This window comes from Chinchilla lanigera, unplaced genomic scaffold (genome assembly GCF_000276665.1).
Source record: "Chinchilla lanigera isolate Chin_1 unplaced genomic scaffold, ChiLan1.0 scaffold00006, whole genome shotgun sequence".
NCBI classification, from domain to species: Eukaryota; Metazoa; Chordata; class Mammalia; order Rodentia; family Chinchillidae; genus Chinchilla; species Chinchilla lanigera.
The window spans coordinates 42,572,538-42,640,986 of NW_004955407.1; the positions used below are offsets into that span (position 1 = coordinate 42,572,538).

The window sequence follows — 68,449 nt, forward strand, 5'->3', positions numbered from 1 at the left end:
GGACGTCACGTTGGAGCCATCACCAGGCTGGTTTCCTTTCCTGAGAAATGACCACGATATCCAGACATCCAGGGTAGATGAACCCCAGAGGTGTCACACAGCTGAGTTTTTCCCTGTGTCTGCGGAGCACTCATGGAACCTCCCCCCTGCCCACACAGGAGGCCATCCCCAGGTACCCTCGCCCCACCTGGTCTCTGCACACTTGTGCTGTGGTCCTGTATTCCACTGGAAATGTCAACAACTGTCCACATCAAGGCCTCATGGTGCTCTAGGCTTGTTGTGCAAAAAGACAAAAATACAAATGTTCTACCGATGGAGACCACTGCGAAGTGGCTCTGAGCAGGATCTGATATTAACCAACTGGCTTTCCTTGTTTACTTGTGAGCCTGTCCAAAGCCTAGGCTCCTTGTTTGGAGATGGGCAATGGACTCATAAGTGAACCTCTATGAATCACTGGTCCCAGCTGAGGCCTGTAGTGGCCTGTGAAGCCATGACATCTCAAAAGACAAGATAAGGCCAGAGCTGAGGATGCCTGGCTCCAACCCCAATTAACTAAAAAGAGACTGCAGCTGCAGGCTCCACAGTCCTACAACAAATGTCAACCTGGAGATAACATAGTCTCAGAATTATCATCCTTTGCTACCTGGGGAAGTCTTTGAACTGTCTCCCAGGATTCCACTCAGATTCCTTCATTTTTTTCAGTATCCCCCTCCTTTGTTTGAAAACCAAATAAATACAGGCCACCCAGAGAAGTTCTTTGTCTTAGCCCCCAGAGAATCTCAAATTCTATTGGAGGGTTTTAAACCTCCTGGAGACCTAAAATCATACCACTTAACTCTTTTATGTACACCTTCACCATCCACTTGTGTGGGAGACTATGGGTCTGATCAGTCCACAGTAACTAAGGGATATTAGTAACTGGATATTCAACAACCTAAGAACCCTGTAAGGTGACTTGGAAAAATAGGGTAGAGTCAGATTAAACACAAAGCTCCGTGACACAGTCTGACTCATTGTGCAATTACCCATAAGGCGGGTTCTGCAGTGATTTCATTTTCCTGAACTGTCCCTGAAGAAACTTGAGTGCTCCAGAGGTGAGGAGAATCATTCATCTGTCAACTCCTCAAGTGAGCAGAGGGAACTCTGTGTGAAGCATCTTCCAAAAGGTCCTCAGCATCTCCAAGCACAAAGTCAAAAACAGCACCTAACACCTGGAACAGTCCCACGGGACGTTGTGAGCACGAGGGGCCACACAGCACTCTCCAGGTGGGCCCAGGCTTCCCCTCATCCTGCAAACCGGCCAGCATGCACCAACAGCCCAAGAACGGAGCTCGCCCCCCCATGGCACGCACATGCCTTGACGGCTCCCGTTGGTCTTCCTGGCATCAAAACTCTGAGCTGCCTGCGTTCCTTTCACCCAGAATTCCTCTCATCACCTACCCATACATCCCTCCCCCAGCAAGAGGCCAGGATGGCACTCAGCAGTCCTCAGACCCTGTGTCCTCACAAAGCCTCAGCATCCAGTCACCAGACTGAACCGCTGTCTGAGGTCTCCACTTACCCATTCATTCTGTTCCCTGAGGTCTGTTGGCATCTGATCCCAGGCTCCTGGCCCTGCTGGTGGGCAACTGTGCATACAGACCAGTCCTGGGTGAGCTCTCAGTTGCCTGGGGCCAGGCAGGCCTCTGGCACCTGCAGGAGGAGCTGCAGGCTCTTCAGGTCCCACAGAGGAAGCCGTGAGTAGCTGGGCAGGTGGGGAGGCAGACATACCCGTTGGCAATGACCAGCAGGTCCACCACTCCTACAGTGAACCCCAGAGCCACCACACCTACAAGGTACCCCCTCCCACACCATTTCCTCAAGCTATCCCAGTGAAATCCTCAGCCACTGGGCTCCCACTTGATCCCAAAGACAACGTGTACTCCAACCAGGATGGCGTCCTCCACTTACCTGGAAATGGCCACCTTGCAGCTCGTCAGCCACCACCCCTCACCACTTGTGCTGACCAAGTCCCCTGCAAGCAGGCACCACCACGGGATTAAACCAGGGGTGTACCCTGGCAGTGCTGTGAGGACAGAGGGGGTGGCCAAGGACACCCCTCCTCAGATTGCAGGTGATGGGGTAGGAGGGGCTGGTGGAGGAGCTGCAGGGTCCCTGGACTCTCCTGGCCAGGCCTGTGGGGACACCTGGCACCAGAGTAACCCCGAGAGGGAGACAGGCTGAGCTCAAGGCCAACCTGAGGGGCAGCGCTCAGGGCAGACAGCTGGGCATGTGCCCACAGCTGCCATGCGGCGGCTACACTCAGGCACACTCAGGCAGGGAAGCTCCCACACTTGCACACGGCACACCCTCAGGAGATACTGAGATACCATTCGCACACTCACACCCACCTAAGGACCCTGGCTCCTGGGAAGGCCCCTAGGACAGAGGACAGTGTCGCATGGTGCTCTGCTATTTCCCCTTATAGAGGCACACTGATGCCTCGAACAGCCCACCCTCAGCCACCTTAGTGTCCAGCCAGGAGAGGGGACACCAGCGAGGAGATGGCCAGGCCTCACCAGGCAGTTGCAGGAGAGAGGGGGACCAGGGCATCCCACAGCAGGGCCAATTCCTGGCACCAGGAGCAGAGGGGCTGAACCAGAGATCAGTCGTCTGCTGGGATGACCCTAGCCTCTCCGCAAGCTCCTAGGTGGACAAGCCAGCTGGTCACCTCTGGTTCTGCGGGATACGCAATGGGCCCGGGGCCCCCAAGCAGCCTGTGAGTTCATGCAGGAGGGCGTCGCGTCTGGCGGCCCCAGTCTCACTACGGCTGTGGCTGGCGGCCTCCCAGCCGACCCCCATCCCCTTCAGAGGCCGCGGAAAGCGGGGCTGCGCCCGTAAGGCGAGGGCCGCAGGACGTACTGCCGCTCCCTGAGGGCACGCGCGGTGCGGGCACCAGAACCGGGGTGAGGGTCGGGGCGACCCGCGCCGACGCGGTCTCGCCCTAGCCCAGCGAGGGAGGGGCACAGCTGCAGTGGAGGACTCGGGTTTTGCAGGACGGTTAGGGCGCCGGCCTCGCCCCAGCCGCCTCGGCTCCGCGGCCCCGCAGCGCCCCCCGCAGGCCGCAGCCGCGGGGCGGGACGAAGGGGCGGCCCCTCCGCTCCCTGCCCTCCCTCCCCGCCCTCCGCTCCCCTCCCGCCGCCCGCCGCCGCCCTCCTGCCCACTCTGCGCCCGCCGCTCGGCCGGCAGGACCGGAGCCCCTCGGCCAGGTGAGTGCTGCCGTCGGGCGGTGCCAGGGCGGATGAGACGGTCGATGGTGTCTCTGGGGCCAGCCCGCCGCCGTGCCCCGCTTCGGACCACCGTCCAGCCCGCCGCCGCCGCGGTGTCCTGCCCGCGCCCCACTCGTGGCCGTCTGCGCCCGCTGCCCCGCGGTCCCTTCGGTCTCTGGGCAACACGATCCGGTGGGGCTCTCGGCGCCCCACTTCCCAGCTGCCCGCTAAGCCCCGGGGCCGAGATTCCTGCATCTCCGCAGGCCGCGAGGGCCGGGAGGCCGAGGTCTGGAACCTCTGGCCTGGGGGACTTGGAGGGAGGCTGGGGCGGACACCCCAGCTTGGGCCGCAGCGTGGGGCGCAGGGCTCCGGGGGTACTCCTGCAGGGAGGAGGGGCGCTCTGGGCAGCAGACAGGGGCCTTTGGAGTTCTGGAGGGACAGCACAGGTCACAGCCCCCGCCCCGCCGAGGACAGTCCAGCTGCCCGGTCCCTCCCCTGGACTGTGCCCACATGACTGAGGGACCCCTCGGGAGAGGAAGGCGCCCAGGGCGCAGCACCCCGCCGCGCACCCACCCTGGGACTCCAGGGCGCCGCGGCAGAGCCCAGGGGCCCAGCGCGCCGGGTGGGAAGGCTCTCACACTGGGGAGCCCGCGCCCTGGAGAACCAGGCACCCCGAAAGAAGGAGGCCTGGGAGCCACCAATTTCCTGTTGTTTTTCTTCCAACCAAGTAGCTTTGGCTTGGCAGCCGGCTCACATTTAACTCCCCAAAAATACTAGGGTTTATGTGCTGCCTCCATTCAAGGAGCCCAGGAAACAGAACCATCACCAAGGGGGGCGGGCAGGAGTCCTGGGCCCGGCTGAAGGGGTCCCACGTGTGGGAACAGTGGGTCCCCTTTGCAGGGCGCACAAGTCTTGGGGCCAGTGAGCTGCTTCGGCGCTGCCCCTCTGCAGGTGAGGGTGGCTGTGAGTGAGTGGGAAGGGCAGCACCCCCGCAGAGCCAGGCTCACATTTTGTCAGAGCGCAGGCGGCACCTTCTGCACTGCTGAGGACACTGTCTCCGGCAAACACGGCAGCTCTGCTGGGGGGAGTTCTGGTCTCTCGGGGCCATGGGGCTGTGGGCAGCCAGGGCCTCCAGATGCAGCTCCCAGGGTCCAGGACAGAAGGGCCCAGCACCCAAGGGGCTAGAGATCTTCCCAGGCCTCTGATTCTGAGAACAGACCAGGCCGGAGCGCATCTGTGGTTCTTGCCCAGCAGGCTGCTGGGGTCCCCACATCCTTTAGACAGACTGTTCACAGTCCAAACCTCAGGTTTTAAAAGCTGGGGAAACCCAGCTCTTGTGATTACTCAGAGAAAACACACAAAGTGGGACCCTTTCCTTCCTCGGGGCACCAAACTCTGGTGAGTCTGTCCTGCTCTGCCCTCTCACATGTCCACGCCAAGCCAAGTCCCCCCCATGCGGGCCACTGCCCCGGGGTGCATGTGCGGCGGGGGGCAGTGAAGGACATTCTTCAGGGGACACCCAGCAGAGGGGGAGCCAGGCGGGGTGCCGCGCAGGCAGTCCCCCGTGTGTGAGGGCTTCAAGCTCATGGTCAGAACCCCACACAGGGAAGCAGAGCAGGATCGGGCCTCTCTGCAGTGGACACTGCTGCGGTCTTTTCCGACTTGCCCGCCCTCAGGGGACACCACGGCCTGGTGTGGGTTGGTTCTGGGTGTCTTTGGTTTTACGCACCGCAACATTATCTGGTCGCTGACATGTGTGGTTTCGCTGTGACTTGCCTGGCTGTGATTTCTGCCGTGCTCCTATTGGTGTTCATCTTTTTACTGCTTAGCAAGAGCTTCCTACAAGCACACAATTTTTTCTTGTGGTAAAATATACATAATATAAAATGTAGTGTCTTTTGCATGTTTAAGTGCGCAGTGCAGTGGTATTAAGCACCTTTTGTTGTTCTGCAACCATCATTGCCATCTGCATCCAGAACGCTTCATGGTGCAAAACTGAAACCCATGAACGAGGACCCCCAGCCCCTCCCAGCCCTGGCAGCCACGCTTCCACTCTGTCACATGACTGTGGCTGCCCCAGGTGATCCATGTGAGAGGAACCGTATTGTGTTGTCCTTGGCCCCTGAGTCATTCTGCTCTGCATAATGACCAGGTCCTTCCATGGCATGGCAAGGGGCAAAGGTGCTTCTAACCCTTTTCCAAACCAGCGATGTCCCGTCCAGGTCTGTGCCCACTTCCGTTGCGCTTACCCACTTCCCATTGTGCTTACCCACTTCCATTGTGCTTACCCACTTCCATTGTGCTTACCCACTTCCCATTGTGCTTACCCACTTCCGTTGCGCTTACCCACTTCCATTGTGCTTACCCACTTCCATTGTGCTTACCCACTTCCCATTGCGCTTACCCACTTAGCTGCTGCTGGCCATGTAGGCTGCTCCCATGTTTTGGCTGTTGGGAACAGCACTGCTGTAACAGGCAGCATCCAAATGCTCTTCCAGCCCCGGCTTCAGCTTGGTTGAATCTACACCCAGAAGTGGAGCAGCTGAGTCATGGGTTCTGCTGACAATCCTGAGGAACCACCATCCCATCTTCCACAGCGGCAGCACCGTTTCACGTCCCCCCAGGAGTTCCCTAGGGTTCCCCCACCGCACGGCCTCCTAGCAGTCGCCCTGTTTGTTTTTTGTAGAACCCATACTGTGGGTGCGAGGTGGCGCATCGGAATTCTTATTTGCATTTCCTTGATGGTCAGTGATGTTGGCCACCTTTTCCCCCGCTTGTTGGCCATTTGTATGACTTTTTCAAGAAATATCTACTGAAGTCCTTTGCTCATTTTTTTAATAAGTTCGTTTTTGTTGTTGAGTTTTGGGAGTTCTTCATATATTCTGGATATTAATCCTTATCAAATATGATTTACAGATCTTGTCTTCCATCCTCTGGAATCCCTTTTCACTCTGTTGATAGTGTCTTTCAATCACAAAAACTTCAAATTTTCGTGAAATCCAATTTATCATTTTTTTTCTTTTGTTCCCTGTACCTCTGATGTCAGATCCAAAAAATCCTTACCAAATCCAATGCCATGAGTTTAGAGCACCATGCTTTCTCTTAAGAGTTTTGTAGTTTTAGGTTTTCTCATATTAGGTCACGTTTTGAATTTATTTTGTGTATACTATTAGGTAAGGATCTAACGTCATCACTTACATGTGGATGTATAGTTTTCTTAGACCATTTGCTGAAAAGACTGCCTTTCCCCCAGTGAATGATCTTGGAACTCTAGTTGGAAATCTTCAAGCATGTATGCTAGTTGGGCTAACTTGTGGGCTCTGTCCTACAGAGGACCATATGTCCATGTCTTTATGCCAGTACTGTACTGTGCTGATTACTGTACCTTTGTAGTAAGTTTTGAAGTCAGGAAATATGAGTCCTCTGTCTGACTTTGGTGTCAGGCAATACTGGCCTCACAAAATGAGGTAGGCAGTACCCTGTCCTTTTCAAGTTTTGTGGAAAGTTTGAGAGGGGCTGGTGCTAATTTTCCTTTAGATGTTTGGTAGAATTCTAAGTAAGGCTCTCAGGTGCAGTGATTTTCTTTTTCAAGAGAGTTTTGGTTACTGATTCCATCTCTCTCTCTCTCTCTCTCTGTCTCCCTCTCCCTCGACAGGGTCCCACGGTGCAGTTCAGACTGGCCTTGAGCTCACTTTGTAGCCCAGGCTGGTATCGAACTCACAGCGATCCTCCTGCTCAGCCTCCCAAGTGCTGGGATTACAGGAGTGTACCACCACACCTGGCTTTTTGTGTGTGTGTGTGTGTGTGTGTGTGGTCTAGTCTTGGTAAGTTTTATGTTTCTAGGAATTTCTCCATTTCCTTTAGGTCTTCTAACAGCATAAAATGTGCTCACAATACCCTCTTATGATACTTTCTATTTCTACAGAATTAATGAGAGGATCCCCACTGCCATATATGGTTTTAAGTAATTTGAGTCTTTTCTTTTTTTTTAGTTCACCTAATTAAACATTTGTAAAATCTTGCTGATTTTTTTTTTCAAAAAATCAACTTTGGGTTTAATTGATGTTCTCTATTATTTTTTTCTATTTTGTTACTTCTGTCTTTGGTTGCAGTTTGTTTTTTTCCCAGTTCCTTCAGTTCAAAGTTAGGTTGTTGATTTTAGCTATTTCTTGGTGTGTGTGTGTGTGTGTGTGTGTGTGTGTGTGTGTGTGTGTGTTTTCTGGTACAGGGGATTGAACCTAAAGCTCTTTTTATTTTTTGAGGGTCTCACTAAGTCACCAAATTGCTCAGGCTGGGTTTGAATTTGTGATTCTCCAACCTCAGGTCCCAGGTACAGAGATTATAGGTGTATGCCACCATGCCCAGTTCCTGTGTTGTTTTTAATGTTAACATTTATAACTAAATGTTTCCCGCTTGGCACTGTTTTCACTGTATAGTACAAGTTTTGGAAATTTTTGTTTAATTTTTATTTATTTCTAACTTTTTCTAACTTTCTTTGTGGTTTCTTCTTTGACCTACTGGTTACTTATGAGTGTTGTTTAATTTCCACACATTTGTGATTTTGATTTCTAACTTCACTGTATTGGAGTCTGAGACGCTTTTTAGGCTCTGCCTCTTTAAACCTGTTGCCCCTCCCGGTCTGCTTAAAAGGTGCCTTTTTCTACCTTCATTTTCTATTTCTCCTTTTGGAAACCACACACAGTATGTTCTAAAGCAGCTACATGTACAGAGGAAGCCAGCATGTCACTGCACCTGCTCAGGGAAGGTGCAGACTCAGGTAACACCCAAGGACCCTGGGCACAGAGACACCCCACAACAATCACAGATGAAACAAACGGCAGCAGTGCCAGGGTTGGAGAGGTTCTAATTTCCAAGTGTCAACAAAATATCATAAGGCACCTGCAGTATAGAAATAACCATGAGATACCATCTGTGAAGAAGGCCAGATGGTAGATCTAGACAAAGATGTTAAAACAACTGTTTTAAAGATGCTCAAACAAGAGAAGGAAGATGTGAAGAAAGGTGAGAAAATAGCGTGTGAAAAAGCAATGAAAAGCCAGAAAGAAGATCTGGAGCTGGAAAGTTCCCTTGAGGAAATCAAAGGTGCTTTAAACAGGGTAAAGAAAGAATCAGTGAACTTAAAGCCATGGCAGTGGAAAGTACTGAGGCTCAGGAACAGAAAAAAAAAGGCTAGAGAAAAGTGAGCAGAGTGAGGGGCTTTGGTCCCAAGAAGCACCATGAAGATGCCTGATGTGAACACTGTAGGAATCCTACAGGTGAGAAGGCAGAAGGGCAAAGAGTATGTGAAGAAATAATGGCTGAAAGAAAACGTCACAAATCTGATGAAAGACATGAATATAAACATCCAAGAATCTCATGAACTCCAAGCAGGGAGAATTCAGAGGCCCCTACTGAGACAGTATAACCAAACTCTAAAGGCAAAGAATTTTATAGGCAGCAAGTTTGAGGTTTGTATAACTCATTATATACAGACTTCACAATAAGACAGCAGCAGATTTCTTATCAAAGTTCAGAGGCCAGAGGGCAGTGGACTGGCATGTTCAAACTGTCAACCACAAGCCCTATATCCAGCAAAACTGTCCCTTAAAACTAAGGAAAAAACTTAAGGCATTTCCAGATCAACAGAAGTGGGGAAGGAAGGAAGGAAGGGAAGCAGGGAAGGAAGGAAGGAAGGAAGGAAGGAAGGAAGGAAGGAAGGAAGGGAGGAAGGAAGGAAGGAAGGGAAAAGAGCTTATCAGCATTAGATCTGCCCTGCAGGAAATGCTAGTGGGAACCTTGAAGATTGAAATGAAGGATGTTAGATCAGCATCAAAGTCGCATGAAGGAATAAGGATCTCAGTAAAGGTAAATACACAGGCAAATACAAAAGCTAGTATCATCATAGCAATGGAGTGTAACTCCAGTTTTATTTTCTGTATGATTTTTTTTTTTTTGTACCGGGAATTGAACTCAGGACCTTGTGCTTGCCAGGCAGGCACTTATGCCACTGAGCTATATCCCCGGCCTTATTTTCTGTATGATTTTTAAATCATGCTCTTTTAAAAAAATCAGTCTAAAAGCTAATATTATTATAACTATGATTTATAATTTCACATTTTATTTGCTACATAATTTCAGAAACTAATCCATTAAAAATAGTTATGATACAATATGTGGTCAGCCCCCCAAAACTGGGCTGCACATCCACAAATTTAATCAACTGCAGACTGAAAATATTTGAAAAGGAATTTTGGCCCTACTGACACGTATGGAACTTTCTTTCCTTGTCACTGTCCCCTAAACACTGCAGTATAACAACTATTTGCATAGCTTTTGCCCTGTGCTAGGCATTGAAAGCAACGTAGATATTATTTAAAGTAAAGGGAAGATAAGCATAGGTTAGATACAAATACCACACCATTTATAGAAGAGACTTGAGCTTGGGATTCTAGTATCCACAAGAGGTTTGGAACCAACCCCATTATTATCTGACTGAGGGACAACCGTATGGAGATGTAATTTTGTGACATTAATAAATGAAAAGGCTGGGGACAGAGCCATTCAAAGAGCAGCTTTTGTACATTATTGAAGTGAAGTTGGCCTAAATTCAGGTGTTTTAATTTCAGGATGTTAAGTGTTATACCCATGGTAAGCACAAAGAAAATGAACAATACATGAAAAGGAAATAAGAGGATTTAAATAATTTGCTACTAAAAATCAAACACAAAAGAAGACAGTAATACAGAAATCTAGGGACACAAAGCTATAAGCTATAACAGATGTGAAGTAACAGTCTTTTTCATCAGTAATTATGCTAAAGGTAAATGGGCTAGATTCTCCAAGCAAAAGAAAGAGACTGTCAGACTGGATTCAAAATACTATAATCCAACTTTTTGTTGTATATAAGAGACTGGCTTTAGATCCAAAGGCACAAATAGGTTGATAGTGAAAAGATGGAAAAAGATACTTCACTGAGTAGCAGAGAAAGCACACGTAGCTGTGCTATCTAAACAGGTTGCAAGAGACAAAGAAGAAAATTAAATATTAATAAAATTCTCAATGAGAGAAGATATGACAGTTTTAAAAATATGTCCATATAATTACACACCCTCAAAATCCCTATAACTTAAGAAAATGAGAAGCCGACTGCACACTGGGAGAGGGGCTGCCCAGCTCCTCGTCTCATCCTCCCTACTGCTGCCTTGGCGTTTAGGAGGGCTCCCCAAGGTGGCACTGGCCCTGGGTCTCACACAGGGCGAGAAAGTTCCCTATCTCGGCTTCCTGGACGGTTAACACCTCACAGCCCTGTTTTCTCACCTCTCTTCTTGCACTTTTCTCAGCTGCTCTCACTTATTCCTGCAGGAGGAACCTAGGTTGATTTTGCCAACTCTTACCAACAAAAATCGTTCTTGGAGATTTTAATTGAAATTGCATGCAACTGTAGACAAGTTAGAAATAGCTGATGTTCTAATACCTGTTAAGCAAGTTAGACGATTTACCCAAGACGAGCTCTGTCCTCTGGGCTGTGGGGAAAGCTTAGTTTTTCCCTAAGTCTCGTGCACTCGTTAACTTTGTTCCCTGGGTTTGTTTTGTTTTTTCTTGCTGACATAAACAGTATTTTTTCCATAGCATTTTCTAATCACTTGTGACTGACAGAAAAGAACCAGCAGCTTTCTGTATAATCTCACAAGTCGCTGGGTCGGGAGGTTGGGAGGGCTCTGCTGGCTGCACTGGCCCTGGATCTTTCATGGGCAGTGGAGATCCTGACTGAGGCGACTAGGAGGCTGACTGGGGCTGAAGGGTCTGCTGCCAGTTCGGCGCCCACCCTGCTGTCCATGTGATGCGGCAGTTGGCCTCCCCCTTAGCAAGCCGTGCTAGAGACAGCCAGGTGGTGTGGAAACCACACTCCATCCTCATGCACAGGCCGGATGGCAAGAGGTGTGAGAGGACACGGCTGGCACCTGCCTCAGCACCCACGTGGGCTCCCTGGGGCACCTCCTGCACTTTGTTCTGAGGTATCTCCCTTTGCAGATGTTCTAGAATTTTTACACCGGGAATCAGCTCCCCCCACCCCTCACGTGGCCTCACTTCCTTAGCTCCCTTCGCCTGGCAGGTACAGGCCCCCCATCCTTGGCTGGCAGCCCTGTCACCCTGGCACTTCTGAGGCCACCTGTCTCCTGTCCGCACACTTCCAGGTGTGCGGTCTGCCCTCACTGGTTTCTCCGTCTCCTTCGCTGTCTCTTCCGAGCTCTCCGATACTTTTCCTTATCGTCGGTCGCATTCAGTACCAAACCTGTGGCTCCCTGGCTCCACTGCCCTCTCCAGCCAATGCCCTATCTGGGTTTGTTTTAAACCTTTTTTAAATTCTTTTTTAAAAGAGAATAAAAAATAATTTTAAAAACCCCTTAGAAACGATACAGAGCTTCACTAAACAAGATAATAGGAATTCAACAATGGTTGTTATATTGCATATTGTTGTCTTCAGATTAGTTGTTCAGATTACCAGATAAAAGCATGCAAACTTGGTCAAAAATATTTTAAAGAAAAAGAATTTAAGCATTAACTGTTCCTTTCAACAAACCAATAGAAATCAGCAGTACAATTATCCTGTGTGGATAGCTTTCTTTCTCTTCTCTTTCCCTCATCTCAGTTGCTCTTTCCTTTTGAGCAGTTTCCTTCCCTTTCACAGTATCTGTTGTACCTTTCAGATTTTACTTACTCTTTCTTACACTAGAGAGACAGTACGATGCTTACACATCTAAAGCCCTTTAACACCTGTGCTCTGGAGGGGCCTCCTTTGCTTTCGGCAGCTTCCCAGGGGTTCAAGTTGGGAAGAGTTCTGTGCAGCCTGCATTCCTGCCCCAGAGTCCTCTCTGCCAGTCTCTTTGCGCTCAGTGAGGGCAGGCAAAGGCCGTGGACAGTGGGACACCAACTCTGACACATGTCCTTCCCCCCCCACCGCGTCCACACAGGACGTATCCCGGCAGCCCCCCTGCAGGCTGCTGCTAGGATGGAGCCCTGGGTCACGGCCTTTGCTAGCCCAAGGGACGTGTGCGCAGAAAGCAGGGTGGTGCTGGCTCCGTATCCCATGACAGTGGGTGTTTCCAACAACTCCTGTGCTCTTTCAAACCCGTGGCTGCCTGCACTGTTCTAGGGTCCCCAGGCCACATGACCCAGCCAGGAGGGACAGCAAGGCCAGCTCTGGGCCTGTGCAGGGGGCCTCCCCAGGCATCATGCCAGAGCCCAGGCCATACCACAGGCTCATTGGGACTTGATTGGCAGTATCTTGATGCAAAACTGTGCTAGTAATAACTAGGTCTGGACAGCCCTGACCTCCCTCTGTCCTCACCAATGTCCCCAGTGAAGGAGACCAGGCCTAAGGGCATGGCCCTGGCCAAGGTCACACACAAAGACTAGGAGCCACCGGGTAGAAAAAGTCTTCCTCTGTCCTCCTGCTTCTGGTGCAAATGGGTGGGAGTGTGGGTGTGAAGACAGCCCTGGGCTGCTACCCCACTTCCCTGGGCCAGAACTGAGCCCAGTTGGGCTCACTGTGGTGGGCAGCCCCTCTGAGGGTTGGAGGGGTGGGGCACAGTCCAGGGGCAGCAACACCATGCACCAGGCCCCTGCCTCCTGCAAGCTAGCCAGGCCCCCTGCATAGTGGGGTGGTGGTGCCTCTGTGGCGCTGCCTGCAGTGCCTCCTCCCTTGCAGGACTGAGGCTCAAGGTGACTGCCACGATGCTGCGGGGCCCCTTCTCAGCGCTGCTGCTTGGGGGGCTGCTGGGGGCCCTCCATGCCCAGCAGCAAGAGCTCATCTCACCTGACACCATGACCTCCGAGAGGACCAACAGCTGCCCAGGTACCGGGGCTCGGGCGGGGGTGGCTGGGTGGGGAAGGGAGCCTGCTAGACAGGCCCTGACACCCGGTGTCCTCAGAGAAGACCGACTGCCCTGTCAACGTGTACTTCGTGCTGGACACCTCGGAGAGCGTGGCCATGCAGTCGCCCACCGACAGCCTGCTCTACCACATGCAGCAGTTCGTCCCACAGCTCATCAGCCAGCTGCAGAACGAGCTCTACCTGGACCAGGTGGCACTCAGCTGGCGCTACGGCGGGCTGCACTTCTCTGACGAGGTGCAAGTGTTCAGCCCACCGGGCAGTGACCGAGCCTCCTTCACCAAGAGCCTGCAGGGCATCAGCTCCATTCGCCGGGGAACCTTCACCGACTGCGCGTTGGCCAACATGACTCAGGAGATCCGCCGGTCGGGGGCACGTGGCGTCAACTTCGCTGTGGTCATCACTGATGGCCACGTCACGGGCAGCCCATGCGGCGGCATCAAGCTGCAGGCCGAGCGGGCCCGAGACGAGGGCATCCGGCTCTTCGCGGTGGCGCCAAACCAGAACCTGAACGAGCAGGGCCTGCGGGACATCGCCAGCGCCCCGCACGAGCTCTACCGCAGCAACTACACCACCATGCGGCCGGAGTCCACTGAGATCGACCAGGACACCATCAACCGCATCATCAAGGTCATGGTGAGCAGTGGGCCTTGCGGGGAGGATGGGCGAGACCCCATCAGGCTGGGTGACCACAGAAACCCAGGCTATCGCTGACCAAGGCCCTCTCTGTCTTGCCCTGTCTTTCCGCAGAAACACGAAGCCTATGGAGAGGTGAGTGGCGCTTCCCTCTCCCACCCACACTGGCCTGCTGCCTGTGGCCTCCAAGGACCCCACAAAGCACCACTCTGGGCTCTGGCCCTCGGAGGCTGCAGCTTCGTGTGGAGGGGAGGGAGCAAAACCATCTGCTCTGTGTTGGGCCCAAATCTCAGGGCTTGGACACAGGCTCCCACCCAACCCAGGCTGCTTGGATCAGAGCCAGGTCACCCTTGAGTGCAGGAGTTGAGGATCCTGGCTCTGGTGGGAGGCTAAGTCCAGCCCAGGCTGGGTCAGGCAGCGGCAGTACACACCCTCAGACGTCTGTGACACTCTGTGTGCCATGTGCCAGCTCTGGCTCCCAGGGAAGGAGAGCAGGAGCCTGAGGGCCCCACCCAGTGTGGACCCGGTGCTCATGGCTCAGGTTTCAGCCCTGTCCAGAACAGCACCTGGTCAGCACCAGTTGCTGTGTCCTCCTCACTACAATCTGTGAGACAGGAAGGCCCCACCTGCTAGGGGCCCACGTATCTGCCCCTTCATTCTGGTGCCCCGGCTTGACGGGCACTTTGGGGCCCCTCTGAGAGTCCCAGCCACACGTGTCCCGAACCTGTATCCTGCCGGGGAGCCTTCCCACCAGCCTGAGCTGCTGTCCCTCCACTGTCCCTTCTCATTTCAGTGCTACAAGGTGAGCTGCCTGGAGATCCCGGGACCACCTGGGCCCAAGGGCTACCGTGGACAGAAGGTGAGACCCCAGCCACCCTGCACCTCATGTCTGAGGCCAGCTGAGCCTCTCTCACACGTGCCACCCTGAGAAACCGAGGCTCAGATCTGCCCACACCCATTTAAACATTTTGAGAAAAGTAAGACTTTATTTTAAAATTTAAGCCTTACCATTAAAACACTTGTCAAGCAAGCAAGCACACTCAGGTAGGTGTAACACAAGACATGTTACTGGGGACACGGCTGCGGAGTTGCGGAACCTGCTTTGAATGGTCCCCTGCGTTCCTAACATCAGAGGTGTATGGAACAGGACCCTTCCAGACTCCACTCCCAGAGAGTTTGAAACCCCGACCATTCCTGTCTGTTAGAAACTGCAAGGCAGAGGCAGGAGAATTCTGCAGCGACACAGGACCAAGCATTGAAAGTAACTCTCAAGGAAGTTGCTGCTTTCTTTCCAAACATGGTGACGGCGTCTAGACTAGCAGGGGTCTGAAGAGACATCACCAGGCCACCGGCCAGACCTGCCACCATCCTCCCGGTTTCTCTGATCCTGGCAGCAAAGCCCATCCTGCCACAGCCAGGAGTGAAATCACCACTGGGCAGCCTGGCAGCCCACAGCATGGTGGCGGCCAGGGCCTGCAGGAGGGCACTATTGGGGCACTCGGAGCCGCCGTGCTCAGCTCCCCCTTCGCGCCTCAAGTCTTCCCTGCTCCTCTGCCTCTCAGCACCTGGACAAGAAGCACGTTAATAAGTGGGTGCAGTCATCAGTAAACTCCTTTCCAGGGCATGCAGCTTTCATATGGCTTCCTGAAGCCCTGACCTGTGTGCAGTTACTGGGGTCCCTACCCCATTCAGAGGTAGTAATGTCACCATGAATGCCATGGTGCTGGGGACAGTCAGAGCCCTGCAGTTGTAGCCATGGATACAGAAGGGTGCCTTTTACAGGTGGTTTCCCAGAGAATTTGCTGGGCTCAGAGAAGAGTCCAGAGGCTGGGACTTCAGGGGTGGTTGACTGACTCCACGATCTGGAGGCCAGTGGCCCTCGACCTACCACTCAGGGGAGCCAGTGGGTCTCCATTGCCCGTCCTTCCACCATCCCTCAGTTTATCCTTTTCCCTGCCGTCTGCTTTTAGGGTGCTAAGGGCAACATGGGCGAGCCAGGAGAGCCCGGACAGAAGGGGCGACAGGTAAGCATTCCCACCCCATACCCCCAACCACCCTCCCACACCCCAGAGCTGGGGCTCCATCCAAGCCTATGTTCTTTCACAGGGAGACCCCGGCATCGAAGGCCCCATCGGATTCCCAGGACCCAAGGTGAACCCCACTGGGTGGCAGGGGTCCTGATTCAGGGGACCTGGTGCTATTTGTGGTAGGCTCCCCCATCCCAAAGATTACCCCAAAACTGTGTGTCCATCCAACCCCTCGTCCAGCCTGTGTTCGGAGCCTGCATGCAGTTTCCAGGCGACAGACATGGGACCCCGCCCACCTCATGTTCTCATCCTGTCATCCCGGTCTTCCCTGTCCTCCCAGCCCTACCCCCGGACCCCAGGGTGCCTCTGTGACCCCTGCCCTTCCTTCTGCCCTAGGGTGTGCCTGGCTTCAAAGGAGAGAAGGTAAGTGTAGATGGCAGAATCAGAAGCAGATCCTGCTTTAGCCCACTGGGCTGTCCTAGGTCCCGGGCAGGTGGGGTCTGGGGTGGTCAAACGCAGTTCCCCCAGCTTCCTGCTGACCCAAGGGCTCACACCTTGGCCCAGAGCCAGTGGTGTCCAATGCCGGGAGCTCAGCTCATGCCTGCTTTCCCCCTACGCAGGGAGAATTTGGAGCCGACGGAAGGAAGGTAAGCAAGTGACGCCCACCTCCCTGCTGCTAAGGAGACCAGGATCAGCGCTCACGACCCCTCTAATGTCCTTTCCAGGGAGCCCCCGGACTGGCAGGCAAGAATGGGACCGATGGACAGAAGGTAGGGTGAATCTCAGCCTGGTGCTTCCCTGGCCACACACGCGCACACACACGCACAGGTACACAAACACTCATACGCACACTCATGCACACTCTTGCACGGGCGCACTGTGCCCCGGCCGCGTTCCCAGGAAGCACCTCCATGGAGGTCAAACGGGACAGCTCTTAGGATGTCTCCCTCAGCCCTGTATCATGGCCAGCCGTGCCTGCTCTCCCTCCTTGGACCCAGAACCGCTGACCTCTCCTCTGCCCCTTCCTCCTTCAGGGCAAGCTGGGCCGCATCGGACCCCCAGGCTGCAAGGGAGATCCCGGAGACCGGGTGAGGATTCCGGGTTCCTGGAGACTGACTGAGGGTTCTGGGGCACCTGGCTCCTCCCTTCCGGCCAGCCCCGCCCTGCTCATCCCTGGCCATAGCCCTCAGGCACTTCCACCTGGCTGGCGTTTCTGTGGGTTGAGTGCTGTGGGCCTGCTCATCAGTGCCATCCTCGTGGGTGGGGGTCTCAAGGAGTCAGGGCCCATAGCGAGGTGGGAGACAGCCTGAGGCTCAGAGGACAGGCTTTGCTGACCCTGCACAGCCGTCTGCGGCCCTGGCCAACAGCACACCTCCCCTCCCCTCAGGGCCCTGACGGGTACCCAGGGGACGCCGGGAGCCCAGGCGAGCAAGGAGACCAAGGTGCCAAGGTAGGTGACGGAGAGGGAAGCCCACAAACAGCGCCTGACACACACGACGGTGCCGCCAGGATCCCCTGCGGGGAGTGCGCTGTCCCGAGGCTGGCAGCTCTGGCCTGGTTGCCTGAGACCCAGACCCAAGCCTACGCCCTGCGTGTCCCTGTCCCCTGTGCTCCTGGAGGGTTCAGAGCAACCTGTGCAGGCCCTGCCAGTGCCTGACGTCCTGGGTGCTCCGAGGATGGTGGGGCAGGCACAAGACCCCCAAGACTTGCCAGGTCCTGCCCCTCCCTGCAGAGGGTTGAGCTGATCTCTCCAAACTCTCACAGGGGGACGCTGGACGCCCAGGACGCAGGGGCCCCCCAGGAGACTCTGGGGAAAAAGGAAGCAAGGTGAGCCCCTTGGAAATGGCCACCCAGCCACCAACTGCTGTGCCTCCTGGGTGTGAGGACGGAAAGCCCAGCTGTGTGCCGAGCTCATGCAGCCCCTCTGTCCTCTGCTGCCAGCTGTCACGCACCCCAGGGCCTGAGAGTCCTTGCTGCCCACCTGCTCACAGTAGCTGTGCTGTTCCCTACCCCATACAGGGTTACCAAGGCAACAATGGAGCCCCTGGAAGTCCAGGTGTGAAAGGAGCCAAGGGCGGGCCTGGGCCCCGCGGACCCAAAGGCGAGCCTGTGAGTCCCTGCTCCCCACAGCCCCAGGCCCAGAGTCCGGAGCAGGCAGAGTCCCCTTCCGCCTCAGCCACCCTACTGCAAAGGGCACCAGGGCCAGCCACACCCTGCAGGGCCCCCCAGGTCTGAACTGGGGAGACATCCGACTCCCAGGCTGACCTGTGAGGAGACACAGCCCAAAAAGGTGTCCGTCCCCACCCAGCAGCGCCCCAGTCAAACACCAGCTCCCCAGAACTGCAGCCTGAGCAAGACCCCACGCCCCCTAAATCCTTGAGGGCCAGAGCCCACAGACGGGGGCCCCAGGCATGCAGAGTCAAAGCGGCCACCAACACGTCTGTCCCTGCAGGGGCGCAGAGGAGACCCTGGAACCAAGGGCAGCCCGGGCAGCGACGGCCCCAAGGGGGAGAAGGTGAGTCCCTCGGGAGGCAGCTTGGCCCGGGCCTCGTCTGTGTCTGCACTGTGGCCCCACCCTGGACGCACAGGCCTCAGCCCATCCACACCTGTCAGGAGAGCCAAACGCAGCGAGGCCGCCCCGCAGTGGGGGTGGGGGCTACTCCCAGCAGAGTCAGGAAAAGTGGGGTGCAGATAGGCAGGACTCTCACTCCCAACTCCTGGAGGATCCTGGAGGACACCCCCACGGTCCCACACAGGCCATGCACCCTGCCCCACCCCGAGGTCCCTGCCCCACACGCAAACTCTGGCAAATGATACTGATGGGCTCTTGGCGTGGGCCGCTCCGCGGGTCCCTAGAGACGGTGGGCCCTGTCCCGCCAAGATGCTCAGTGGAGCCAGGGCAGTGAGATGGGGGCACCCCGTTCCAGCATCTACCTGGACAACCAGTCAGACCCTACCTCACACACCCCACACTGTCCCCAGCTGTGACCTGACCCGGCTCTCTTCCCACAGGGGGACCCTGGCTCTGAGGGGCCCCGAGGCCTGGCTGGAGAGGTTGGCAGCAAAGGAGCCAAGGTACTAGAGGGTAGGGTGGGCAGGTGGGCAGGTGGGCAGGAGGCCAGGCCTGTGCCCCACCCTGCCTGCAGGCCCCGCCAGGCCCTGTGGTCAGGGCTCAGGCGGTGCCAGGCCCAGAACCCCCCAAGCAGCAGAGCCTGGGCTGTGCCCCAGACCCAGCCTCTAGATCTCTGATACCACAGAGGACCCAGCCTGACCCCTTCTTTTGCAGGGAGACCGGGGGCTGCCTGGACCCAGAGGCCCCCAGGGGATACTTGGGGAACCTGGGACGCAGGTCAGTGTCAGGCACCCCATCTGCACTCCACCCCACTCCACGGGATCCTGGGCTCTGTCTGTGGCCAGCACTGCTGGCTGCTGGCAGCCGTCCCATGGCCATGGGCCAGAACCTGCCCCCCACAGGTCCCTCTCAGCTGGCCCCATTCCGAGGGCAGCACAGGGAGCTGGGACCATGTGGCCTGTGGGTCAGAGCTGGCCTGGGGTGGGCTGGAGACCCCTGGGTGCCCATCTATTCCTGTCACAGCAACTGTGCTGACCCCGTTTTTTTCCTGCCTCAGGGATCTCGGGGAGACCCTGGTGACGCGGGGCCCCGTGGAGACTCAGGACAGCCAGGCCCCAAGGTACAGCCTCCCCGGGCAGGGCCGGGGTGCAGGGCACTGGACAGTGACAGGGTGCCGCAGGGTGCAGCAGGGTCTTCGGGTACCGTTGCTTGCCTCTCAGCTCCAGCCCTGGGCTGGGGATGGGGCAGGGGAGTTTGGGGTGGCCTAAGCACCCCCCATGTGAGCTGCAGTGCCTGACCTGGCAGGCTCCACTCACAGCCCAGTGGTGCCAGTCCCGCACGCCCATCCCGTCCCAGCGCTGGCCAAGGTCCCCACCCCTCCCACGGTGCACTCCAGGTGACCGCGCCTCTTCCTGCAGGGAGACCCCGGCAGGCCTGGCTTCAGCTACCCCGGACCCCGAGGGACACCCGTGAGTCTGGGTCTGGGTCAGGGGCTGGGATGGGGCTGGACCTTGCCCTCAGTGGCCCTCGAGGCCTCCTCTGTTGGGTTCAGGGGGCTGTGGCAGGTCAGCGGCCACGGACAGGTTCCAGCCTCGGGGACAGTGTGCGGGGCACGGACAGTACCGCGGGGCCCCTGCTGAGGCAAGGGTGAGCCGAGTGTGGATGCTGATGGCTACCCCTGCTCCCTGGGGTCCCCCCCAGTCTGAAGCAAGCAAGTCTGACCTGCGTGTGTTTCCTAACAGGGAGAGAAAGGAGAGCCTGGCCCACCCGGCCCTGAGGTACGCCCTGCCTCTCCCCGCTCCGGGGGTGGGGTTCTGCATGCCGCACGCACAGTGGCCTCCACGGGTACATCCCTACCCCAGCCAGGTCCGCAGCCAGCTGGCCATGCATGGTGGCACCAGCCACAGCCAGGTCCCTCCTGACAAGGCATGGTCATGTCCCGGACAGGCTGGGTGGTCTCCTGGGACAGGCAGAGCCTGGAGACGGGCGCCCCACCCAGGCTAACGTGTGTATCCCTGCCACAGGGCAGCCGAGGAGACTTCGGCATGAAAGGAGCACCTGGGAGGAAAGGCGACAAGGGGGAGCCTGTGAGTGCCATGTTCACCCTGCAGCGGGGACCCAGACCTGAGCACAGCAGGGGCCTGCAGCTGACTGCACCCACCTGTGCCGAGTGCCAACCGGAACAGAAAGCGGCTCAGGCTCCTCCCAGCCCCATCCACCCTGCCCGCATCATCACCTCATGTCCCCTCGCCTGCACAGCCCAGGCCGGGCCAGGAGCCCAGCAGGCAGCACAGTGGATGGGCGGCCGCACGAGGGCTGGGTGGAGCACAGGCAGGGTGGACACGGGGTAGACAGACAGACAGGAGAGCCAGCAGTGAGTGCATAGGCAGATGAACAGGCAGAGACACGGGCGCTGGATGGTGGTGGGCACATGGGTGGGCAGATGGACGGGTGGAGGGACAGGTGAGAGTGGGTGGTGGCCTGGAGCATGAGGGACAGTGGCAAGTGGATGGTTGGGGTGAGAGCAGCCATGGCCCACCATGGCCAGGGTCCAGTCTGGGTCATCACCCGAGCTCCTCTGCACTCTGCGGGGCCCTTGCCTGCCCCAGGGGCAGAGCCTGGGTGTTCTTTAGCGGAGAGTAATGCCCACCTTGCCCAGAAGAAAGATGGGGCCACTTTTGGGGAGCAAGGACCCGCCAGGGCATTGCTGAGCCCACCTGCCCTCTCTTCCACAGGCCGACCCTGGTCCTGCGGGAGAACCGGGCCCTCGGGGGCCAAGAGGAGACCCAGGGCCCGAGGTAGGCCGGTCCCCATCCCTTGTGTCCAACCTGGGCTGGCCCTGGGCCAGTGCGCTCTGAGCAGTGGCCCCAGCCGTTCTCCTGCCTCATTGCTCTCCTTCCTGTAGGGTGAGCCTGGCCCCCCCGGAGACCCCGGCCTCACGGTAGGTGTCACAGGGTGACTCAGTGTGCTCATCTGTTCTGTTTTGTTTTGGGTTTTTGTGTTTGTTCGTTTGTTTTGTTTTGTTTTTCACCTTTATGAGACAGGGTCTCCCTATGTAGTCCAGGGTGGCCGTGAACTCACTCTGTAGCCAGGCTGGCCCAGAACTCACAGTGATCCTCCTGCCTCAGCCTTCCAAGTGCTGGGATTGCAGGCATGCACCACCTTGCCTGGCAGCATCCTTGTCTGGAAATGTCCTTCTTGCTCCTAAACACCAGGAATAAGGGCAGCAGCCAGGGGTGGTACGCAGGGTGAGGTCAAGGGTGAGGTCAGGGGTCATACCCAGCCACTTCCCTCTGTGGCCTCCATTTCACATGGGCGGAGACGTCACCATGCCCAGGGCCGGGGACTCTCCTGGGGACACTCCCCAGGACTGCCCATGCGCATGTTGCAGGAATGCGACGTCATGACCTACGTGCGGGAGACCTGCGGGTGCTGTGGTGAGTCCTCACCCGAGTCCCCGCCTCGCCCAGCCCCTCTTCTGGCCCCTGTCTCCCACCCACTGACCCTGCCGCCCCCCAGACTGCGAGAAGCGCTGTGGTGCCCTGGATGTGGTCTTCGTCATCGACAGCTCCGAGAGCATCGGCTACACCAACTTCACCCTGGAGAAGAACTTCGTCATCAACGTGGTCAACAGGCTGGGGGCCATTGCCAAGGACCCCAAGTCGGAGACGGGTCAGTGGGGGGGGTGTCCCTGGCAGCATCTTGGCACACTGCACCACGAGGTCTGCACCGGCCTTGGCATGCCTCACGTGAGCGGCCCTTGCAGGGACGCGCGTGGGTGTGGTGCAGTACAGCCACGAGGGCACCTTCGAGGCCATCCAGCTGGACGACGAGCGCATCGACTCCCTGTCCAGCTTCAAGGAGGCCGTCAAGAACCTGGAGTGGATCGCGGGCGGCACCTGGACACCTTCTGCCCTCAAATTCGCCTACAACCAGCTCATCAAAGAGAGCCGGCGCCAGAAGACGAAAGTGTTTGCTGTGGTTATCACGGATGGGCGCCACGACCCCCGTGACGACGACCTCAACCTGCGGGCACTGTGTGACCGCGACGTCACAGTGACGGCCATTGGCATCGGTGACATGTTCCACGAGAGGCACGAGAGTGAGAACCTCTACTCCATCGCCTGTGACAAGCCACAGCAGGTGCGCAACATGACGCTCTTCTCCGACCTGGTGGCCGAGAAGTTCATCGACGACATGGAAGACGTGCTGTGCCCAGGTGAGCAGCGTCCCGTGCCAAAGAGAGGGGGTCCTCTGCCCCGGCTAGGGGGCTCAGTGCCCGAATGGGGGCCATGCCCAAGTGTGGGAAGGTCATCTGCCCAGATGGGGAGGTCCCCTGCCCAGGTGAAAGAGTGCCCTGTGCCCAGCTGAGGGCAGGACCTCTGCCCAGGTAAGAGGGGTCTTTGCCCAAGTGGGCATCAGGACCCAATGCTGACCACAGTGCAGGCCACTGGGTGGCCACCGAGGACCTGGTGGGCACTGATGGAGACCCTGGCCGCTCTGCTCTCTTCCAGACCCTCAGATCGTGTGCCCAGAGCTTCCCTGCCAAACAGGTAATGTGGCCTCCCCAAGACCCCACCCCAGGCTGGAGAGCAGCCCTGGCATCCTCCCTGCTAGCCTCCAGGGCCAGGGCTGAAGGGCTTGTGTGACCCAAGGCCGCATGCTGTAGAGACGCCCCTCCCTTGGAATTTGCAGCCCCAGAGCCCAGCACAGGCAGAGCCTGGTGCCAGGCCCAACCTGGCACCACAGGTGGCACTGCTGGCCTGGGCAGGGGTGGTCCTTGGCTGCTGCTGGGTTGGGAGGTGGGCGTTCTGCAGGGAGGGAGCCCTGCTCATGGCCTCAAAGTCTTCCCATGTGTTAGGCAGCCGTATCTTCTGGGCTTGCAGGATGAAATGGTTTATGTAAGACTTCTGAGGCAACCATGCCAAAAGCCACGCAGCTCCCAACCTCTTACTTTAACCCTGCCAGCAGCCTTCATATCTTGGCCCAAAGTGCCAGGCCGGAGGAGCGCCCAGGCCGGGGCTGGGAACGGCCGCATCTGTGCTCTATTGCGCCTCCCAGCTGCAAGCAGCTAAACACTAGGGCCCAAGAAGCTGGCCTTCCCAGGAGTACTGGGGGTACTGGGGACCCTGGGCTCCCCAGGGGTTGCTGTGTCGATGGTGGTATCCCTGGGCACAGGTGGTGCTCTTCAGGCTCTATGTGCAGGTGGGTGAGGTAGCGTGACAGGCCAGTCCTGTCACCCTGGGCTGTGCCTGGGCAGCTGCCCACGTAAATCTCGGCGACAGCCACATGGACCTGGTCTCTGCCAGAGGTGGGGTCTGGGGCTGCACTGAGAGCCTTGGTGGGATCCCAGGGGAGTGAGCTTCCACAGGGGGTGCCTGGCCGTGACACAGGTCTGATCCCAGCCTGGCCCTGCACACGGGGAGCAAATGCCACGCTCATCTCAGTCCCAAGAGCCGAAGCCAGCTCGCCCACAACCCAGTGTCCCCGCTTTGCTCCTGACCAGTCGGGGAGCCTTGTCTCTCAAGGGGGAAGGGCTCGGACCCAGCAGGCGCTCTCTGCCAGCATGGCGGGGCTGGCACACTGTCACAGCAGTGCCTGCTAGGTGCCAAGTGACTGCACGTGCTCCGAGTGCAGTTGTGAGTGTGCTTCGCCCTCTGTCTCCTTTTCTGTCGACGTTGGACCACGACCACGCTGGCCTCAGGCTGCAGTGGCCCAGGACCTGGACCGGGCAGGTTCCATGGGGTGCACCCCAGCACTGGGAGGGTGGTGGTGAAGGGGGCAGGGAGGAAACGGGGACCTCAGCCACTCTAGCCCCACAGCCACCCCTCCTGCCCCAGCCTCCACACCCCCCACTGCACTTGCCAAGTGCCCCTTCCTTTACGGCCGCGTGTGGCTCCAAGGTGAATTAGACCGGGCAACCTTGGGTTGCAAATGCTGTCCTGGGTGAGCAGCCTGGGCCACACCGCTCCGTCCACCCAGAAGCCGGGCCAGGGAGGACTCAGCCACGTTGGGGCTCCTGAGGGTGCCAGAGAAACAGGACAGGGAAAGGCTGCTATGGACCTGCACTCAGGAGGGGTCAGACGCAGGGAGCCCCAAGCGCACTGGGGGCCAGGGCCTGTGGGGCTGGGCTGCTCCAGCCGCTTCAGGGTTTGCTGATGACTGCTTCCAACCAGAGCCCGCCGAGTCAGGGCGGCAGAGAGGGAGCGGAGGGCCAGAGACCCTGTGGTGGGTTCAGTGCAGGGACTCGCTCTCAGCCGCTGCTTCTCCCCGGGCGGTGTTCCGAGGACGCAGCCTTGTGCTATGGAGGCAGGGGTGGCACATCTGGTCAGTCTGCCCAGAACTGCCCGCAAGGTCTCCAGTGGCCACAGGTGCCACCATTTCGAGGTCTCCTCCCTCGAACTGTCACTTGCTGCCAGCTCCCCACCACCACCTCCTGCCCGGCCACACACCTGCCACGCCCGCTGGAGCTCCTCACCGTGCCTGCCCAGAGCCCTCCCCGAGGTCCTCGCTCTGCCTCCTGGAGAGGCCAACGCGCCCGAGGCCCTAACGTCTTCTCTGGACGCCCCTTGCAGATGGATGGCGGCCTGGCGGCGAGCCCCCGGTCACCTTCCTCCGCACGGAAGAGGGACCAGACCCCACCTTCCCCAGGACCATCCCCCTGATCCAGCAGTTGCTAAATGCCACGGAGTTCACGCAGGACCCAGCCGCATACTCCCAGCTGGTGGCCGTGATGGTCTACACTGCCGAGCGGGCCAAGTTCGCCACGGGGGTCGAGCGAGAGGACTGGATGCAGCTATTCATCGACACCTTTAAGCTGGTGCACAGGGACATCACGGGGGACCCGGAGACCGCGCTGACGCTGTGCTGAGGCTGTGGGCTGCTGTGCAGAGCTTGTAGCTTGTAGCTTTCCAGGGCTACCGCATAACTGGGCTCTAAGATGCAGGAATTTGCCTTCCCACAGTCTGGACGCCCCTAGTCCCCATCTAAAGCCTTGAGGGCCATGCATCCCAGAGCTCCAGGGGAGGCTCCTCCCACCTCAGCCTTCCTGCCTCCCTGCGCCTCTCCATGGCCTCCTCTGTCTCTCTGGGACCCTCATCCATATAAGGACACCAGTCACTGGATTTGAAGCCCACCAACTCCAGGATGTCACCTCCCCAGATCCTTCGCTTAGGGCTAAGGTGGCGAAGTGCTTGCCTAGCACCACACAAGCAAAGTCTCAACTTAGCTCCCCACGCAGCCCTCATCACCAAAAGGGACCTGCACAGCTCCTTCAGTTGGATGTGGGCATCCGTAGGGGTCACCATGTCATCTGGCCACATGGCCCCTCTCCTGCCGAGCTGGACATGGGGGACCGCAGTGGAGGGCATGAAATCCCCCTGGCCCGGTTCTTGTTGAGCCCAGAGGCTGAAAGAGCCGGGTCCTGGGGCTGGGGATCGATACTGGGGGTGGTGACGTGTGTGCTCAAGGCACAGGGTTCTGTGTGAAGGTGCCTAGGGCTGGGTGACAGGGAGTCCTTATGACCTCCTGGCACCATAACCCCATTTGAACTGGTGTCACCTCTATTAGTCAAACACCCAGAGCTGCCCCCATCTGGGCATCTGCACCCCCAGCCTGGCTCCTGAATCAGTGGGGCGTCGTCAGGGAACACTCACCTGGCAGGACCTTCACTGCCCTTGGCTGCATGAGATAAGCATGGGGCGGGTTTCTCTCCTAGTGTGGGGACAGGTGGGGTGACCACAGCAAGGTCACCACCCCTGAGGCGAGCTCAGACGTGGGACACCTGAGCCAGAGGAGCACCCCCTACCTGGCTGGGCTTCTGTCCTTCCACCACTCATGTGGGGCCACAGGCAGGAGAAGGGAGCCCACAGAAGCGGGAGGCAGAGCCTGAGAACCCCAGTTCCCTGTCTGTCATGCGTCTCCGTCACTTCCCTGAAGGTGCTGCCCCACTGTATGTCCATCTCCGTGCCTGTGAGAACCACTGTGGATTGGGTCTTAGTTCAAGGGGCTCAGGGAGTGCTGCGGTCCCTGAGAACTTACTAGATGTGCTAAGCAAGTTCCAGCAGCAGTTTACACTAACTCAAGCTACGTCGTGAATAAGCTCGCGGAAGTGCCCGTCTGCAGCAGATGCTCTCCCGCTGGGGCGGGGCTGTCCTCAGGCACAGTGAACAAATGCTGAATGTTGTATAAAAGCTGAAACGTACAAAGGGAATGCATTGCTGTGCTCAAGTGGGCTTCTGGCAGGCTATACCCCGAGGACTCTGAAGCTAGGGGCACACAGCATCCTGGTGGTACTGCTAGGGTTAGGGCACTGTCCCTAATGGGATCCCCAGGAGCTGAAAGACCTGGGTTGTGATAGCACCCTCCCTTTTCCACCCTGAGGGACCCAGCTGTGTCCCTGGTGTGCAGACAGTTGGGCCCCAGTCCATGGTCTCTGAAAAGACATTTAGGTAAGGGCTTGGCCTCAGCCCTGGCTGCAGCCACACACTGTCCTTCCTGATCAGGGGTGGTGACTGTCCACACGGGAAAGGGTCCTCTTGTCACAGTGCATCTCAGCGGAGCCCACACCAGCTGCCTGGGCTCTGGCCATACTGTGCTTGCACACAGGAAACCCTTGCCAAGTGGGAAGGGATGCAGCTGTCATTGTGAGAGAAACATGGCCCAGCCAGCTGCAGGGCCTCAGGGCAGAGCAAACGGAGGCCTGGAGAGAGAAGAACAAGCCAGGGGCCTTTGAGAGGTCCTCTCTCTCACCCACCCAAAGGTGGCTCTTGTGCAGACAGCTGTGGACGGGGAGGGCCTGAAGGTGACTCCTCTGCCCAGGTCCCGGTTTGAGTCTGGGATCAGTTCTGGTGGGAGGACTCTCAGGGAGGCTGTGGCAGGCCTGGTGGATGAGGACACATTCCCACTGAGACCTAGCCAAGGGCCCCAGACCCATGGCATCCACCAAACACCCACCTGTGCCCACCTCACATCTCCCCCCGCAGAGCTGTACGTGGCGCAGTGCACACAGCGGCCCGTGGACGTCGTCTTCTTGCTGGATGGCTCCGAGCGGCTGGGTGAGCAGAACTTCCACAAGGCGCGGCGCTTCGTGGAGGAGGTGGCCCAGCGCCTGACTCTGGCGCGCAGGGACGACGACCCGCTCAATGCCCGGGTGGCACTGTTGCAGTTCGGGGGTTTGCAGGAGCAGCAGCTGGTCTTCCCGCTGACCGCCAACCTGACCGTCATCCAGGAGGCACTGGAGGATGCCCGCTACCTCAACTCCTTCTCGCATGTGGGTGCAGGTGTGGTACACGCCATCAACCAGGTGGTGCGTGGTTCACAAGCTGGGGCACGGCGCCACGCCGAGCTGTCCTTCGTGTTCCTCACCGATGGCGTCACCGGCAATGAGAGCCTGGAGGAGGCGGTGCACTCCATGCGCAAGCAGAACGTGGTACCCACCGTGGTGGCTGTGGGCGGTGATGTGGACATGGACGTGCTCACCAAGATCAGCCTGGGTGACAGGGCTGCCATCTTCCGCGAGAAGGACTTCGACAGCCTAGCGCAGCCCAGCTTCTTTGACAGGTTCATCCGCTGGATCTGTTAGCAACGCCTGCCCACTGTGCCTGTCACCACCCCATCCAAGGTGCTAACCAGACCTCAGTCCACCAGACTAGCCGGGCTGTGCACTGGGCCTCTCCGCCAGCGAGAGCCCTCCTCCCATTGAGGCCAAGACAGAGGACCCTGAGCCCAAGGCACAGCCCCTCCAGCTCCCTGGGGTCCCCTCCTGCCTCCCCATTGCCCACACCTGCCCTCAAGGCCCCATATCCCAGAGGCCCCCAGAGCCCCCTCCCTGGCTCTGCTCTCACTTAGCGCCTGCTTCCCTCACCCACCTACAACTCCTCTAAAAGGCTTCTACCGCCCCCATACCCGGCCTGGGCCCTGCCCTCACCTGACCCCTGAGGGCCACCTCAGCACCCCGTGCCCTGTACTCCACAGCCCAATAAAGGCTTTGAACCCGCAGGTGCCGCGGCACCTGTGTTTGTGCCAGTTGCACATGCAGCCTGGCTACACACCCACCTGGATTGATCACTGCCCTCCATCTCCCAGCCCTAACCCAGCCTCCCCGAGAGGGGCAGGGACCACAGCGAGGCACTGGTCCCCACACTTCCCAGGCTGTGAGCTCGGCACAGCCCCTGGGGGCCCTGGCTGGGAACACTGCTCTGGGCGGTCAGCTTCTGCAAACTCCAGGAGGCTCCGAGACGCTCTGCTCTGCGTCAGCTTAGGCCGCACAGATGTAAGACTGCTTGGCCTCCGGCACTCTCGTCTCCCAGTTCCGAGCCACAAGTCCCGCCTGGGGCGGTGGCGGGCAGCACTTCCCCGGGAGAACTTCCGGGAGCCTGTGCTGCCAGCTCCAGGCCCTGGGAGCTCTTGGCTTGCAACAGCACCATTGCTGACTTCACGGGGTGCTCTGCCTATCCACATTCCCCTGTTTGGGGGTTGTTTCTTCTTCCACAACAGTGGATAAATTTTTATTGAGCCATTTAGTTTACCACATGAGGTAAAAGGAGAAGCAGTTCTCCATAGCCAGTGTTTTACGCGGTGGTGGTCACGTATTTTAGGGTTTCGGTTTTCTGAGGGATGATGTCTCTCAGAAGCGAGGCTCGGGAGTCTTAACACTGAAGCCTTGAATTTTCCAATTGACTCGTCCCTTCTGAGAGCCACAAGCTTAACTCCCTAAGTTTCAAGGTCAAGTTTTGCCATTGTTGCTGTTTTTACAGCACCTGAAATGCAGTTACCCAGTCACCATCCCCTAATTCCACCTCAAAAATGAGTTTTGCTGTGGTGAAACTTCGGCGGTGGGCTGTGCTTTCTCTCCTAAGCCACACGGATCCTGTTCTTGCTGTCCTGTATTCATCCCAACAGTGCTGCGTCCACCCTCTGATAACTGCCCTCAAACTTAACTTTTCTCTGAGCTCATGTGAGCAGCAGGGCCAATCCCAGCCTGCAGTGCTCCTTTCCACCAGCGGTGAGCAACAGCCCCCTTCTGGAGAAAGCTGGCTTTGTCTGCCTTTTCCAGCTTAGCGTTTGTGAGTTTGGTGGACCCTCGTCCAGTCTCTGCACCCAGTTTCCTCAGAAATTAATCTAGACTGTAGTCCTACAGAAACGTTCCTTCTTGGGCAGTTGCCCCACAGCCCACACCTGCTCTGACTCAGCCATCACTGTCTTCCTCCCTGTTCACAAGGATACCAATCACCCTGGGCTAGGGCTCGCCATGCCCCAGTGTGTCCTCTGCATGCCTATTTCCAAATAAGCTCACATTCTGACATGCAAGACATGAACTTGGGCAGCCCTTCTTCCCACAGTGCTCTGTAGCACCTCGTCCATCCCCTCTTGGGTGTTACTACTATTCTACCTCTCTGCCATTGGACTGCACAGCTTGCAGCTAGAAGAATGCCCACTGTTCTGTTGCCCTCTTCCCCTTCATCCCTCCTCAGAAAAAATGAGAGACCTACGCATGCCCATAAGTCCCTACCACCCAAGTGTCTCGCCTACACCACCATCCTGTCACCAGAAACTTCCTGAGGAGGGGAAGGCAGAGGGACACAGTGCGCCCTCTACCCGTCAGAGCTCACCTCCCACAACCATGACCTAGATCTCTCTGAAGGGAAAGGACATCACTTTCTGTGATGCCAACCCCTGCATATGCACCTGAGATCCAGAGCGGGTGAGAAAGACAGTCCAAGAGAGGGGACTTCTGAAACCAGTGACGAGAAAGAAAGGTCCCACTCACCATTTGCTCACCAACATCCCTTCACCAGCTATTCCAGATGAGCAAATGCTACCAAGATCCCACAGCAATATGCCCTCACCTACATTCTCTCACAAACATCCTTACCAGCACGCCCACAGCATCATCCCAACATCAAAACTCACTGACATGCACCCAGCATCCCCTCACCAACATACCCACAACATTCCCACCAAAAAATCCACACACTGATGTGCACACCCAACTTTTCACCAATAACTTCTCACCAACATCACTCACAAAATCCCTTCACTGATGCACCAGAACATTCCTACACGTAAGCCCAGTCACTGACACACACACACACCATCTCACCAACATTTCCTCAAGAATATGCCTTTACCAACACACTAAAATCCTACCAACAAAATCACACCAGTGTTCCCTTACAACTCCACTTTACCAACAACCCCACAATATGCCTTCACTAGCATCCCAAAAGAAACATCCCCTCACCAAAATGCTGTCACCGTCTTCACCTGTATGTGCTCATCAACATCCCTATTTTAGTGTCTCCACACAAATGCTCCCTCACCAGTGCTACCTCCTCAGTGTCACCTCACCAATGTCACCACACCAATATGCCCTCCTCAGCACTCCTTCCTCAAAAGTCTGTCTTCGACATTACCTCAACAACATCCCTTCACAGTAACCACACACCCAACATCCCTCTCTCAATGTCCTTACAAGTCCGCCTCCTCATCCTCTCCAACGTCCCCTCCTCAGCGTCCCTCACCAACATCTACTCAACAGTGTGCCTGGGCCAGCATCCCCTCACCATCTCTTAAACAACATCCAGTCAACAACAGCTTCCAACACCCAATACAAATGTCCCACCAGCGTTCCCTCACCAACATTCCTCTTAGCATCCCCACACCAGTATCCCCTGCTGATATTCTCCTAAGCAATATCCCCTTACCAATGTCCCCTAAACAGTATCCTCTCACTCTCATACCCTTGATATCTTCATGAAGGCCCCAAACGAAAGACCTATCACCAGTGTCCCTTCAGAAGCATTCCCTCAGCAGTGTCCCCTCATCACTGTCCGCACCTCACTGATATGCCTACATCACCTCACAGTCCCCTCACCAACATTCCCTCACGGATATCCACTCACGAATAGCCACTCACCATGGGATCCCTCTCAAGGTACTCCCACCACCATCTCCTCACACACACCCCACACAAGTATCACCTCACTAACAACATCCCCTCACCATCTTGTCATCATCAATTCCACACCAATATGCCCTCGCCACACTCCCCTCACAAATGTCCCCTCACCGACATCCCAGCACCAACACCTCCTCATCAACATCCAGCAACCACATCATCTCACCAATCATCTTGATCAACATTTCCTTATTAATGTCCCTCACCAAATTCCCAACACCAACTTTGGTCCTTGATGTTCCCACATCAACATCTCCTCACCAACATGCCCTCAGTAGCAGCCTCTCCCCAGTATCCCCTGCCAGCATGCCTTTATCCACCTCCCTTCACAACTGTCTCCTTGCCAACCACTTCTAACCTTCCTTCCCTTACCAACATCCTTTCAGTAACATCTCCACACCAACATCCCCTCAACAATGTCTCCACTTCAAAGACCACACAAATGTTCCCAAACCAATGTCCCCTCTGAGATGTCCCCTCACCAATGTTCCTTCGACCTTGTCTCCTCCAAATGTCACCTGCCAGTGTTCTCACACCAGTGTCACCTCACCACTATCTTTCTTCAATGTGCCCTTACCATGTTCCTCAGCTCTTCATCCTCATTCCCTCACCATTATCCCCTCACAAATGTCCCTTCATCATCATCTTCTTACCAACAGTCCCACACAATGTCCTCACACCAGTGTCCTCTCACCAACGTCCCCTCCCCATAGTTATCTGAATATGCCCAAACCACAGTTCTCTCACTACTGTGGCCTTGCCACTGTCTCCTCACTCATGTCCCTCAGACCTCTGGTGTGGTGGCTGTGGGTCATCCGCCCCGGACCTTGCTCAGTGCTGGCCTAGGAAGAAGCCTGTGCCAGGCCACAGAAAGGCTCCCACAGGAACAGGTTAGGTGCTTCAGTAGCCCAGCTTCTTTGCACCCCCGCCTCAGGCTTTCCCCCACCACAGTACAGACAGCACCTATCTCACCTTCTTATGGGACCATCTCACCCATTACCCTTTCATAAAGATGACCCCATCTAACCACCCCAGTCGATGCGGAGGGAGGGCTCCCATGAGCTTTCATCAGTTCTGCAGCCTCCCAAGGCCCACCCACTTCTGGGTTACAGGGACGGAGACAGCAGCAGGCAGAGATGGGTTAGGGAGGCCATCCCAAGCGTGGTCCAGGGAGGGGCTGAGGGAAGCGTGCCAATTTTGTGGAGCTTCTGAGGGCAACTCAGATTCCTAGGGCAGGCGGGGTCCAGGCCAGGGCTGGGCATGGCTTCTACCATCAGAGCTCAGGATGAAGGTTTGAATGCCGAGTCTTCCTGGGGCTGCCTCTGAGCCCCTGTAGCCCCTGGGAGGCACCCCCCATGACCACTCCTAGAGGATCCCTGGGGCCAGGGGGTTTGGTGTTGCCCGCCTCTGTGCCCACTTCCCCTCCACTGCCTGCAGACACACCTTCTGCACAGGGCCAGGCCTGCCTGAGGGAGGTGCTACCCACAGGTCCTGAGCCTCAGACACTAGTCCTTCCCTTTTCAGAGACACCCTGCTGGCCTTTCTTAAAACCTGGGTCTGAACCCTCTAAATTAACATGGCCTGCTCCCCCTGGTATTTTCCAGTATGCATCCTACTAAAACAGCCTGATGAACCACAAAACCACCTCCCTCTGGTCCTCACAGAGGCCTTCAGCCCAGAAACTTCCAGGGCAAGGACACATGGAAGCCCCATGCAGGCCCAGCACCCCAGCCCCACAGCTGCCTGATGACACTGAGCTGGGACACCTGGAGAAAATGCCCCCAAAGGACGAGGGGCTGGTGGGTCTGCAGAGGTGGCCACAGCTACTGTGCAAGCCCCCACCCCGCAACCTCCGCCCTATGTACACCTGGCCCTGGGACCCAGAAAGAGGAGGAGACGTCACCCTTCCCGCAGGTCCCTCCACCCATGTGGCCACCACCTTCTTGCTCCGGACTCACGGCCCTGCAGCCCACATATGCAGCAGTGGACAAACGTGTGGTCACAGGCCCATAGCTGTCCAAAGACACAGCCTGAGGGAGGTCAGAGGCTGGGGCAGGGGCTGAGCCAAGATCCACAGCCACTGTGTCCAGGAGTCCCAAGGACATCATAAGAGTGGGGCCACCATGAGGATAGTGACAGCCTTGTGGGAGGAGTGGGAGGCTGTGAGGACCATGGCACCCCTGTGGGGATAGCAGGGGGGCCATGCTAGGCCTCTCTGAGCTGAGACTCCAGGGTAGTCCTAGCCGCAGCGTGGTGGGTTCCCAGAATGTTCCCCAGTGAGGACAGCTGCCCTGGGTGTGTGCAGAGGCTGAGACTCACCTTCCCAGCATGGAGCCACGTTGTGGGACCCCTGGTGATCAACACCACCAGGCCCTGGCCCCAGAACCCAGGGAAACTAGGCAGGCACAGACACTGTGGGGCCTCCCTGCCTGCCCAGGTGGCACCATGTGCCCCATGGGAACAACACACAGGGCCGAGGTCCAGGCTGGTGGCAGAGGCCATGGGGCCTGCAGTGTGAAGCTGGCCTGTGGGAGAGGGACAAGTGGGATCCCTTAGTCCCAAAATATCTGCCTTGTCATGGCCTGGAGGAAGAAGGCAGAGGACCAGGGGGAGCACAAGACCCAGGGAGCCTTCAAAGCAGTGGCAGTGGCATCTCAGACCTGACAGACCAACAGAGCTGGCCACTGGACGCCGTCATGAGAGCCCACTGCCTATGCCCCTTGCCCCACATGGGGCTGGGTCACTCCCGCCTGGGCGCTTCAGGAGGGTTTTGGACTGAGGTGGAACTCAGGCCACACCAGGGACACAGTAGCCTGGGGAGTTCCCTCGCTGAGCTAGCATGGCAGGGACACCTTGCACCCCTCCCCAAGGTCCCTGAGGAGAACAGGGTGACGAGGGCCTCAGTGTGCCACCTCACCAGCCCATCCCACACTCTGCTCCTCCAGGCAGCAAGGGATCCCTGGGACCAAGCACAAGATGCAAACCCTCAGCACAGTGAGTCCAAGACCACTAAGCTCCGTGGACCTCACCCCTCAGCTCCCTGAGCCTTGATGACCAGCCAAGGCAGAGCAGTTGGATCTCTCCCTGTCCGAAGGCTCATCTGTGACCCCATCCTCCCTGTGGCTCAGCCTTGTCCTCCATTCAGGTCACAGGGTCACCAAGTCTTGAGCAGGAATGAGGGGCAGGGACCCATGGCTCCACCATCTGCCCCCCAGCGTGGTCCTGATCACAGATTGCAGAAGCTGCCATCCCTTTCCGGCTGGCCCAGGAGTCCTGCTCTCCCCCAGCTGCAGGAACATGTCCCACAGCAGTGGCACCCACCAGGCCCCCATGCCTATGAGGACAGAGGCGCTGCCCAGCCCCAGAGAGATTCTGCTCCAGCCTGGCACCCTGGTGGCCCAACCCCATGGCCCTGCTCCTCTCTAGGAGCCAAAGTCTGGGAAAGGCCTGCAGTGTCCCCCTCAAGAGCTCACTGGCCCCACACCCAGGATTGGCCGTGGTGCCTGGAGACCCACACCTGGCTCAGAGTCATCCCTGAGGCAATGCTGCCAAGAACCAGGACAGCCTGGGCAGGGCAGAGGGTGGGGAGGTTGAGCTGGCTGGGCCCAGGTCCTGCAGCGGCCACCAGCTGCTGGGAGTGCACAGGTGTGAGCTGAGTGTAAGTCACCCAGCCCGGAGAGCCGAGGTTTGTATGTGGGTGCCCACAGGCCAGTCCATCCCCTCAAGTACCCCTGGGACCCAAGGGGGGATTCCCAAGGGGGAATTCTCGGCCTTCGTGAACCATGGCAGAGGTACAGCTGGCAACCCTTGGGACTGCAGGGGGTGGGGATCCCGGCCTTCCAGCTGGCCTTGTGCATGGGCACCTGCACCCATCCAGGACCAGGGCTGCTCATAGCTCCTGCCCCCAGTCTGACACGGAAGGCCCTGGGTGTCAATGCCTGTAGGATGTGTTTTCTTTTTCTTGCTACTTCCCTCAGGTGATGACATCCATTTTCAGAGCAAGAGTTCAAATTTTCAGACGGTAAGGCCTGTCCCTTGACACTTGGCCTTTTGCTATGTTCAAGCAGAACGAACACCAAGTAGTTATGTTTGTGGGGTGTGCATGGAGGAGCCAGCTGGGAGTGGTGAGCAGTGAGCTTTTAATCACCATGGCCACCACAGGACAGCTCAGGAGCACGCAGCGCTGTGAAGGCCACAAGGACCAATAGGGGCCAGCAGAGCCTCTGCACCTGTGTCCTGCACTCTTAGGGGGTTTCTATCCCAGCACAGGGGCCCTGGCACCTGCGTTGACCCTGGTGCCCACGGCCGCACCACAGCTGGGCACCCTCAGAGCTTCCCACCCTGTCCCTGCCCCAAGCCCAGTGCCTCATACACATCAGGTGTTCAGACTTTACTGGGGGCCACAGGCAACCATGGGTGACAAGCTGTCCCCACAGGGGACCCAGACAGGCCCTGCCCCAAGCCCCACCCTGTTCTCCGTTTACCTCCTCTGACACCAGAGGACAACCTCGGGCCCATCCTAACAGGTTGGACAGGAAGGTCCCCGCTGTTTGTCACTCTCGCCAGCCGTTATGCCTGCCGGGCCTCCAGGTTGTCCAGCACCTGCGCAGCCTGGGTCTTGGCTTCCTGCAGGAGGCTGGAGATGCGCTGGCGGGTCTGAGGGACACATTGAGATATGGGATCACCCTATCCCGAGACTGTGCAGCCCCCAGCCACACCGCACAGAGCCGGCCACTCACCTGGTCTCTGAACGCCTCATCAGCCATATCTTGGAGGTTGGTGAGCACGTTGAAGTACGCACCAAACACGCTTGTCTCCAAGGCTTTGGCTGCCACCTGCAGGGATGCCAGGAAGCCGAGCTGGCTCCCAGTGCACAGACACCAGAGCCCCCACCTCCCAGGAAGCTCACACTGGCCCAGCCCTAGGTCGACACCCCAGGGCCCATGGAGGGGCTGGGCCAGGGCACCCAGCAGCAACGTCAGACCCCAGGACCAGACCCTGGACACAGGTTCTTTCTTGTAAAGACCCTGCAGACTGTGTGGCCCTAGGGCGACCACAGGGCATAGAGTTGTAGCTCTGCCCCATGCTGTATCCTCCACACCAACAGGAGTGGCATCCATCTCTACCAGCTGTCTGGGGTCTTTTCTAGGGACACAGAGGGGACAAAGGGGAGCAGGAAGGACAGCGGGTCCACTGCTGCCAGGCAGTGTTCAACGCTGAACAAGATCTTCAGATGGATCCTCTTCCTGAAAGAGGGGCGGAGGCCACCCCTGGGGACCACAAAGTCCCAGTGTCCCAGGACCTGCAGGTCGGACCGGCAGGCCAGGTTCCCAAAGCAGGCCAGCTCCTGCAGTACTGGCCACAGCAGGGACACTCTCTCTGCCAGCGCCAGGGGCACTTCGACTGCCTGCTTCAGTCGCTCTTGCAGGGCAGCTGCACGTCTGAAAGAGAGAGGACAATGGGCTGGGCAAGGGGCAGGGCTTCACTCTGACCCCAGGCCTCCCGTCAGGGCCAAGCACACAGAGCCCCGTGGAACATGGGGACAGTCATTCAAGGTTCTTCCAGCAGGGCCACCCTGGTCACTGGCACCCACCTGTCCCCCTCCTCTGGTGTGTTTCTGGGCAGTTTCATCACCTCCTAACAGGAAAAAGACCACAACCATGGGTGAAAGATCAGCAGCTGTGTCCACGACCAAGCTTGAGGGACAGTGGTGGAAGACAGACTCCTGGGACAAAGAAGGGCAGCCGAGGGGCACACTGGCACCCCACACATCCAGGGCAAGCATTTGCCAGGGCTGCATGATGATGAGCACAGTCCAGGGCGCCAGGAAAAGAGCTCTGGGAATGGGCTTTGGTGAGGCTGTGTGGTGAATGGGCCTAGGCATCAGCTGCTGGAGGGAGGGCCACACTAGGTCAGAGACCACACAGGGGCAAGGAAAGAACAGTGACCAACACTCTCTGGGGCCATTGTTTCAGAGAAGACTGTGGGCCTGGATGGTACCCAATGTTCTGCCCAGATACTATCCCAAGCCTGAGGAACCCTAACCCCAAGTGCCAACACCAAGTTAATGTGACACAGACAACAGTGCTCAACCAAACTAGAGTCAAGTGAGCCAGACCGCAGAGAGCAATCACTGAGCACAGAGCAACCCTAACCCTAACCCTAACCCACCCAAACCCTAATCCAGCCTGGCTGTAACCCACCCTGGCCCTAATCCTAATCCTAACACTAACCCTAATCCTAATCCCAAACCTAAACCTAAACCTAGCCCTAACCTAACTAATAACCTAATCCCAACCCCAACCCCCAACTGCAGCCTTAACCCTAACCCTAACCCTAATCTTAACTATGACCCTAACCCTAACCAAACTTCAAACTCATTCCCAGCTGCAACCTGAACCTTAACCCTAACTCTATCTGCAACCTCAATCCTAACCCTAAACCTCATCATAATCCCTAACCCAAGCGTACTTGCTAACCCCAAACATAATCCTAGCATTAACCCAAATACACAATCCTAAACTTACCCTAACATCTGGCCATAACCCTAACCTCAAACCCAGCCCCAACCCGAACCCAGCCCCAATCCCAGCCCCCAACACTAACTATAACCATAATCCTGATCCTCACCCCAACTCCACTCATAACCAGAGTCTTAATCCTAACCCTAAGCCCAACCCCCAACCTAAAGCCAAACCCTAACCATAATCCTAACCCTATACGCAACGCTTACCATATTCATAATTCTAACTGAACCCCAATCCCTACCCCCACCCTAACCCACAGCAAGGGAGTCATTTCCAGATGGTGTTCTCGTTTCCTGCCCCATGTGGCTCCCTTGTCACTGTTAGGCTGACGGGCCCCTCCAATCTGCATCTGCTGGCCACCGTGTTCTTCCTCCAGGATTTTTGGGCTTCATCCAGCTTCTGACACGGTCTTCTTTTGGTCTCCTTCCTCCAGGTCTGGGGTCTGGGTTGCCAGCTCACCTCCTGGAGGCCCTAAGCCTCTCGTGGCCACAGCCTGCATGGGGTGGTCTGCACCACCCAACAGGCTCCTGGGCTGGAAGAGGGTAAGAGCCACAGCCTCTCCCAGACCCACCCGTCCCACCATCTCCCCGGACTCTGCTCACCAGGCAGGCAGCAAAGGCCTGGGCGTCAGCGTCCACCAGAGAGGCCAGCTGGGCCACTGCCTTGTGGAAGGGTGGGATCAGCTGCCGCATGGCCGCATCCAGGTGTTCGAAGCGGCGCCGCCCGTAGGTCATCTGGCCAGCCATGCAGGCCAGGGCTGCACCCTAGGAACAGGTGTGTGGGCTTTCCCGTCTTGGGGATGGGATGGGTCCCACACTTGCAGGTCCCTCCCTTTGGGGCCCCACCCACAGCTCCCTCCAACCCCAGGGTCGCTCCTAGCCCCCATCCTCACCATGGCACCAGCAGCTGCCGCCACTGAGCCACCACCTGGGGCCGCTGAGCGGGCGCCCACCTCACGGAAAAAGTCACGGAGGGACAAGTCCAGCAAGCTCTGCGCTGGGCCATCGGAGACTAAGTACCTGCGGGGCAGGGACTCAGCGGCAGGGACAGGGCTGGGACCCCATGAGGGTCTCACAGTGGCCCCCAGGCAGCAGACCTCAGAGAACAAGGAAGGGATGGAGGGGAGGGGAGGGGAGGGTTGAGAAAGGAGGGCGGGACTTTGGAAGGGGATGGCGATGGATAGCCACTTACTCAATGACACGCTCTTTGGGATTGAAGGGTGCCAGGGAGTCCAGGCCGAGCCTGCTGACCACCTGCCAAGCAGGCACCTGGTCTCAGCCCCCACCCGTGCATGCTAGGTCCCCCTCAGCTGCCCCAAATTCTGCCTTCTGGGGGACAAAGCAGGCTGCTGTGGCCCACCCCCCACCCCTCCGAGCCCTGCTGACCAGGCCCTGCCAGACTGGGATGCACGCACTTCCTGCAACCGCTGGAAACTGAAGCCAGAGACAGGGGCTACCCACTGTTCCCTGTGCCCCACACCCACTGAGACTCCAGTCCTAGCAGGTAGCAAGTTCTCAGTGTGGGAACAGCTTTGCCACCTGTCCTTAGAGTGGGAGGGATGGTGACCTTCACCCAGGTCCAAAAGAAAACTGTGACTCCCATTTGAGATTAGAACTCACTCCACCAAAACTCCAGCACTTCACAGAGCCCCGGGCCAGTAACGCCCACCCCCTGTGCCAGGGGCCCTTTCCTGGGAAGAGTAGAAGAGACGAGGTGCTGCCAGGCACAGCCTTCAGGGGCATGGAAACCGCAGGCCCCAGAGCTGGGCAGCAGAATCTTCAAGCGGTGAGGCGAGCTCTGCACAGACGTCTTGGGAAGGCGAAGAGAACACTCAAGATGAACTCAGCCCACCAGGCCACCAGCAGGTGGGTCTGGAGGCCACTAGCCCTGAGGCTGGGGTGCTGGCCCACTGCAGCCCCTCACAGGGGGAAAGGTCATAAGCCTTGGAGAATGGAGCCAGAGTGAGACCCCAAAAGGTGAGTAAGGAAGGCACCCTAGAGGAAGGAGCTGAGTGTCTCTGATCCTGCCTTCCCCTCGGGTGAGGTGGGGAAATCTCTCCTGGTAATTCCTGGTTCCAACAGAGTTCCCACGCTCAGAGCAAGCACTCAGCTCCCTCTGGCCCTGCCAAAGGCAGCAGGGACCCTTCAAGAGGGAAGAGCTAAACCTAGATGCCCGAGAACTGCCTCCGATGAAATTGAAAACACATACTTGGGATCAAAAACCACACAGCACAGGAAGAAAGGAGCAGTCACCGTGAGCCAGCCACAGCAGAAACAGCACTGTGCAAAAGCACCCACACGCACCCCAGACTCTCCCACACGGCCTACACTCAGTGCCCAGCACCCCCGGCACCCACCAGCCTGATCCGATGCTCCTCTTCCAACACAAACAGGTTCTCCCTGTGGCAGTAGAAGGCAGCAGCGTCCAGCAGGGCCTGCAGGGGCACCAGGCCCACCAGCTGCGAGCCCACCACGGGAAGGCTCAGCTCCTGCAAGCAGTGGTGTCAGTAGGGGCAGTGGAGTCCCAGGGGTGTAGGGCACAAGCGCCCACCCTGCCCACCTGTGCTTCCCTGCAGGTCTCCTCGAAGACCGTGTGCAGGCCCATGACCTCAAAGTCCAGGAGGTTCATGGACACCTGAGCCAGGTTCTTCTCTTCCAGGTACCAGCCGATGCCCTGCACCTTCTTCAGACGGCCTGGCTGCGGCGGAGGTGTGTGTTTTGGCCACTGCCTGACCCCACCCACCTCCCTGCAGCTGCTCCTGGATGCTGGGTGCTGAGAGCCTGCACCAGGCAAGTGTTGCTGCTCTCCTCACTCTGTCCCTCTCTTACCTTGGCTGGACAGGGAGGGGCCGGGAAAGGTCCCCCACAGGGAAGCTGAGGTCCCAAGGTCAGGTGCAGGAGTGACCACCCCTCTGGATCCCACACTCTGCCTATACCTCATCCTGAGGCCTGGGGACACTGATATGGGGTCAACGGAACCTGTCTTCTGTCTCACTGGTATGTATGTGGGGGCGTCTGACTTCACCTTTGAGGCTCTGAAGGTCATTTGCTTTTTCAGTGCTATGAACAATGGAGGTGAATGGTGATAAACTGGGAACCTGCACCTCAGGGGCCAGGTCTTGGGAGGAGACAGGCAGGCTGACAGGCAGTGGTGTCAGTAGGGGCAGTGGAGTCCCAGGGTTGTCCCAAGTTCCCAGCTCCTTTACCAGTGGTCTGTGTCAGCTACATGGGACATGGACTCTAATAGAGTGAGAGCCTTGCTGGTGGGGACTCTGAGGCACCAGGGGTCGTCCTGGACCGTGTGGGGACAGGGTGTTCCTGGGACCAGGAAACAGCTGTCCTGTGGCCCTGGAGAGGGCAGTCTCTAATCACAGCATGGCCCTTGTCACAACATAGAGTCCCCAACTTCCAGTGCCTGAACCCCAACCCTGTGACTCCAGGGCTTGGACTCCAAGGCAGGGCCCCTGCGGACAGCGCCTCCACCCCACTGTGGCCATCCCAGTCACCCTGGCCCTGGGACTGCAGGGTCCCGGGGACATGGGAGCCACTCACCTGCTCCTTTCCACGGCCTTGCTCCCGCAGGTTGAGGGCAATGCGGTGGGCCTGCTCCTTGGTGGCTAGCAGGTTGACATTGAAGGCAATGAGGAACTTCCGGGCCCCCGTGACAGTGGCCCCCCAGCTGGGGACGAAGGTGCTCGGGCCAAAATCAGGGGCCCACTCGGCCTGCTTGAGCTGTGGAGCAGCCGCCCAGGTGAGGAGGAGCCGGGACCCACCCCGCAAGGTGGCCGCCCCTCTTAGCCCAGCCCCGGCACCTTCTCAGGCAGCCCCTCGTACTCTCCTGTCCGGATGGCCGGCAGGGTGCGGCGACTGGCCGTCCGCGCTGCCTCACCATACAGGTACACTGCGGGGAGCCAGCAGTCAGGGGAGGTGGAGGCCCCACCCCCAGGGACCAGGCAGAGCCCCTCTCCAACTTCAAGCCAGGTGACCTACACCCCAACTCCTGGGCTTTAAGGGGTGGACAGTGCAGCCAGCCCCTGATGGACAGAACCAGGACACACATCTTCCCTGCCCTGGCACCTTGTGACACCCAGGACAAGGGGCAGCGTGGAGTGTGTGGGAAGTGCTGACAGGACACTTGCGCTCCCTTCTCCGATCATTCCGTGAGACAATCGGAGCCATGGGTGAAGGGACACAGCACACAGAGCTGGCCCACAGCCCATGCGCATGGCCCAACCCAGACACTGGCCAGGCTCCTGGGCCAGTCGTGCCACACACATAGGCCTACGCCAGCCATCTCCCAACGTCCGGGGGACGGACACACCCTGTCCCCAGTTCGGATGTTTGTTCCCAGTCTTTCTCTTGATTAGGTTCATTCCCCAAAATGACAGATATTTAACACCCTTTGATTCATCTCACTCCACTGCCCTACAGCAAGGTAAATGGTCCCTGCTGCCAGGTACCTCAGGACTGAGTGTGCAGGGCTGAGCTGCGTTAGGGTTTCTTACTGTGTTCATCCCATTACTAGGAACAACGAATTTCTTGCATTGTGCAGTTGTTCACTCGTGGTGTTTTTTTGTTGTTGTTTTGTTTTGTTTTACGGGTCTTTGCAGGGCCTATTTCTTCGGGGTTTTTTTTTGGTTTTTTAAATTTTTTCAGTATTGCAGGTTGAACCCAGGGCCTTGCACTGAGCTGCATCCCCTCCCCTGCTTTTTTTTTTGAGACAGGATCTTGCTAAGTTCCTAAATTACTCCTGGTGAGCCCAAATGCGCCCTCCTCTGTCTCAGCTCCCAGAATGCTGGGATTACAGGCATATGTTCTACACTTTCAAGGGGCTTCAAAGACAGAGCTGGGCATGCCAGGGGCAGCAAACCTTTGCAGGTGGCACTCAGGAAGCTAGAGCAGAACCCATCCCAGACACTCACCGGGCACGCTGAGCTCCTCCGCCAGCTGCTGGCCGAAGGCCTGGGCACAGCGCACGCAGTCCTCCATGCTGACACCCCTCACTGGGATAAAGGGGCAGACGTCCAGGGCGCCCATGCGAGGGTGCTCCCCTGCAGGGGGCAGGCAGTGTTCGATGGACATCCTGGCTGCCCACCTCACTGGCTCCACTGGCCACGGGGCAGTGGCCAGTTCCAGGAGCCTCCTGCAAAGGGGGCTCTGGCTGTCAGCCTTGAGGGACCAGAGGACATCACGCAGGCCCCGAGACTCAGAGCAGCAGTGGGGCCTCAGCAGTTTGGCACCTCAGGGGCAAACCAGTCTCTGTTTACGACAAGTCACAACTTCTCCAGCGTTCGGTTTGGAGCTCCCTCTCGGCAAATGCTGGCCAGGCAGCAGTGTGATCTTGGCCAGGCTCCACGCTTAGCCCTGGTCCACTCAGCACCCCTCTGTCCGCAGGGGTAGACAGAGCCGTGCATCCGAACCCTGACACTGTCTCCCACCTCAGGCTGGTCCCTCCTGGCCCTCATCAGCCTCTGCTCTGCTTGGTCCCCCCCAGGCACAGCCGGTGTCCTGGCCTCTGACCTGCTCGGGCTCCACTGACCTTTGCCCCTGCCCACCACCCCCATCATGTTTGGTTTTGCACACAGTTGACAGATTGATTTCCGGAGCCGCGTCCTCTGCCCCTACCCCAAGGCCTGCTCAGAGCCATTGCTGGCACCTCAGTTCCCAGGGTCCAGACAGCGGTATCTATTCCTCCCCACAGGGGGATCCCCCAACCCTTCTTGCCCAGGGCCCTGAACCCCTCCTGCTTTGTTCCACCTTACTTCATCCAGGGAGCACAACCCAGAGGACATCAAAGTCTACCAGCCCCAGGGCTACAGCCAGAGAGAAGCTCACCCTATGGGACACAATCCCTGAGCCACCCTCCACCGGGACACAGGAGCCAGTAGGGACCCTGAGACAGGGGCTCACATCTACCTCACCCCGTCTCACCGTGGTGCTTGGTCATGTCGATGAGCCGCCAGGCCGTGTGGGCGGCGTTGAGTGCACCCTTGACCACACACTCCGGCCGCCCCACGAAGGTGTAGACGGTGCGGTTGGTGGATGGGCCTGAGTCCACGTCCAGCAGCACACAGCCTGCGGTCTGCGTGATGGCCCCTGAGATGGCATCAATCACCTGGGGACAGTGCCAAGCTCAGCCCCAGCCCAAGAAGGGGCTCAGAGGACCCACAGGCTGGGTGGTGCTGAACAGCTGTGAGGTTGTTCCATGCCCAGGAGGAAGGGACCTGGCCCTCCTGGCCAGGGTTAGAGACCACCTCCCCCTCCATGGCCTCTTGGTAGGAGCCTGAGGTGTGGGTGGAAGGGCGGTAGTCTCCAGGAAGAAGCAGGGGCTTAGGGCCCATTCCTGAGGTCCTGCCTGGCCTCTCTGCCTCAGGGCCTCAGTTTCCTTATAGGTTAAGAGATGGTAGGTAACATGAGGGATAGGGAAGTTAAACACAAGCAAGAAGGTCACCTGTGGATGACCCCTGTGACCTCCCTTTTCAGAGGAAGGCCCTGAGGCCCTGCAGGCACCAGATCTGCAGACTCCCTCACACCCACAGGCCCCATGCTGTCCGAGTCCCCACCACCACCCGCCCTCCCCTTGGCCTGAGCCCCCGGCCTCACCTCCTTGTTGTTCCCCTCTGAGAAGTTGGGGACACACTCCACCAGCTGGGACATGGCTAACACCCTGTTCAAGACTCCTCTTGAGGGTCAGAGAGGTGTGAGGACCACTGCTCTGAGGTGGTGAGGTCCTTGCACCGCCAGCACAGCCCACAGTGGGCTTCTTATTAACCAGGAAGGGGTGGCTCCCAAGGGCAGCACGTGACCAGACCAGGGAGCTTGGGCTGAGGACTCTGGAGGCCCTGGAGGGATAAAACCTGGCTTGTGGGGGCGTTACTGAGCTCCGGCTCAGCTTGGTCCAGGGCTTCCCACTGACCTCTCTATGACCCTGAGGTGCAATCTCCTGACCCGTGTGTCCTAGCACAGGCCCTCCACAGAGTTCAGCCCAGCACCAAGGGCATGGGGACAGCATGAGTGTGTGAGAGTGTGGGCCATGCACGTGTGCGTGTGTGAGTGTGAGCATGTCTGGGCATCAGGGTATATGCAAGTGTGGGTGCTGGTGTTCATGTGAAGTGGATGTTGGGTGTTGCTGTGAGTGTGAGTGGATGTTAGTGACTGCACATAGGTACACATTGTGGGGAGGGTGGGTGTTGTGTGTCTATAGTTTGCCATAAATGCCTGTGCACTCCCCAGGGAGCTACCCAGGAGGCTTAGGCATGATAATCATGAATTTGGGTCCCTCCTGGGTAATTTAGCAGGACTGTCTCTCAAAACTTTAAAAAAGGGCTGGAGACGTAGCTCAGTGCGAAGACCCTGGTTTAATCCCTTGTATCACAAAAATAAGATGAATGTATGAATGAATAAATAAATAAACAAACAAATAAAGTGGCATTTCCTTTTGCATGGCTGTCCTGGCCACATAGGGATACCAGACTCCTGCTGTTCCAGGCATATAGAGACACCCGAGCTCTGCTGCCCTGGCCATATCCCAAACCCTTGAAGCTCCAAAGGCCTCTCCCAGGAGTGGCCCCACAACCCTTGTCCAGCAGGGTCTGAGGTTGCATCTTCCCAAGGTAGTGCTAGGGAGGCCACAGGGCCCCGAGAGGAGATCTGTGTGGGCCCTGGAGACCCCATCTCCCCTGTTGCAGCTCAGAGGACTGGAAGCAGCTAAGACTCTCAGGAGCAGAGGCAAACAGAGTCCCCAGCCAGAACCCCATGTCTGGAGGCTGGGAGGAAAGGAAGGGTCTTTGTGGGCCGAATAATGCCCTCCCCAAGTTCCTGTGTTAAACCCCTAATACTCAAGGTTTCAAGATGCAGCCATACTTGGACACAGGGTCTTTAAAGAACTCATTCAGTTAAAATGTGCTCTCTAGGATGGGCCCTAACCCAACACACCTGTGTCCTTGAAGAAGCCAGGACTCAGCCCCACACCAAGGGTGACTGCACAAGGACACAGGGAAAAGATGCTGTCTTCCAGCCAAGGGGAGAGGCCCTCTGGAGGAACCAGCCCTGCGAGCCAGTGGCCTCAGACCAGCAGCCCCCAGGACATGTGATGACAAACATATGTGGCCTGAGCCCCCAGGCTATGGTTTTGGCCATGACAGCAGAGCTGCCTCACCCAGGATCCTATGGCACTGGGTGTCCAGAACACATCCCGTGATGGGGCGAGGAAAGCTCTCCACACCAGGGTTGGGCCAGAAGCCCGATGCCTTCATTCTTGTACCCACAGTGGAAGGACAGCAGTCAGGGGGCCCCAGCAGGAGCTGCATTCCCCATAGAGTCAGGCCTGGGCCAGGGCTAAGAACACCAGACACACAACAGAGACAGGCTGTGTGACACCAGCCCTGACTCTTGGGACATTTCTGAGACATGGAAACTGGTGGGTGCTATCAATAACTCCTGAATAGAAGCCCTAGTGCCCCCACTGTTTATAGGGAAAACAATGGAACTGGTATCCAGACTCTGGTACTTTAACTTTCTCAGGGTAAGGAACCAGAGTTCCCAAATCTAGGAAGTCAGGAGGACCTGACCAGGAAGTCCGAAGGTGGTTGGAAAACCCCAACAACCAGACCTCATGGTAAGGAGGCAGTCAGTGGACACAGGAGAACACAGAAGGCACCTGCAAAGCCAGGGCCCTCTGAGTGCAGAGGTGAGTAGTATTGGACCACAACTCAAATGTAAGCAAACTCCCTTGAGTCTGTGAATAAATGATAGGCTCAGTAAACAAATATGAAGAACAGACCAATCTCCCATGCAGAAGAATCTTCAAGTCCACAAACCTGTTCAGCAGGTAGAGCTTAGATTTGGGTTGGGGTTCCAGACAAGTCAGGCCCCGCCTGTGCCACCATCCCATCTACAAAGCAGAATGCTACTAGGACCCAGTCATGTCCACACCACTTTCCAGGCTGGCTTGGTCACCGTAGGTCCCCTCACCGTATTCCCATCTCCTCTCACTCTTGTAACAAGAATAAATGCAGAAAGTTTCAGTACCTACCAGGCGCTCCTGGTGGAGCCACCTATGGAGGCGGTCACCTGCACTGCCCATCTTGTCCACCAGCAGGGCTCCTGGTGCGGCCCCCTGTGGACATGGTCACCATCACAGTCTTCCTGAACTACATGGCTCATGGTGAAGGTGCCTGAGAACGTGGTCTCCCTCACTGCCCCACTTCTCCACCTGCATGGCTCCACTGAGGGCCTGTATGAAAGTGCTCACCCTTTTCTTCACCTGCACCTTATGTGCAGCCACAGGTACACACAGTTATTCTTACTGCCCAGCTTCTGCACCCCCACAGCTTCTGGTGCAGCCGCATGTGGACATGGTCACCACACTGTCTGTGTTCTCCAACAGCATGGTTCCTATGGTAGCCCCACGGCAATGTAGTCACCATCGCCAACTGACTTCTCTACTTTCAGAGTTTCTGGTTCAACCCATTTGGATATGGTCACCCTCCCTGCACTCTTCTCCACCCATACAGCTCCTGGTACAGCTCTACTGTGGACGTGACCCCCCTCACTGCCCAACTGCTTAGGCCACATGACTTGTTCCTGTGCAGCTTTGCATGCTGGCTTCTTGGGGACATGGCAGAATGCTACTAGGACCCAGCCATGTCCACACCACTTTCCAGGCTGGCTTGGTCACCGTAGGTCCCCTCACCGTATTCCCATCTCCTCTCACTCTTGTAACAAGAATAAATGCAGAAAGTTTCAGTACCTACCAGGCGCTCCTGGTGGAGCCACCTATGGAGGCGGTCACCTGCATGGATGCGTTCTTGTGTGGATGTGGTCACCCTCACTGCACAGCTTCTCCTCCCCGTGATTCCTGATGCAGCTCTACTGTGAACGTGGTCAGTCTCACAGCCCAACCCCCCTCCCACTTGGCTCCTGATACAGCCCCCATGTGGATGTGGTTACCTCACTTTGCAGCTCCTCCCACTACATGGTTACACCAATTTGACATGGTCACCCTCAGTGCCCAGCTGCTCTGCCCACAGGAACAGTGAGCACCAAAGGGCAATGCCACTCACCATGCTTACATGGGGCCTCCAAGGAGTTCAAGCAACTGCAATTAGCCAGCTCCTCCGCTCCTGGGCACTGGCACTCACCTAGGACCCCATCCGCTCCCTCAGGAGACTGAGCTTCGTCCAGGAGAGGTCTGCTCAGGATTCTGGTCCTGAACCGTTCATGAATGAGACAGAGGCACTCCAGGTGCTCAGAGGACAGTGGGGTACACACTGGGGTGGCCAGGCACAGGTACACCCTCACACAGAGGTGTGACAGTACAGCGGGGACTGATCAGCAAACCCCAGCTCCTACCCCTCCTCTGGTCCTCTGGTCCCCAGGGTGAACCAGCTCCCCTTCCCACAGTGTTCCTTCCCTGACTCCTGTTCTGGAGAAGTGGCCTGCCCAAAGTCAAGCACATGCTGTCATAGGGACTGAGCCCTGGCTGTCGTATCCTGAAATTCCAAACTTTGTCCAAGGGGCTGTGTTTCCATTCTGTACCGGTCCTATGTGTTCCTAGCCGTCCTGTTGCTGCCCAAACCCTTGCTTTGGCTCTATCTTTAGGGAACGCTAAAGGGGACAGGACTCGCTGGCCCTTTTGAAGCAGGCACTGAGACTTCCAAGGGTGCTGCAGGCCTCGGCTCTGCAGGCTCTTTCCACAGCTGCTTAGGCGCAGCTCCTGTAGCCAGCAGAGCCCAAGCATTCTCCACACCCTCAAAGAGTCAGAGGTGAGGCAGACAGGTAAACATGCTTTAATGAGGCCACAGTCCCCCCCAGCTCAGGCGGCGGGCTGCTGTGCTCAGGGCGAGCTCAGCCGCAGGGGGCGCTCCCACCGCCGCCACTGCCCGGCAGTTCAGCCTCCCCAGGAGGGACGCGCAGGAGGCACGGCGGCCCCCAGTTTAGAACAAACACATTTATTGCAGGAAGGGCGAGGTCTCAGCTCACCAGGCGAAGAGCGGCTTGCTGTCCTCCTTGGCGAGCTCACACAGGCAGTTCAGCAGCAGCAGGGAGTCACCCAGGAACTTGGGTGGCACAATGTCGATGACCAGCTTGCGCAGCGCGGCTGGACTGCTGTGTAGCGGGTTGGCTCGTAAGTCGGGCCGCTGCTTCAGGATGCCATAGGTGTTGATGAGGAACTCGCTGAACACCGGGTGCACTTCGCGGCTGTAGCCCAGCTTCTCCAGCCTTGTCGTCAGCGTGAGGTAGCGGTGGGTCAGTTCACGCAGCTTTTTCTCATCCACTGAGCCATCCAGGGACTTGATGGAGGTCTGTGGCCAGGTGGGTACATACAGGGCCACATCAGGGCAGCCAGGCCCCCTGCAGGGCCATCTGGGCCACTCAGAGGTGAGATGGAGGCTGCAGGCCACCCACCCCAACATCTCAAAGGTATGGGCCACTGGGCCTGCCGGGCTCCAGTGTGGACACACAAAGCTCAGAGCCCTCCTCGGATGCCCACCCTCAGTGGGGCATCATCGGGACACACCTGCTTGATCTTCTCAGGGATGTTGGACACGGTGAAGCCGTAGAGCCGCGTCACACCTGGGAACACGTAGGCCAGGATGCGCCGGTCCAGCTGGAAAGCAATCTCCCCGACAATTCGGCTGTCCTTCTCTGCACTTGCAAAGCTCTGGATCTCTGTGGACCAGGACACACCTCAAAGACCACACCCCCACCCCAGCCCCACTGCAGTGAGTAATACAAATCTAGAAGAAAACTGAAGATTTTGGAGCTGAAGGAAGTGATCCCTTGGGAACTTGGCAGTGGGCTCCCCCTTCCTGGGAGATATGCAGGAACCACTCCAGACGCTGAGGTGCCCTGGCCTGATGTTGCACTGGGGAAGAACTATCCCTGCTGGTCCTGAAGCTGCCCTGCCACTAGGGTGGGTATCCCCCAAAGGTCCAAATGTAAAGGGTGGGCCCTTAGGGTCGGCTTTGAAGAGATAGGTTCTAGTAGAAGGTCCTTAGCCCTCAAAGGTCATTGTAGAACTGGGGTCTCTCTGACCCTCTTCCTCTCTCTCTCTCTTTTTTTCTCTCTCTCTGCTTCTTGGCTCAAGATGCTGACTGCCTCTCAAATATGTTCCTGCCATGTGCTGCCCTCACCAGAGGCCCAAACACAGGGACATCACCCAGTCTTGGGCCTGAACCTCCTGAACCCTGAGCCAAAATAAGCCTCTCCTCACTTTGTAAGTAGCTTGCCTTGGTATGTTGTTATAGTGATGCAAATCTGACTAATACAGCATATTAACAGACCACAAATGAAAACCAAATGTTCATCTTAACAGATGCAGAAAAACCTTTTAACAAAATCCAACATCCATTCATCTACAAAAGCCTTAGCTAACCTCAGGTTTAATGGTGGCAGACTGAGAGCTCCACCCTAAATCAGGAAAAAATGAGGATATGCACCATCACCACTTCTACTCAGTGCTGGTCTAGGGCAGTGGTGGCAAACCCATGGTACACATGCCACATCTGGCTGTTTGTTATCGTTAAAAGCTCTGAAAGGTTCGCCATCACTGGTCTAGAGGTTCTGGCTAGTGCGATAGATGAGGGCTGGGAGAAAGGTATTGGGGCTGGGGTATAGCTCAGGGGTGGAACACTTGCCTAGTAGGTGCAGAACCCTGGATTTGACACCAACTATTGCAAAAAAGAAAAGAAAAGAAATAAAAGGCATAAGTATGAAAAATAAAATTATCTTCATTCATAAACAATACAATCATTCATGTAGAAAAGGCTGGGGAATCTACAAAAAAATCCTAGAACAAATAAGTGAGCTCAGCTGAAGCTCTCCTTCAGTACGGTTGCGGGATATAGAGCTGTATTAGTGTTCTCTAGAGCTGCTGAACCAGTGGTGTGCATGCACACCAGACACACATGTGGTCCTGCAGAGTGAACTTCACACTGAGCTACATTCCCAGACCTTTGCTATTTTTTATTTTGAGGCAAGGTCTCACTGATTTGCTAAACTGCCGAGGCTGGGCTCAGCCTTGGCATGCCACAGCCTCCCAGAGTGCTGGGATTACAGGTATTTTCTACCACACCTGTCTTGAAGAAGAATTTATTACAAGGAACTGGCTCGGGTTTACGGTAAATGGAAACTGCCAAAATCTGCAGTCAGCAGGTCTGAGACCCAGGAAGAGCCAAGGGTAGGGTTAAGACTGCAGGCAGCCAGGCAGGAAGAAATCTCTCTCACTCAGATGGGTCTATTCAAGCCCATTCAGATGAGGTCCACAACTGGATGAGGGCCACCCCCACGGCCAGCCTTCCAATTTAAATGTTGATATCTACAGAAACAACCTCACAACCTTCTCCAGAATAATGTTTGGCCAAGTATCTGGGTACTGAAGGCCCAGGCAAGTTGACACATAATAAAATTAGCTATCATAGGAGTTGATACACAGAAATCAACTGCGTTACTAGCCAGGAGAAACATACTAAATTGATTTTAAAAGTGCCATCTGTCACAGCATGAAAAATATGAAACACAAAGGGAAAATCTGACAAAAATGTACAAGACTTGTGTATAAAGAACTATAAAATATGGCTGAGAATGGCTACAGCTGCTACCAAGTATTTAAGAAGATTCAGTGTTGTAAAGGTAACATTACTCTGAGAACTGAAATGCTTCACCTACAGACAAGATAATCCAGTAAAAAATCCCAGCAGGTTTTTGCAGGGGAGTGGGTCGTTTTGTTTTGCTTTGTTTTGTTTTAGAAATGGACGATTTGATACTAAATTTTATGTGGAAATGTGAAAGACCTAGAGGAGCGGCCAGAACAATCTTGAAAACAGAGGGCAGGCCCTTGAACTCTCTTAGTGTCCTGCTCTCCTCAGAGCACACTGCTTTTCCTAAATAAATATAACCTTGTCACCTTTTTAATAAAGAAAAGGGAGAACAGAGAAGAGCTTGTCATGCTGCCCACATAACAGTCTTGCTGTATAGCTGCAACAACCCAGTGCTGGTGGCCACAGACAGGAGGGTCCAGACAGAGATGGTCATGTTGGGCCACACTGGTGTCCAAAAGGGCCGAGCTGAACCAGTGGAAAATGACCAGTTTCTAAGCACTGATCCCGGAGGAGTGGAGGCCCACACGCAAACCTCACATCACAGACAAAAACAACTCAGAACTGATCAGAGGTCTAAATTTAAAACCTAAAGCTATAAAAGTTCTAGAACACAGAAGCCAGACTCTTTGAGGTACTTAGTTTGACAGTCTTCCTAATTGGACATAAAAAGCACTAACTACAAAAAAAATAATTACTGTACTGAACATCATAAAATTCAACAGTTTTGGTCCCTCAAAAAACACAAAAATGGAAAAGCTCTAGACTCAAGGGTTATGTGGCCAAACATATACCCAAAAAGGACTTGTGTCCAGATATATAAAGAACCCCTGCAACTCAAGAGAAGACAAGAACTCTGCTTTTCTAAAAGGTTAGAATAGACACAGCCCTGGACTCTGCCCACCCCAGCCCTCTCCCCATTCTGCACTGCTGGAGAAGCCTGGCTGGCCAAGTTGCCCAGACATGGCCTGCCCACCCAGGGCCACTTGTGGACACAGTACCATTGAGATAGTAGCTCCTCCTGGTCCTGTCTCCAGCTGGTGGGCTGCCCTCTGAGAAGCACACCTTCTTAGGCCGCAGCATCTCCCTGGGCTCAAGCAGTGCCTTGTCGGCTAGGGGGTCCTGCAAGGGGCTCAGGAGCGGAGACAGCTTCCTCTCACCTTGAGTGCGCAGCTCAGGGGGGCTGAGGAAGGACTTGAAGGGCACCTGGGAGGAGGTCACACAGCCTGGGGAAGCCTCATCCTCTCTGGAGAGGGGGGCATGTGAACATAGCAGGTCCTCCAGGGATGATGTTTGCAGCTGGGAGGCTGCATCAGGGACACTGGAAAACCTTCCAAAATCCGGACCTGGGGAGGCAGAAAGGGGCCAAAGTTAGGCTCAGGCTCCCCAGACATCCCACAGTGCAGAGAGTGAGGTAGGGCTATCTGAGTGCAGGCACCTGCCTCACAACTCAACTCCTAGAGCCCACAGACTTCAGGACACTCACAACCACACTCCCTGGGGTAACATTTACATGCTTTTCAAATTTGTCCTAAATGGTCTCATCCTAATACAGTTTTCTGAGACTTCATCATCCTTGGCCACTTGATAGCCACTGGTCGGTTCACTTTCCAGTACATGGGATCTTTCCACCCACTTTTGTGTTATGAAGACAAAGCTGCAGCAGCTTCACCAACACCCTCCCAGCCACATGAGCCCCGAGGTCCATACCGGGGCTCAGTGTGTGTGTGTGTGTGTGTGTGTGGGTTTGAACTTCTTTGACTGCCACAACTGCTCTCAGGGCACAGATGTTATACGCTGTTCCCTAAGTTCCTGGTCACATTCAACTTTTCTTATGAAGTCCTCTTCCATCCCATGTCAGTTTATTCTCCTAACAATAAAGCAAATACATATTTTAAAAACTATGTTTAAGAACCATATCAAAAAATTGTCTTAAAATGTACATACACAGGACCAAACTAATTTGCCTCCAAAAATATTTCCCAAGGAAAAAGAAGAAAGAAAAGAAGAACACATGCCTGCAAGATCTGCCTCTTGTCTGCTGTGTGGGAGGCCAGGAGTCCTCAGGCCCTAAGCCCCCACACACACCATACACCACAAAAGGGTGTTACATACTACTATGTGCCAATTAGAAACTTTAAAAAAGAGAGCTCTTCTAGAAAAAATTTTAAATGATTCAATAAGTACAAACCTAAATGAACCAATAAACAATAAAAATGTCAATGTTTTAAAATAATTACTCCTGAAAGGACTGCAAGCCCAAGGAATATGTGATGAAGCCTTTCAAGTTCCCAACAACTCATAATTTCAACATCACGTAAACAAGGTTAGAATACTGAAAAAAATAAAGACATTCAATTAAGATGAAAAACCTGTCATGATGCTGGTATCAAGTTCCCATAAAGATAATCCCCAGAAGGAAAACTGTGGTTCAGGCTCACATAAAAATAGAGACCAGAGAAAATCCACACAAAGCCCTCCAGGAAAAGGTCAAGACAGACCCAGGAGAGGCAGCAGGTTATAAAGCCCAGTGGCCATAGGGTGCACAAGGTTCCCTGGCAGCCCTGGAGAGTCGAAGGAACCTCCACAGACACAGAAACAGGGTCAAGAATGGAACAAAATAAGCCATTTCTCACTTCCCAATTTTTTGTTCTTCAAAGTTAGAAGTAGGAGGACTCTTCCCAGTGCTCAGTCTGTGTCCAGAGGCTGCCATCCCACTGGCTCCCAAGCTCTGAGAAGGCCTGACCTCAGAGCCCAGCTCCAAGCATCTGACAGGGACCCACAGGAACATCTGTGTTGCTGAATAGAGACAATGCCCCTCCTCCTCCACAGCAGTAGGGTGTCAAGGCCACCACCTCCAGGGAGCATTTGGCAGTATCTGTTTCAACATTTCAAATGCACACAGCCTTTGACCCAAGGGATCCAGGCTGATGACTTCCCCAGATGGCAGAAGGTCACAGCCAGCAAGAGGTGCATGCATGGCTGCTCATGGCAAGGCTGTCTCATGTCACAGAGACATGACAGCATGCTATTGCCTGTCAGAGGCCCAGCTGAAGTGTCCAGCATGAAAGTGTGTTTGTAGACAGAGAAGAGAAGTGGAAAGGGAATGAGAAACACAGACAGTGATTGGGAAAGTCAAACTGTAGAACAGCAAGACCTTGTTTAGATAAACCAAGGGGATAAGAGATACACACAGGAAGACCCATCAGAATGGCCAGGAGCTAGGGTCAGGCTGCCTGTGCGGGTGGGCCAAGAGGCAGGGCAAGCTGAAGGGTCCTGGCCTCTGCAGCTTGCAACAACTGGACACAGCACATGTTGGAAACATTAGAAAAGCTGATTTTGAAGTACACCTCGAGTGCACCCCAAAACAGTGCCTGTTTTGAAGACAGATGATAAAGGGCTCTTGGAAATGTGCATACCATTGATTGCTAGGTGGTAGCTCCTTCCTGTCTATAGACTTCCCTTTGTGGAGGGCCTCAGCAGTGGCTCTCCAAACTCCAGTCCCCAAGGCCAAGGCTGTGCCCTGCTGGGGACAACCCTGCTCATGTGCCTGCGAGTGGCTAAAGCAAGCACCAGTTCAAAAGGTGGTGTCAGGAGTCTGGGGTTGATGGGCCGATGCCACAGAGGGCGGAGGATGGTACCATCCAGAGCTGAGCTAGCCCTCCTAGACATGGCCAAAGCCTGAGGCCAGCCTTGGCCCACACACTTCAGTGGGCTCCAGCACTCTGGGAAGATGTGGTGACCTCAGGTTGGGATCCTACTGAAACTGATGTCCCCAAGATCTGGACTCCCTAGTAATGGTCCAAGGACAGTGTGCTAGGCACGGTTGGGTCCTTGCTTAGGATGCAGCCAGGTGATACGAGTTTGTGAGCCTTTGACATCACCAACAAGACCTGGGCACCAACACCTGTCACATCTGGCCCACTGCTGTGCAATAAGTGTCTTGAGGCCTTTCAGTCACATCCCAATAGTATGAGCTCTGTCCCTCAACCCAACTCCCCTCATGGGTCCCCAGACATCCAAGCTCCCCTTCCAAAGACAGAAGGTGCTGAGAGACCTCTCATACCAGGGACTCTATGTGCACGGCGGGCGGGGCCTGATTCTAGCCCATACAGGCCCAGTGGACTCACCTCAGAACTGGAGGAAGCAGACCACCTTTTCTGGTGCTGGGTCCATTTAAAAGGACAGTGGCTGGGAAGTGATCAACCAAGCACAGGATCCCAGAGCCTCCCTTGGCTGGTTAGTGGCTGACCTCAGGGCATTGGCCTCTGCCTGGCCACATGATTCCCACAGATAGCAAGGTCCACCGGGCACTGGCTAGCCATCTGCTTGGTCATGGATGACCATCCAGGCTACAAATACATCTCTGTCCCCACCACGGCCCAAGAGTGTGAGTGGCTGCTGCATCCAGCAGGAAGCTAACCCCACTGGGTCATGGGAGCCTCCAGCAGCGCTGACTGTGGTTCTGCTGGCTACTCACCACCCAAAGAGAGGCCAAGGTCACATCCACTAACCCAAAAATGGAACACCCCAAAAGGGAAACTTTTCACAAAGACCTCTAAAACAGAATCAACTACTTATGCAAAAAAGTATCAAATCCTGTTTTTTTCTGTAAAGGGCCCTAGAAGGTTGGGGTCAATGCTGTAGAGTGAGTTCCCAGTGCCATTTCTCTCACTCACCCTCCCAGGAGGCAACAGCAGGGCCTCCCTCCGGGGTGGATGCTGCCTCCCTTGTCACCAGGCTCAACCATGTTCCTTGCTTTGGCAAGTGGCATGTGCATGGACAGAACATGAGTGTGAGGGGATGCCTGACCAGCTGCAGTCCCAGGACGGGAGGAGGCACAGACGCAGGGCAAGCCCTCTGCCAAGCCCAGTAGCGCTCAGCGGGTGACCTCCCTGGTCCTGTCCCCAGGTACAGACTGTGGCCTGAAAGAAGGGCCTTCCCAAGGAACAGAGCAGGCAGGCCCTGCCCCACCACTGCCTCCTGACCCCCACCCTCGTGGCTTGTCCGGCTGCTGTGCACTGCGCTCACCTCCACTCCCTGGGGAACAGGCCTCAGGGTAAGGGGGTGTCTTGGGGAAGAGGAGGTCTCGGGCCCCTCGGCCACCATCCTGGCAGCTCTCACTGAGCAGTCGTTTCAGCATCTGGTTCTCCTTCAGGAGGCGCACCTGTTTCTTCAGGTCTGCATTCTCACTCATGAGCCTGTTCATCAGCTCACTGCCCTCAGCCATGACCGCCCTTGGGTACTCATGGGCAGGCCTGCAGCCCCATGGAGGTGGAAATCCAGAGCCCACAGCTCACAGAAACAGCCAAGACCACAGAGTTCCACAGCCACCTGGCCTTCCATGGCCTTGTGATGTCACTACCCTTAAAGAGGCAGCACGACCTCATCCTGTCCCATGGCCCCTCGACACCTCCTAACCAACATCCAGGCCAGGTTGGGCCCTGGCTACATAGTGGAAGAGCCACATACAACGTGCACATGACCCCACGTTGGGTGGTGGATCGTGTCAGTAACACTAGGAGGGGCTACAAGACACAGGAGGGGGTGCGAACTTTAAGTGGCGTGCTGAGCTCCTGTGAGCAGCCCAGCAATGGCCATATCCTGCCAGCAGCACCTTCCTGGAGCAGCCAGAACATCCTGGCTGGGCAAGTGGGTGTAGCTGTTCACGCTGTGTGAAGTCCTGGGCAGCGGTGGGTTTGGCCTTCACCTTGAGGGACACGTGGGCTTCTCTTCACCCCTACTGTGACAGTACCCATGAGAGAGTGGACCCCATATTATTTCCTGACCCCACAGGGCCACAAGCTCCTGGGACCTCCAGAACCTGGATGGCAACTGGTGTGCGCATGGTTACTGGGGCTCACCCAACTTGAGCAAAGAGCAATGGGTGCCAAGATCAGCCTAGGGCCCCACAGTGGTCCCCTGGGGCCTGGGGGCCCTGATGGGGCTAGGAACTAAGATCCCTCACAGACCACACTCCCTCATGATCGGGGTTAGGCAACATAGTGTCAACCCACAGACAGAGCACAGGGCATCTGACTGGTCATTGCTACCAGGCCTGGTTGGAGACAGTGCAGCAAGGGACAAAGCCCTCTGGACCATCCTGAGACCTGGGGTGTGCAGGGCTCCTGGGACCTCTTAAGTGGCAAACACACCTCTTGTATCCTGGGACTAGCCTCAATAAATCTGTAGGGTTCTCACCTCAGATGAGGGGGATGGGAACTCAGATGGAGCCCACTGAGGATCCCAGGGCAGTGGCAGCAAGGGCTTGGGTCAAACACAGGTCAAGGATTTCCCCACACCCAGCCTCTGAGGACAGCACCCGCCAGCATAGTTTACCCTAGACCAGCTGCTCCTGTATTCAAAATCCCACAGCTTCCCCAGACACCATATTTTCTCCAGCCATGGGCCTCCCAACACCCCCAGACATCTAAGCTGCTGGGCAACTTGTGACACCACCCCCCGCCCCCACCCGCCAGCCTCCCTCTGTGCTGAGATTACACAGATGTGCCATTGTCCTGGCTCAGACATATTATCATTGGAATAAATTTGCTTTCTGATCCACAGAATCTAATTTCATAGAATTTAACTGTGATACCATCTAGGGCCTAGATTTCTTCTGGTGGTTTTAAATTTCCAGTTCCATTTCTTAAATAGATACAAGGCCACTTCAATCTCTTGTTTCTTCACATGTCAATTTTGGTAACTAAAATTTCAAGGAGCACGTGCATTTCATGTAGGCTGAAATGGGCTTTCCTATCCTTCTATATCTCACCCCTCCAGAGACAAGCAGATCCTGTAAAGACAGGAAATAAAAAAGGAATGTAAAGCAACATTTGTCAGATTAATTAACCCTTAGTTACTACAGGCTGTTCAGGCCTGCAGTCTCCCAAAGGAGTGGACTGGGAAGGCTTAAACAATTGAAATGATTTCAGGGCTCCAGAAGGGTCTAAGTCTTTCACAGCATTCAATATTCTCTGGGTTCTCACAAAGACTTCTCTGGGCAGCCTGTATTTACTTGGTTTTCAAACAACGGATGAGGACACTCAAGATAATGCAGGAATTTCAGCAGGACCTTGGGAGAATTTTCCCAAGTAGTAAATTATGTAGATCAGGAGAACTACCTTATCTTCAGGTCAGTATTTATTGTAGGAGTGTGGAGCCTGCAGCTGCAGTCTCCTTGTAGTTAAATGGTTGGAGCCAGACAGCTTCAGTTGTGGCCTTAACTTGTCCTTTGAGAAGCCACAGCTTCACAGGTCAATGTAGGCTTCAGGGTGACCAGCAACTCATAGAGGTTCATTTACTATGAGTCCGCTGCCCATCTCCTGACAAGGTGCCTAAACTTTGGACAACTCACAAGTAAACATGGAATGTCAATTGGTTAATAGTAAATCCTGTTCAGAGCTTCGGACAACTCACAAGTAAACAGGGACTGTCAATTGGTTAATAGTAAATCCTGTTCACAGCCACTATGTAGTGGTCTCCAACAAACACTGGCAGGATTTCTTCAGCAGGGGCACAGCAAAGGGGAAGTGTGTGCAGATGTAAGGTGGACAAGAGAGGCAAGGCAGGCTGGACAGGCAGCTGGGGCAGAGGACCACTGTCTCAAGAGTCCAGTGATGGACTTTAATTCCTGTTACATATTTTGTGACCAGAACAAAGGTTGATTAATCCTTTTTTTTGGTCCCAAGAATCAAACTCAGGACCTGGCGCTTCCCAGGCAGGCGCTTGTGCTGCTGAGCTATATCCTCAGCTGGTTAATCTTTTCAAGGCAACAATTTTTGGTTTCATTTTACTGTATTTGACTTCTGCTCTGTATTTTCTCCCATTTCCACTTTAAGCTTACGTAGCTTAGATTACCGATTTTAAACTTTTCATACTTACCACATCTTTTAGCAATATCCCACAAATTTTGATGTCATGCTTTATTTGCATCCAGATTGAATTCTTTCTAGTTAACCCTGTAGCCTCATTTTTTAGTGTTTTTTTTTTGGGGGGGTGTATCAGGAATCAAACTCAGGACCTTGCTCTTGCCAGATAGGTGCTTGTGCCGCTGAGCTACATCCCCGGCTTGCCCTCTTCTTTTAAAAGCTCTTTTAAAGAGCAGTTTGTTTCACAGCAAAGCTGGAAGGAAAGTATAAATCATCTATACACTCCTGCTCTCACACGTGCATGGCCTCCCTCAACCAACACCCCCACCCAAGGGCCCACTTGTTAGTTGCAGGCCTGCACAGACATCACCCGTGTTCACAAGGGCTTCCTTTTGACATTGTGTGCCCATTCCAGTACTATACAGTAGTTCAGTGACAAAATCCCATGCTCTGCCTTTTAACCTTTCACTTTCCTTTAGCCCCTGGTGACTACTGATCTTGATACTGTTTCTAGTTCTGCCTCTTCTGGCATGTCATACACTGTAACTGCAGTCATACAGCAAGCAGCCCTGACTTCACTTAGCAAGGCATTGCAGGTTCTGTCTTTTCATGACTCGGCGGCTCATTTCTTTTTAGTACTGAATAGTCCATCAACCGGAAGTACCAGTTCATCCATTCATCTACTGAAGGATACTTGGTTGCTTCGAAGTTTAATTGTGGGTAAAACTATAAACTTTTTTTTAATGGGTTTTTTGTGGACATAAATTTTCAATTCTGATTTAATACCAAGGTAGCTTGGTCAAACGGTAAGTCTGCATATTCTGAGTGCCAAACTGTCTTCCCAGGTGACTGTGCCACTTTGCATACCCACCAGAGTTCCTGTTGTTACTGACCAGCATCCGGTATTGTGCTCTGCATTCTGGCCATTCCAGTGGGTATGCTAGGGTATCTTATCGTAATTTGCATTTCCCTGATGACATGGTGTGGAGCATCTCTGCACAAGCTTGTCCGCCATCTGTGTATCTTTTTTTTGGCAAAGGGTCTGTTAATCTTTGGCTTATTTTTATAAACGCGGTTTTTGGTTAAGTTTTATGAGTTTTTGTTCAAATGAGAAGGGGAACAAAGCGGGTAGGGAAAGGGACAAGAAAAAAGAAAAGGAGAAAAGGAAAAGAAGGCCACAAAGCTTTTGCAAATAAGCAGAGGAAAAGGGGTTGAAGGAAGGAGAGTGGAATGGGAAAAAAGCAGCAAGATAGATCAGGTACAAGTACAAATTCCCTGTGATGAATGTGACCATTAAGTATATCTAAAATGTACCAATTTAAAAAAAAAAGAATTGACAAGGGAATTTTTTAAAGTTTTATGAGTTGTGTTTTACTTGGGTAACAGTCCTCTACCAGATGTCTTCCAAATATTTTTTCCCAGAATGTTTTGTCATTCTCTTGCCCATTATCTTTTACAGAGCAGACATTTTTAATTTCAATACAGTCCAGCTGATCAAGTATTTCCTTTACAGATATGCCATTAGTGTTATATCTAAAAAAAAAATTACTAAACTCAGTCATCTAGGTTTCTTTTTGTTATCTTTTATAGTTCTGCATTTTTACATCAAGGTCTTTGATCCACTTTTGTTTTTTCAATATTAGAGACTGAACCTATGCTATGGCCTTCATACTGAGCTACATCCCCAGCCCTTTTGTTTTCATTTTTTTTTTTTTTTTTTTTTAGTACCAGGAATTGAACTCAGGAATTGCACTTGTGCCACTGAGCTATATCCCCAGCCCTTGTTTGTATTTTTGAGACAAGGTCTCACTAAGTTGCCAGGCTGGGATAGAACTTGCAATCTTCCTGCCTCCACCTCCCAGAGCACTGTCACTATAGATGTGTATCTTCATCCAGCTAACCGTATTTATCTCTAACAGTGATCTGATCATGGCTCAGAGTCCCTGGGGACAGCAACCACTTCTGGGACGGATCTGTCTGCCCTGAAGCAAATGAGAGAATGAAAGGTCTGTGTGGAGAACAATGCAGGCTGTACCTGAGGCACAGCCAGAGCTGTCACACATGGGGCCGTGAAGGCTAGGGCTCCAAGGGCTTGGCAGAAGGAAGGTGGCCCAAAGCTTTCCGAACAACCCCAGAGAAACAGCTCTGAGGGTCCTGGGCAGGGGACAGGGTCAAACACGGCCTTCCTGCTAAAGAAGCAGGGTAGGCCAGGGAAATTGAGGAAGTGGCATCAGCCAGGTAGAACAGGTGCAACTCTGGGGAGGCTGAGAACACAAGCATTCATCACATAGGTCAAAGGCAAAGCCAGGGCCTGAACTTTCTATCCTGAACTCTACATGCATGCAAGCAGACCAGGAAGGGTTAGAAGCCAGGATTCAGGGTGTACCCCAAGAGGCATTACCCCAGAAACCTGGCCCTTACCTCAGCTCAGCACACAATTGGCAGGGGGCTTGGCAGCCTTAAAGAGCCCTGGCATTCTCCTGGTCACAGAGTTCCAGACTCGCTTAGCTGGCTCATAGGATGGTGGTAACCACTGTGACCACTCCACCCCTCTCCGCTCCACTACACACAGCTCCCTGCATGTGACAACTGTCAGGATGCTGAAGCACAGGACAGTGGGATCCTCCCATACTCAGGGCGCTTGCTAAGTTCTCAGGCATCCACAGAGAACAAGGGCCCCACCTCGCACACATTCAGCTGGTCCTTCACCCATCAGCATCACAAGGTTGTTGCTCATCCCTTGGCTCAGCACACAAAAGAGGCAGGAGCAGTGGCCTGCATGAGCCTGCCCCAGGGTTGCTCCACAGCAACCCAGGTAAGAAGTGCAACAGTCACAGCTGTTCCCAAGGACAGTGACTGGTCAAGAAAATCCTCCAGAAGGTGCTGGGCCTCAGGAGTCAAGATTGATCTTGTTCCCTCTTCACCCCAGCTATCTCAGAACTAAACCTACACTGATGATCAAGTGTCTAAAGCTGACTATACCCATCGCTGTTCAAGCCTGGTCCCAGACTCCTGCCCACAGAAGGGGAAAATGACAGGAGGCCAAGGCAGGGTGACAGAGAGCTCCACCACCTGGCCAAGATACCTGTCTTCATAGAACTTATGAGAAATCACCACCCACCACCCACCCACCATTGGTAGGTAGCTCTCAAGGATGGCCAGCCAGTACTCTCTCAGGGTACAGACTGGCAAAGCGGCCAAGTGTCCAGATGGGGAAGACATTCCTGTAGCTCGTATAGCTGATAGCGCAGGATTTGTTGAAGACCCCAGAGATGTTCTCCTGGAAAGACACAGAAATGACCACAAAGGCTCCGCTAAGGCTGAGGGCTTGCCCCAGACTGTCGCCCTGACTATGGGGCTGCCCATTCCAGGGCAAGAATACCCAGGGAAAGCTGACTGAACAAGGATGGGAGGCATGCAGAAAGTGAGTTCTCCCACCGAGCCTCATACCCACTCAGACTCACCCTGTGGACCCCATACCAGCTTCTGCCAGACTCCTCTGAGATCCAGTCAAGACTTCGGGACCTGGCAGCCCTACCAACCTATCACAGCCCTACCAACCCTCACAGGCCTCTGGTTAGCAGAATTCACTCACCCCAAATCCCCAAAGTACTCCAAGAGGGACATGGGGCGGGGGGCTAGAAACTCATGTGCAAGCTGGAGGTCAGTGCTTGGCCTCACAATCTTCACATACCTGAGGCCAGTCGCCATTGGGGAGCTGCTTCTCCAGCAAACACCTGACTCCTCTCTCCTGGGCCTCCACATCAGGATGCCTGGGGGAAGATGAGACTGCTGGAGCATGGTGGCTTGGCAGGCTCCTCAGCATAAACCTACACCCTCACCCTTGTGCAGCCAGTGCAAGGACAGAGCCCAAAATGCTGTAGTGATGGTACGTGGGACTGACCAGCCTGTATGCCCTCTTCCCGGGAACCCTGAGAAGCAAGGCCACAGAAGCAGAGGTGAGCAGACAGGGAGACATGTGAACCTAGAAGACAGCTGATGCTGTGGCCTGGCACAAGGTGCTGTTCAGCTCCCAGGACAGGTCAAGCCTCATGTGAACCTAGCACACTGATGCACACTAGGTAAGGATGAGACCAGGATCAAGGGCTCAGCAGGACAATGGCCAAGCAGGAGAGGCCCCTATGTCCTGCTCCATGGTCGCCCAGGCTCTGATACACTTGGTCATGCCAAAGGAGGGTATTTTAGAAAGATTCATTTAACAGGGCAGCACAGATTGGAACACACACATCTGAGTGTGCCCTGCCTGTGCACATGCATCTGTCCAGTAAGTACACAACTGCATGCATGTGCTTGGTGCCAGCGATGTACACAAGAGGCCCAAAACAGCTGCATATACCTGTGCTCTGACCAACACGGCGGCCACCACTGCCACACAGAGAAGCAACCCACAGCCTGCTGATCTCACGCCACTCTCCTTGTTTTGCTAGCCAGTGCTGGCCACCACCACCATTGCAGTGAGCAGTCTACTAGGAGGCAAACCTTTGCAGGGCCCCACTCAGGCAGATGGGATGCCACCTAGCCCAAGTACCAGTGCAGCAGGCCTCATGGAAATACCTCTGTCCCTAGAGTGACAGCTGAGTGGCAATGGAGCCCCATGGCATCATCTTCTCCCACATCTGCACTCAGCCTAGGCCACCCATTCACAATTGAGTGTCCCTCCTCCACCCCACCTGAGCTCCTACCTGACAGCCATCAGCCCCATCAGGGCCCAACAGGTGTTGTGGACCTGGGACTGGGCACTCTGCACATAACGTCGCTGCTCACAAGATTCAAAGTCCTCCCCCCAGCCTCCATCAGCCATCTGCCTGGACAGCAGGAAGTTGCAGGCCTGGGAGACCTCCGCACAGGCAGCCCTGCAGAGATGAGGAGAGTTAGGATGCTTTTCCAGGGAGCCCACCTGTCAGGTCTGGCCACATTAGGGTCCTGGGGAGGGGCCTGTAGGTGAGGATAGACAGACCTGCCTCCTGATCGCAGGCACAGACAGAAATGCTCTGGTGTGGCAGATGGCCTCACTGATGTGGCAGTCTACCTAGGGGCACTTGAAGACATGTCCAGGAGTACCCATGCTGCACCCAACCAAGCCCAGTACATTCCTTGCTCCCCAAACCCACTGGATCCAGAGCTAGCGAGGCAGCTAGAGGCAGGGCTTGAACCTGAGGCCTCACCCTCCTGTCTAGCCCAGCAAGTGGCCTAGATTCTAGCTCTCTCTTACTTGGGGTAGGAGCCGGGGATCAGGCACTGTAGGGAGGGTCTGAGTGCTAAAGCTGTGTGAGGTAGCCCACAGTCAAGGCTCAGGAGCTAGGAAAACATCTTCATCTCAACCTGGAACTCACATCTTCCAAGTTACTGATCCTATCCCATTATTTTAAAATGCTATGTATATTTTAAAAAATCAAACATCAAAGGGAAAAAACACTGTGGACTGGCACTTACCCATCTTGGTAGGTGTGCCCCATGCAGGCAAAAGCTTCCAGGCCAAACCAGGTGCCATAGGTGAAACAAACACCCCAGGAGCTAGAGGGAGAGGGGGAAGGCCTCAGCCTGGGTCCAGGGCACAGGTACTCTGCCTGGGTACACTGGGGCATCTTGTACACAGTGTACGGCTGTGGCTATCATCAGAAAAGCATGTATTAGCCCCTCAGACAGGCATACCATTTCAGCAGCAGCAATGCCTACCTGTTCAGCCACCAGACACAACCACTGCACAAGTGAGAAAGAACCATCACACTCAGGCCACAGGACTTCCCACACACAGCTCAGTTGCTCCCACATGACACTCACATCAGGAAAAGTCAGGCTGTGTCAGGAAGTCAGAGAGAGCTGGTGCAGCACACAGGTCCCTGTCCCCAAGCGCATCTGCACCCACACATGCCAGCACACCACACTTAGCTTGGGCACACACTTACCCCTCCCAGGAGCCATCAGCCTGCTGCTTCTGCCGGCAGAATGCCAGGCCCTGCTCCAGGGTCTCCCTGCAACACAGGCAGTCACCACATGCCATAAAAGCCATAGTTCCTACCCAATTCTACCCTGCCATGGTCTCAGAGTGGGTATGGTCTCCCTTAGAAAACAGATCAAAATATTCAGATGAAGGAAAAAGGGAGCAGCTACAGAACATGGGAAAGGGAAGCAGACTGCTAAGAGCTCCAGAAAAAAATGCAAGAGAACAGATCTGAAGATGATGCCCATGTTGGAAGCATGATCGACAAGCTGAATATGGTGGCACAGCACTCAGGCACGTTGAGACAGGAAGATCACAAGCCAACTGTGGGCAACTTAGCAAGATCTCATCTCAAAATAAAAAACAAGTCAAAAAATAAAGGGGAGTAGAGATGTAGCTCACTGTGAAGGCCCTGGGTTTAATCTTCAGTCTCAGTCTCAGTCTCAGTCTCAGTCTCAGTCTCAGTCTCAGTCTCAGTCTCAGTCTCAGTCTCAGTCTCAGTGTCTCTCTCTCTCTCTCTCTCTCTCTCTCTCTCTCTCTCTCTCTCTCTCTCTCTCTCTCCCTCTCTCATACACGTACACACGTACACACACACACACACACAGACAAATGAGTAACATGACACCTACATTCAGTCAATGATCAAGAGCAGATGGTCACTGCTGCCACCAGTTTCAGCTAGTCACCTATAGGTTCTACTTACGCACAATCCAAACAAGCAAGGGTGGCCCATGACTGAGGGCAGGTGAGCAGCCCCTCCATCCAGGAGGGAAGGAGGGCAGGGGCAACCCTTCCCACAGCCGCCCCCCCCAAGCACTGTGGCAAGGCCTATTCACTTCTCTGAGTGGTTGCTGCCTCTGGGTATGAAAGACTGCTTGATGAATGAAGTGTGTATATGCTTCTCTTTAACATTAAAATGAGGAAAAGAATCCATTTTTGTATTATAACTGCTGTCTTCACCCCCCTCCACCCTCCTGCTCAAAGTTCAGGGACACCAGAAGCAGCATGGGGGGTGAGGAGTATCTTTTTTTCAGTACTGAGAATGGAACTTAGAGGTGCTCTACTACTGAGTTACTTCCCCAGCCCCCAGCCCTTTTTGGAGGGAGTTTCAGGTTTTTTAAAGAGGGTTTCATTATGTATGTCAGACCGGCCTCCTGCCCCAGTGCTGGGACTCTGACTTTATTTTATTTTTAATTTTGAGACAGGATCTTGCTAAGTCATCCATTCTGGTTTTTTGGGTGTTTTGTCTTTTTGAGACAGTGTTTTGCTATGTAGTTCAACCTGGCCTTGAACTCACTCTGTAGCCCAGGTTGGCCTCAAATTCATGGTGATCCTCCTGCCTCAGCCTCCCGAGTGCTGGAATTACAGGCATGTGCCACCATGCCCATTCTGGCCTTTAACTTGCAATTTGTATGCTTCAGCCTCCCAGAAAGCCCAGCTCACTCCCATGTTTAAATGAGCCATTCCCTTCAGTTCCCCTGCTGAGGCAGCCAGGGCCTTGCGTTTGTGACATGCCCAAAGTGTGGCCCTGGCATGGTGGCATGGCCACATGGCAGGTATCCCAGGCCTTGGTCCCCCTTACTTGATCTCTGCTGCCCTGTGGTCTGGGTAATTCTTGTGGAAATACTTCAGTGCCTGCATCACTGCTGAGGTGCACTCCACATACGTGTAGTCAATCATGATGTCCCCTGGGAGAGGGAAGCCTGTAAGATCCACTACCACCCAAGGCCTGTGACTCAGACCAGGTGATTCAGAGCCTATGCCCAGATGTAACCCCAATCTGTGCAAGCAATATGGCTACAAGGAGCAGAATGCTTGCATACTCATCCATGCAGGGAAAGGAGTGGGTTCTGTCAAGACAAGGAACTCAACAGATAGCTGCAGCCCACCTTGAATACCTACTTGACAGACTGGGAAGTAAGGTATCAGAGACCAGAAAAGGAAGGGTACAGTAGGTACCCAAAAGACCCTCAGGAGAAAAGAACCTCCCCTGCTAGACCAGAACCTTTGTGGTGACAAGCAGACATAGCCCAGCAGCCCACAGCACAGCCTTTGAGGGTATCCGCAACTCCCTGCAGGTGCTAGGGGCTGCATGAGGGTGCTCAGGATGCATGATGGTCTCCTGTGGACAAGCAAGACCTGGCCCAGGCTAGAACCAGAGAGTTGGGTGCGAATCCCACGCAAACTCCTGGGACAGATCACAGCCCTTCATCCCTGGCACAGGGACTCCCAGGGTAGCTCTGCCACAGCATCAGCCCTGATCTGTGCACTACCCTGCTGCCCAGGTCACTCACCGAAGACCTCTGAGGGGTTAAGCAATTCCAGCAAGCGGCCCCCCCGCATGGTCTCATAGGTGGCAAACCCTCCGTCAGGATTCCTCATGTTCAGCAACTAAAACCAGAGGGTTATTCTGAGAATGGAGCATGCCTGGAGCCCACAGATCCTAAGACAGCTTTCTAGAAGCACCCCAGGGTGGACAGCTAACAGGGCAGGAGTGGGAGACAGGGAGCCGATCCACATGCTGAGCAAGCCCTCAAGTGTCCAATGCAGCTGCTATAGTCACAGCCTTGTGCAGCCATCTAGCAACAGGCCCTGAGGCACCCATTCACTTGTGAGCACTGACACAGTAGGACAGGTGTAAGCTCCAGGGCCAGGTGTCCTGAAAGAAGTTTGTGCAAAAGTGGACATGCAGTGGAGACCACCAGCCCTCCCAAAGGACATCCAAGAGAGCCACAGTGTAGAAGTAGGCTCTACAGTCTCCAGAACCAGAGCACCCCCAGAGGTCTCACAGCCTGCCCTGGCTGCCAGGGGCAAGCCAGGCTTCAGCTCCATAGCACAAGGCAAAAAGTATATGGCCACCCCAGGGTTCCTAATGCCCAGACCTAATGATCTGGGCATGAGCTCTTGCAGCCTGGCCCCTCTGCCTAGTCAGAAGGTGAGCACTCATGTCTGCAGGACATGAGAGCAGGCGCAGGAGTGAGCTCACCACAGCCACAGCATCACAGAGCCGCTCTCGGGGGATGTGCTCAGTGATACAGGGACACTTTTCCTGCAGGAGCAAGACAGCCTTCAAAGCCTCCGCTGTGCAGTCAGCCACGATCCAGCCACAGTCCAGGGTACTGAAGCAGAAGCCACCCTGTGGAGTGGGACATG

The 68,449-nt window shown here is 55.4% G+C and overlaps 4 protein-coding genes across 6 annotated transcripts in view; 1 reads left to right on the forward strand and 3 right to left on the reverse strand.

Annotated features, from left to right (window-relative positions):
- Positions 1–3,139: 3,139 nt before the first annotated feature.
- Col6a2 (collagen, type VI, alpha 2) lies at positions 3,140–28,430 on the forward strand. Of its 2 annotated transcripts, none has more exons than XM_005375925.2 (28): positions 3,140–3,248; positions 12,958–13,104; positions 13,181–13,776; positions 13,891–13,911; positions 14,570–14,635; positions 15,747–15,800; positions 15,883–15,927; positions 16,200–16,226; positions 16,424–16,450; positions 16,529–16,573; positions 16,838–16,891; positions 17,191–17,253; positions 17,568–17,630; positions 17,823–17,912; positions 18,256–18,318; positions 18,816–18,878; positions 19,090–19,152; positions 19,433–19,495; positions 19,794–19,844; positions 20,118–20,153; positions 20,400–20,462; positions 21,111–21,173; positions 21,281–21,316; positions 21,767–21,812; positions 21,895–22,047; positions 22,142–22,594; positions 22,890–22,928; positions 27,360–28,430. In XM_005375925.2, the coding sequence occupies exons 2-28, from the start codon at positions 12,984–12,986 to the stop codon at positions 27,956–27,958; spliced, it is 3,063 nt and encodes a 1,020-aa protein (XP_005375982.1). In that variant the 5' UTR covers positions 3,140–3,248; positions 12,958–12,983; the 3' UTR covers positions 27,959–28,430. The 2 variants fall into 2 exon arrangements, with proteins under 2 accessions (XP_005375982.1, XP_005375984.1); XM_005375927.2 differs by lacking the exon at positions 27,360–28,430 and adding an exon at positions 24,951–26,582.
- A 7,281-nt stretch (positions 28,431–35,711) lies between these two features.
- Positions 35,712–44,630, reverse strand: Ftcd (formimidoyltransferase cyclodeaminase). 2 transcript variants are annotated; one of them, XM_005375928.2, is made up of 14 exons: positions 44,466–44,629; positions 43,794–43,977; positions 42,785–42,913; positions 41,675–41,763; positions 41,415–41,594; positions 40,423–40,560; positions 40,220–40,351; positions 39,055–39,116; positions 38,756–38,882; positions 38,466–38,627; positions 36,930–36,973; positions 36,639–36,777; positions 36,076–36,171; positions 35,712–35,992 (listed from the first exon to the last, which is right to left on the reverse strand). In XM_005375928.2, exons 1-14 carry the CDS (start codon positions 44,517–44,519, stop codon positions 35,906–35,908), a joined length of 1,623 nt encoding a protein of 540 aa, XP_005375985.1. In that variant the 5' UTR covers positions 44,520–44,629; the 3' UTR covers positions 35,712–35,905. The 2 variants fall into 2 exon arrangements, with proteins under 2 accessions (XP_005375985.1, XP_013361178.1); XM_013505724.1 differs by lacking the exon at positions 41,675–41,763 and having other exon boundaries at positions 41,415–41,479; positions 44,466–44,630.
- Positions 44,631–48,629: 3,999 nt separating this feature from the next.
- Positions 48,630–56,813, reverse strand: Spatc1l (spermatogenesis and centriole associated 1-like). Its single transcript, XM_005375929.2, has 4 exons — positions 56,495–56,813; positions 52,465–52,809; positions 49,384–49,535; positions 48,630–49,168 (listed from the first exon to the last, which is right to left on the reverse strand). The coding sequence occupies exons 1-4, from the start codon at positions 56,691–56,693 to the stop codon at positions 48,842–48,844; spliced, it is 1,023 nt and encodes a 340-aa protein (XP_005375986.1). The 5' UTR covers positions 56,694–56,813; the 3' UTR covers positions 48,630–48,841.
- A 4,307-nt stretch (positions 56,814–61,120) lies between these two features.
- Positions 61,121–68,449, reverse strand: part of Lss (lanosterol synthase (2,3-oxidosqualene-lanosterol cyclase)) — a gene marked incomplete at its 5' end in the record, with an annotated part of 19,742 nt that continues 12,413 nt past the window's right edge. Inside the window, 8 exon segments of the mRNA XM_013505726.1 lie at positions 61,121–62,614; positions 63,029–63,107; positions 64,038–64,208; positions 64,789–64,869; positions 65,262–65,327; positions 66,879–66,984; positions 67,591–67,687; positions 68,283–68,432. Of these exon segments, the coding sequence (XP_013361180.1) occupies positions 62,483–62,614; positions 63,029–63,107; positions 64,038–64,208; positions 64,789–64,869; positions 65,262–65,327; positions 66,879–66,984; positions 67,591–67,687; positions 68,283–68,432 (882 nt within the window).

Bases quoted from the DNA above. Each gene is read 5' to 3' on its own strand.
- Col6a2 (XM_005375925.2), top strand. From the start codon at position 12,984: ATGCTGCGGGGCCCCTTCTCAGCGCTGCTGCTTGGGGGGCTGCTGGGG. The intron at 16,451-16,528 runs GTAAGCAAGTGA...TGTCCTTTCCAG, and splicing joins TTGGAGCCGACGGAAGGAAG to GGAGCCCCCGGACTGGCAGG. The intron at 21,813-21,894 runs GTGAGTCCTCAC...GCCGCCCCCCAG, and splicing joins GGAGACCTGCGGGTGCTGTG to ACTGCGAGAAGCGCTGTGGT.
- Ftcd (XM_005375928.2), bottom strand. From the start codon at position 44,519: ATGTCCCAGCTGGTGGAGTGTGTCCCCAACTTCTCAGAGGGGAACAAC. The intron at 40,561-41,414 runs GTGAGTGGCTCC...CCTCCGCCGCAG, and splicing joins AAGGCCGTGGAAAGGAGCAG to CCAGGCCGTCTGAAGAAGGT. The intron at 36,778-36,929 runs GTGGGTGCCAGT...TCTCTCTTTCAG, and splicing joins ACACCAGAGGAGGGGGACAG to ACGTGCAGCTGCCCTGCAAG.
- Spatc1l (XM_005375929.2), bottom strand. From the start codon at position 56,693: ATGGCTGAGGGCAGTGAGCTGATGAACAGGCTCATGAGTGAGAATGCA. The intron at 52,810-56,494 runs GTGAGCGCAGTG...CTGCCTCCCCAG, and splicing joins CTGTTCCCCAGGGAGTGGAG to GTCCGGATTTTGGAAGGTTT. The intron at 49,536-52,464 runs GTACTGTGTCCA...CCTGGTCCACAG, and splicing joins GAGGAGCTACTATCTCAATG to AGATCCAGAGCTTTGCAAGT.